We start from the raw sequence: 71,492 nt of genomic DNA on the forward strand, positions 1-71,492 counted from the left end.
TGTGATGGGGCTTGTTATTGGCAGATGTGTATGTCGATCGTGTCATTACTGCACACAGAAAAATATTGACACCGTTAGCGGTGTAATTGCACAGTACATATCTGAGCATTATGGAAAGTTAATTTAGTCCCTCCCCGCTTAAATTACTCGCGCTTCCAATGAACACCAGGAAGAAGGTAATAGAACACTGTTAGGAGGGTTGGGTGTTTTACTACATGTAGCAAAACACCAACCCTCCTAACAGTGTTCTATTACCTTCTTCTGGTGTTCATTTGGAAGCGCGAGGTAATTTAAGCGGGGAAGGGACTAAATTAACTTTCCTCAAGTGCTCAGATATGTACTGTGCAATTACACCGCTAACGGTGTTAATATTTTCTGTGTGTGGTCAAAAGATGTCCTTTCTTTGATGTCGTATTACTCAGCAGCGTACAATTCTTTGAAAGTGATATAGTTGTTCATTTTATCTGTCATGGCTTCATGCTTAGTGTAGTATATAACAACGCATACTAATCACCGACTCAGGCAATACTTAGGATGTCCTTTTATCATCTACATTTTCAATACATGATGACCGCGGTGTTTTATTACTATTCATCTCTAGTAAATTGAGTCAGATCGTTAAGCGTTTCAAATTAGCTGGATGATCAATCTTCCGACGTTTTTTTTCAGGTATCAGCCATAGCGTACATTCGCTACACCACCTGCGACCTGACAGGATCTGAAGTTCTGCATCAGAACGACATTCAGGACCTCCAGCAGCGTTTTAACGAGGTGAGCGCTGCGGCAGCAACTTAACCCTAGAACGCCTAGGGGGGGCTTGTATCAACCCCCCCCCCCCGAGGTTTTTCTTAGCTACACGCCGAACCGTTTCAGATAGCCTGCTCAAATTTTCAGTACCCTTTGGGGCATCCTTTGCGCAACTTTTGGTAATTTTTTTTGTCAAGGTCATGTCAGGTCACGGAGTTATGACGTCATAAAGGGAACAACCTCCGGCCAGATTTACGCTAAATTGGAGATTGCTTCACATTGGTATATAAATGCCGACTGACCTGACGCACTGATGGATTGTTTTATAGAATCACAACTGGCTGATTTGACATTGGCACAATGTCCGTTGACATTTTGAAGGTCACTAAAGGTCAAGGTAAGGTCATTGACCTCGGTTGACCTGTAATGACTTCTTGCACTTGTATGCCATTTCGGGGTATTTTGATGCCCTGAATTCGAATTTGCTATCCATTTCAGGCATCGTCGGTTGTTTCTTGTAGTTCATTTTGGGTCAGGGTCAGGTCAGTGACGTCACACGCCTGACGTGACCCAATGGACAAATGACCTTGCAGACTTCCGATGCTCCCAACGCATCATTTTTAAAGTTATGACATCGAATACACACCAAACGATAGAGAATTGATCAAGGATCACGTTAGTGAAGGTTTCAAGTCGATATCTCTTACCGTTTTGCCGCAATCGGCGCGGAAATCTGGAAAAGTTAGATTTTTCCGAAAATTTGACCTTTGACCGGTCATAAGTAGGTCAAATGTTGACCTAGGACCAAAAAATATACCACCAATCGCGAGATCTCGTTGAGAGCAATCCGTTGGTTTTTTCCGCTAAGCTCTACGACCTTCCGTTTCGAAACGCCAGGGGGGGGTCGTAACCCCCCCCCCCTGGTCGTTCGTGTTATGAGAAATGGCCTGGTCGTGCGAGGGTTAACCAGAGACGGCATTGTTATATTGTCCCGGACAGCTTTGTGGGAGTACATACATATGACGTAGTGGCACAATGCATTCTGATCTGGCCATTATAGAGTTCAGTGATTCTGGCACACACAATAACCCAGCCGCGTTATATTACTGGCCGCGTCAGTTCCGCATTGCAGCTTTGTAGTGCGGCACAGTCTATGTGACAGGCGGCTGGAATGGCCAATCGCGCGGGCGGCCGGATTAGATGTAATGGTTGACATAAGAGCAGTGGGGGCGCTGTGATAAACAAGTTTATAGTGCAAATTGTGGCAACGCTGGAAGAGCTCGAAATAATAGGCATAGTTTTCCACCTTTGCAGTATTCACATAATGCTGCTGCTTGCAAATTATATGTCATGATTTATGAGATGAATAATTATTCGTAGACGGATTTTGAGTACCTACACATCCCTCATAGTCCTTGCAGCTACAATTGTGCACCTGGCACTATTGTCTTCACTGCTAGCTGTATGCTTTTAACATTGCGTTTACTGCATGTTGCATAGTGATGGTAGGTTCCATCGGACATGTGAACCACTCTTGCATGACCTGGAAGGATTGCAAGAGAGGGGAACGAGAAAGAGAAAGGAAGAAGGTAGCCATCTGATCTGAAAACAGAAGAAATCGAATGGGGTTCCGATATAAAAATATGTAATTTTTAACACAAACTCCGAACTCGGAAACACATATTAGACCGAGACATTGATGCGCGAGCTCTGTCTAGTTCAAACCTATCGAGCTGTGTCTACACGGCAGTTCTAAGAGCAGATGCTTCTTGGTAGTTTTGTCCGTCCAATGGCTGTACCAGATAACCGGATGTCTGCCGCCACAATGTAAGCGAGCATGGCACTATCTGAATTATCCATAGCTGAGAGAGCTCCTCGGTGTCCGAGCCCTGCCATATCTAGCTCGATCTCTCGGAGGAGAGCTGTGACCGTTTCAGTGTGGGCGGCACAGTTCTCTGTCCAGTGTCCAGCCGGTGACCTCCTCTGGGGAACGGCCGCCGGCGCCTCTCCACTCGTCTGTCCCACGTCCGTCGTCAGTGTCCGCCGGTCGACTCTTTCCAGTCCCCGGTGACATTCTGTTCAGCCCTGGGGAGACCAGCCACAGTTAAGTGCCGTCAGGACGGCAATCTGGGAGCCAGAAGCGCGTGTGGGGTGGGTGTCGCCCCCCCCCCCCTTAGGTGGATTATTTCAGACGTGTCGGGCGGCTGAATACTGCAGCTGGCCATCGAACATGCTCAGCCCCGGGAAGACGACGAATTTATAGGCCGTCTGATGGCGACTTCAAGTTTAATGTCATGAATTGGGAACGAAGTCAGCTAGGGCAGGCTAGAGACTCGCATGAATCTTGAAAAGAATTATAAGGAAGAAACTGAAAATCCTGGAACTCGATCGTGTTATGCAAACCATTGCTCAGTTTCCCCTTATCATTGTTTTCACTTCCGAGAACCATAATTTATATGTCATCATATGATATTACGTATTCCTTATACCGCATAATGGGTCCCATTTTTCGCTATTTACGAACATGGAAAGATTTATCATGCATCAGCATAATAGAGTCCCAAGTGATTACTGTAAGTACTGTCTCGCAACGTTCTCCTGATAGATCGATACCTAATTCCATTCGTCCCGTGTGCTACCTACACAAAAAGATACATAAAACTCACTTTTTACAGAAAACTACGTCGGGCAACAGGCTCCCACCCATTTCCTCCCCCTCTGGCTCTCTCTCTCTCTCTCTCTCTCTCTCTCTCTCTCTCTCTCTCTCTCTCTCTCTCTCTCCTCTCCCTCTCTCTCTCTCTCTCTCTCTCTGTCTCTCTCTCTCTCTCCCTCTCTCTCTCTCTCCCTCTCTCTCCCTCTCTCTCTCTCTCTCTCTGTCTCTCTCTCTCCCTCTCTCTCTCTCTCTCTCCCTCTCTCTCCCTCTCTCTCTCTCTCTCTCTCTCTCTCTCTCTCTCTCTCTCTCTCTCTCTCTCCCCTCTGACCCGTTCCGTTCGGTGACGGCAGGTCCGCTGCTGGGTAACCCATCTGATCGTCAGCCAGCCCACGGACGACGACCGACGCGACGCTCTCTGCTGCCTTCTGAGGGCGGCAGAGACCTGCTGGAACCTGGCCAACTTCCACGGAGCCGCCCAGCTGATCGCCGGACTGCGGTAAGATCGTTACGAGAGCCGATTAAACGACGGTCGTTCTACGGAATTATTGTCACGGGGTGGCTAGATTCAGAGGCTACGAGTTCAACGAACTCTGTTTCGTGTCATCTGGAAAGGACAGATTTTTGTCTGGTTTGAACTAAACTAGCCAAACAACTCAGAATCTTCCGGAGGTCCGTCGCATTTCCTTTTTAGGTTTCCTGTCGTTTGTTTCTGCTCCTCATTCACTTTCATTTGTTCGCCGTCATTCCAGTGGTAGTAACAGGACGGGACACAAATGCGAACGCTGACAAAATGTGTGAACAACACGGACGAAAATGGGAACGAAGTGACCAAGCTGTTGATTCTGCGGTGCAGTCTTTCTCAGCGCAACATGCTAGCGCGACATACCTCGAGAGGCACTTAGTATTCGAATCACTGAAGGCCGAACATGACCGTCAATATTAAATAGTTAGCTGCTTAAATAACGAAATTATATCATCTGATCAGGCATTAGCTACACATGTAGATACATTCCAAGAGCACTGTTTATTCCGTGTTCGGCGAACGGTCGTGTCGGTAACATTTCTCGGTATATCCAACGGGCTAGATCCGGGGTGCCCATCATCAGCTTATAGCGCTCATGATAGCGGCGCCACAGCGCCAATTGTGTTATGCCGACAACGTCGTTAGCGCTGACTGGGAATGGCCGGGGATTGGGCTGGTGGATGGAAATGGCCGACGGGGCCCTGTCGGCCCGGAGACCGCGAGAGTGGCCCGCGGCCGGCCGGCCGGTAGAAGGAACGAGTGTGTTATATTCTTTGGTTGTAACCCGTCCATTTGGCCGTCTAGGAGGGATGAATGTGTTTGCTGGGGAACTCGAGGAGATGATGGTTTATTTGAACGCTCTGTAGACGGAGGTGGCATTATTTACATATCTATTTTGAACGGTCTTGAAGGAGATCGGATAAATCTGTTCACTGAGAGACTGTATGATTCTGAAAGATTATAGCCGTTTTCACGACGGGCTATCCGGCGAGTGCACCTGATTTGACCAAATCTGCACCTAATTTCTTTTACAGCAAATATCTTCATTTTATGAATTTATTTCAGTGTTTCAATCGATGACGCTCTCTGATAATATGACAAAGCAGGCATATAAGCAATTAATGCAGCTGATAGCTGCCAAGAGACACACTGAACCTGATTTGACCAAATCTGCACCTAATCTGTACCAGATGGCACCAAGTGTGTACCAGATGGCCGTCGTGAAAACGGCTAATGTAATTCATATTTCAATGAAGCTTTACGATCTAAGCGCTTTTAGTTCGAAGAAAGTCACTGCATGTTTTTCACTGCGAGATAAACTGTCGGCAATGGTCTAAGAATGCTAAAAGATTATCCAACCACTTTGTCCACAGCTCCGGGAAGCTGCGGCCGTTCTGGGCCTCCCTGGCTGAGAAGGAGGAGATTCCCGTGCTGGACTTTCTCTTCTCGGTGCTGGAGTACGACCTGACGGTGAAGGCGGACGGGGACATCAACCCGCACTACCTGGCCGCTCTGCAGAGGGCACTGGCCATCAAACACTGCAAGGTATGGCAGGCTGCGGATCGTGCTGTGGGAAATGCAAGAGGAAGGAGAATGGCGTGAGTCTCGTTATTCGGAGTAAAAGGTAGAATAACTAGTTCTCGTTGGGCTGTGCATTATGAATTATGTACATATCTCAAATTTACAGAGCCTAGCTTCAATATTTCATGCTTACTTTCAATACTTGTTGCTCCATCCACCGCCTGGCTCAAGTATGATGACGTTTTATAACACCCGTAATACGAGTTGAGTTAAGCTCAGCTAATTATATGAGTGAACTATTTTAGACGCAGCCTGTGATCTGACCGCAGCTACGTCGCAGGTCGTGCCGTTTTTCGGCGTAATCCTGCGGCGACTCCGGAACATTCTGAGCCAGTGTCCCAGTCTGAGCGTCGTCAGGGAAACGCCAGCCGAGGTAAGTTGTCAAACATGAGCTGATAAATCGCAAAAAGCCCAGCGGTTAGACCGATGGTATAGTGACTGCGAAAGTCTCGGCCTGAGGTAGCTCATGCATTTTGCTTCCCTCGCGTTGACATGATTCTTGTTTCGGTTGCTGTGAGCTGTGTTGTGGGTATTTTCACCAATTGAATATCGCCACACACTTTTTACTGTCAATTGAGCCGCACTGCCATCCCGGTGACATCGTCGGTCTCTGCCGCAGGACAAGACGGACCGCTCAAAGACGGACGGCGGCAACTTTTGCTCCTTTCTCGGTGTGGGCGGACTGATGAACATGGAGAAGCTGCGGCAGGTCCAGCTGGTTGTCGAAGAAATCCAGGCCTGTCAGTCTCACGCCGCAGAGCAGCACGGCCACCTGGCGCACAAACTCAACAACTTCGACTTCCCGTGAGTGGCCGCCAGGTGGCAGGGTCGGCGCCCAGCCGTCTACCAGTCACTCGCAGAAGGCAACCAGACCAATGTTTCTGTCGAATGTAAATGTTTATACACCGAATGGTTACAGCAACGGAGCTCGTTGGCTTTGCCGGTGGTTTGCATCTACACTGTGGTTGGCATTATGATATCACTAACATAGTGCGGTAGGGGAGAGTGGGGAAAGATGCCCAGGGTTTTACTATGTCATATATTATTCGAAAATGACGATCGGAAAGCAAAAACTTGTAGTTTCAACGGAAGCCGACAACATTTTTCTCCAAAAATACCACACTTTCGTGCTTGAAATATGATAACTTTTTTTGCTATTAAGCATTTTCCTGAAGAAGTGAAAGGGGGCATCTTACCCCACAGGGTGGGAAAGACGCCCCCTGGCGTTGGGTAAGATGCCCCCTGCACTATAAGTGACATAAATGGGCACGTGAATCGCCTGAACGAATTAGTAGTCCCTTCGGGCCTGCAGTAGACACCAAACGTCATCATAAGGACCCTCAAAAGTAGTCGTAAGGGGCTTCAGAGGTCATCGTTAGGGCCATCATAGTCCAGCGCGGCCAAACAAGCCTCCGTGGTGGCGTTCGGAGACCACTGTGGGGCCCTTATAGGTCTTCATGATGCTTGAGGGCCCTCGAGCCCATCGTGGGGACCTCAGATGCCAGCGCGGCCCGTGGAGCCAACGTGGGAGCCCTCAAAGGATGTCGTGAGGGGTCCTGGAGCCAATAATGTGGCCCACAGAGGCCGTCGTAAGGGCTCTCAGAGTCAGATGCCGCCCAAAAAGTCGCTGTGTGGGCCGAGAGACCGGCATGGGGAGCACCCGACCGTACTGGACTCTCAATAGTCCCAGATCGGCTTTTGTCTCTCATCACAGGTATGTAATAAATGATTTGACGGGCTGCTTGAAGGACAGCCTACGGATTTAGGGGGGCGTCTTTCCCCATCAGGACAGGGGGCATCTTACCCCAAGGTACCGAGGTAACATTAAATCAGTACAATTTGTTAGCCATAAAACTACACCCTGAAACAAACTGTTTGGGACACAGCACACGCATGTTAATTTATCACGACTATAGCAAGGGACGCAAAAATTATCTACTTTCTTTGATATCTACAATGTTTTGACACCAAAATATTTTTTGAAAGCAGCAAATAAAAAGCATGCAATCTCCAGCCAGCCGTTGCCCAACTGAGCCTCGCAAATTTTTGTGCAGTTAACAAGGCAGGCTTCCGCTTTACGCTAAGAACATTAATTTCCAGGTTCGATTCTTTGTTTCGCCGCTAGAGGGGGTGGGGCGTCTTTCCCACCCTGGGCATCTTACCCCACTCTCCCCTACTTCTTGGGTCGAGATAAAAAGCCCATCCTTAGTGTGTGATTAAATAATGCATTGCCGAAGTTTTTTATTATTATTGAACATCTATAATTAACATTTGCATGGCTATCAACGATACTTATTTGTGTTATGCTGGCAATTTCCATCAACCTTCAAAATACGCGCGAAAATGAATACGGAATTACACGACCGGACGGTAGGGGTCGAGGTCTATGCAACAAACTCTGCTTAGCGTGGGCTCCGTTGCTGTCAATCCGTCCATTCAAAATTTCAAACATTCGAGCCAAGTTTATTAAAAAAAAATACGATGGTCTTCTAATGTCATTCTGCATGTCACGTGATGAGCCTCACTGCGTCTCACTGACAGTGCTGCGCTGTTCCACAGGTCACGTGACTGGTCCGAGTGCACGCGGTGCGACGGCGTCTCTCAGGGAGGTTACGAGCCGGTACAGTCCCTGTACGGCGACCCGCGGGTGTCACTGGTACCGATCTGCTGCCACGTGGACGACCTGGACCTCAACACACTGCAGGTTAGGGGCCGATCTGCACCCACTGAACTATTTGCTTCGGTCGGATCTTGTGGGATTTGAAAGGGCTTGATCTGCGGGTATATAAACAATTTATTGCAACATGACATTATTGTGATATTTTTTAGTTATGTAATATGTATTGCTGCCTTAAGCCTAAATAATATTGAATGCTGCTTAAACATGCAAAAATTAGTCTCCTGGCCTTGTGAGTTCGATAAAAAGGGTTCAGCTCCTGTGCCTATGATGTCCTCTCCTCCTATAAATGGCTGTTGGAGCGATATTACAGGCACACTGTATGTCCCATCAATCGTAGAACGTTCGGTTTATTTTTTTTTTTTTTTTGTATGGAATAACTATGTATTCATTTATTGCATGCAGTTTACGCGAAAGACGCGGCCTTTTTCGGGAGTGATATACAATACGCATACAATTCCGTACTAAAAATGCACGCAAACAAATGCGTAGTGTGGCTTGGCCTGTACGCATTACGTGGTCACATGATGGCCTAGTGTGATGTTTTGCTCTGTCTACTGAGAACTGAGCATCACGCGCAGCATTTCGTAACCGGCGTGCGTGCACGTGCGAGCCGAGCACGAACTTTGACAGGGTGAAACCGTATTAAAATTATTCCTTCAATGCGTTTTCCGATTTGATGCGTCGGCATTCGAAATGACAAAGGGTCAAAAGGATAAAGGTATCTCATGATTAACCCTATTAGTGGCAGGGGGGGGTTGTTTTTATCCACCCCTCAGGTTTTTCGGGAATATCTCCGAAACCGCTGAAGCTACGATGCTGAAATTTTCTGACTTTTCCTAAAACTAAATTGGGCACATTCCCTGAAAATTTCAAGTTCATAACTTTACCAGGGGCGGCTCCAGAGCACTGGGAATTGGGGGTCCTATTCGTGAAGCGAGTCATTTGGGCGAAGATCACGATGCTGCACCAGTTTTACGAACAGTGAATGAAAGGTATCATGTGATAACATATACAAAGTTATTGTGCATCCTCTTTTGACACGTTTTTGCTATAATAGGCGGATCCAGGCGTCCAAAAAGGGGGGTTATTTTTTACCTCCCAACATAGGTGCCCTGACACCGCCTATGCATGACAAATACAATTTTAGTCGTTCTCTCATAAGAAAATTGTAACATAACAAGACCATTGCCACCCTTTTTAGAAACAGTACCAACAAAAACCTTATTTACTATACTTTTTGTGTACCCCCAATCTCAATGATCTGTATCCGCCTATGATTTTTGAAAATGCATATTTTTAGGATCCATGTGAATTCCTGGTTCATTCTCTATCGATCGGCAAAAGTTGCGTTAAGATTGGTTCAGAAACCTGGCCGTGATAAACAGTCTAAAATGTATCTGCAATTTGCCCGTTTTTACCCCCCTCTACCCCCCTATTGACATTTTTAATTTTTTTTTTAGAAATGTAGATCTCGTTGAGCCAAATCGAATGCCGTTTGAATTTTGAAAATCGGCCGGTTAGATCTCGAGATATCAAGGGGGGGGGTCGTAAACAGCCCCCCCCCCTGCCACTAATATGGGGTAGCCAGGAGCCTGCCACTAATAGGGTTAAAGAATAAAAATGTAACAGGAATAATAGATGATAGAAAAAATAAGCATCGAAAATAATAAAAGAGGCAAATAAAACGGCATTGAGCGTACAATGGCACCGAAGCGGCTTGCTGATTTATGCATGATGGTCGTTCGTAAAAATGAAAAAATGTAATAGAAATAATAGGTAATGAAAAAGGACAGAAAATAATAGAAAAGTGTCCGATAAAACGGGATTGGGCTTATAACGACACCGAAGCAGCTCGCTGCATCATGCATGTTGGTCGTTTGTTTCACTTGAAAAGACAAAATAACATAAAATGGAAGAACGCGGCAGTGGGGTTTTACTGAATAAGCACAAGCACTCCCAGTCTTGACATTAAGCCGCAAACGAGATCCACTCGGCCAACAAACTCGGATTATATTTTGCTGTCTGCACCGTACGCCGAAGCTTAGCCCATACTGGAAAACAGCCGTTACGCTGTGAGGTTTAGTCAGAAATAGTTGCGTCCAACGGGCTGAGGATGGTGCGTAGGTTATGTGTGGTAGAAAACTTACAAAGGCTCCGCTGAGCTGCTATGCATGTCTGGCATATATCCTAATGACAAATGAATTAGGCGTGCGGATTGGTGTGTAATTATGTTAGAAGTTAAGTGTGTTATTTTTATACACTACCTACCTGATATGGTTACCACAATACTTAGAAAACGTTGTAGGTCTAAATATCGGCTTCATACATATTTTGGCAGACGGAATTCTTTGCTATTTTTATGACTTTGCAAATTGCAGTATGCAATGTTTACGTGTTGTCGCCAACGCCATAACTGAGCGTGCACTTTGACGGCGTCATACTGCATAATCGATAAATTTAGCTTCATGGGCCGTGCGCTCGATCAAACACTGCATACCTTTGGCTAATATTAGAACCTACTGTGTATGCATCAATGCCAGACAATGAATATGGAGTCCGCCTGCACATGTAGCATAGTCTAAGGATGGTGCTATAAAGGGATGCACAAGCAGACAAACCTGTGAATAGCTTCCTTGCGCACGTGTCTGTCCCAGACCCGAGTTGAAATTCGTCGACAGTGCATTGCCCAACCTGTTTCGCAACTGGTTGACGTGCGCGCGCACGACTGCCGGCGGGGGACAGCCCGCCGCCCGTCGCAGTTTGGGTGGCACCCTCGTACGGGCTGGACGTGTGCCGGCCGCCCTCCCGAATCACCGTCGACCCGACCGTCGCCATGTGTAAGCGCGCCCGTCACCGGCGTCTGTCTGTGTACGTGCAGCTGCTGCAGCACGGTACCACGGTGATCCGCTGCGACGGAGAGCGGAGCAGCCTGTCCTTCCTGCGCCTGGAGCCGACCAACAGCCTGCTGACCTGGCGGCGACCGGGCTGGGGCTCGGCCGGTGACTGCCAGCTGGGGGTCAGCGCCGAGCAGTCGCTCAGCCCCGGCCTGCTGCTGCGCTACGGGGGCGCCGCCGCCGACCCGGCCGGCCTCTCCAGCGCCGCCGATGACGGCTTCGTCAGCCTGCTGGCCGTGAAGGAGGTGGGTGCGGCGCGAGACCTCGACTGGCCCCAGCTGGAGCGCCGTTTCGGTCTGGAGGCGCTCGGTCCAGACAGCTCGCTGCGGCTGGTGTTCGGCGCCAGTCTGAGCGACAACCGGACGGTGACGTTTGTGGCGCCGCCGGCGGTGGCGGCGGCCTGGCGCAGCTTGCTGCCGGCGCTGGTCAGCAGGCTGAACGGCCAGCGCAGCAGCGCCCAGCGCCAGCGGCTCTGGCTGAAGGAGCAGTACCTGCAGCTGTACTACGAGGACGGACGCTGCCGGGGACCCACCGCCGTCGAGGCGGCCAAGGTCAGTCGTGGGACACGAATACCATTTCCGATATATGCATCAAGGGATAGGGTGAGAGACGATAGCTCATTTTAATCGTTGAAAGGAGAATGCCATGGTTACCGAGTTGTTAAGAGCAAGTCTGTTTGGACGGTCAACTTGAAAGAGGTTGAGGATTTCACGTTCAGGCGACAGGCGGCTTCCGGTCCTAGTGCAATATTGTATTTATTTAACTCAAAGGTCAGTCGTGGGACTGACCTGTCAATAATGCTTTAATGACTGAGAGATACCATTCCAGGCTCTTGGTGGAGGAAGGAGCATGTTTTATCAGCTCCGCGACTATTCGCCCGTGGACCAGAGCTTTCTCAGAAACCCGACGGGAAAACTAAAAAAGAAGCGCTCGTCTTTGGTAAAGGTAAGTACTGACTTAACAAAACGCATTGGTTTGTTCATAAGGCTTTTAGTGTAGGGATGTAGATTCGCATAATACATGAGCAAAGCTGAGCAAGAGAGGCTTGAAAAAGGCACGACTACCTTATCCGGTTTTATCTGGTAGCATCATCTGGTGGGTCATATTTAGCGAGTCGTAGCCTATGGATCTCTCATAGAAATAATACGATGGGAAATTCAAAGCCAAAATAATTTACCAAACTATATAAGCCTTTTACAATGTGATGCTTTAATAAACCAGTAGAGCAGGCTAACGTCATGAACAAACAGACGTTGAAAAGGTCACGCAGGATTTTATGAAAACTGACCGCGTGCGTCATACAATTACGATCGCAAAATATTTAAATGCACCGCGTATGACGCACCGACTTACTTTATTGAGGCTTACTTTATTGAGGTCACGTGAAGTCTCCCGCTAAACTTGCTGTTTGTTAGACTGATACATACGGTCAACTGATCTCTTGAATATGTAAGTTCTCCCACTCATTTCAAACACCGTCTCGAACTCGGACAACTTTTCCCAAACATGCCAACAAACCCTGCCTATCAACATCACCTGATGTTGATCGCCCTCTCCGCTATGCAGATGCGTTTCATCAGCCGCCTCGCCCCCCTGCTGCAGGCCTGTGAGGCGAGCTCCGAGCCTCGCCGCAGTCCGTCGCCGCTCTCGTGCAGTCCGCTGGCCGGCCTGACGCCCAGTTCGTCCCAGTGCACGTCTCCGACGGCGGGCCGCAGTCGGCTGCTGGCGACCGGATCCTCACCGGCGCCGAGCCGATCCAGATCGTCAGAGGACGCCGGCCTGGCCGCCAGTGTGGAGAGCGTCATCAACGCCGGCAGCAGCCCCGTGCGCCGCCTGCTGCCGCCCTTCCTCAGGTCAGTGAGCTGTCATCGACTCATATCTCTTGTCCAATATTTTGGTCAATATGGTCCGCTTCTGCTGAATGGATAATTTATGACTTAGATATTTGGTCACCCTGCAAGCATGTCTCCGTTGTTGCTTATGTCAATTAGTGCCCATAATTGTTTTTACAGATGTAATCTGTCTTTGACCTAATCCTGTACTCTGCAAAGTGTACCGCGCGGGTAGGAAGATGAGCACGGCAATGATATGCTGCCTCACTGTCTAGATCTATAGTAGGGCCAGGATGGAGCCTAAAAAGGTTGACATCTGTCGCGACACTCGGTATAGCGTGAGCACATAGCTGTCACTTATACGTAGACGCGCTCAAAAATTCACAAACGGCTAATTTAAATCGTAAGCTTATGTAAAAATAAGCAAGGCAAATATTTCTCCCGTTGGATATGTTACATGGTGTCTTTAATTGCTGTAAAATATTTTAGATTAATTATCAATGTATGATTGGAAAAAATAAAATTATGCATTATTGCGTAACGTTTCCATTTTACTTTTGAAATACTCTTTGCCAGACGAGTTTTCTATGCTTTTATTCAGGCCGTTCGTTGCATAGCAAATACCGAACACGCTATTATTTACGCCCCAAGCAGCGGTAGTATACTATTTGGCCTTTTGGAGCTGCATAACCGTATCATAACGGATTATGCTATCAATTTGAGTTGTCCCATTTGACAAGCTTATCCCAGTGAACAGAACTGCTTGACTAGCTATTCCGTAACAAATCGACCATTCAGTTGACACTGGTTTATTTCCAATCTGCAGCCATGGCGGGGCACTTGCCGTAATTGTAATTGCCGATCGATAAAGTCAGCCTGGACTCGTAGCTATCACTTGGCTTCCGTGGTGCGTTGCCACGCCGTGGTACACTCGGTATTGACCGTGCCATTGATCGGGACCTATTCTCGAGACTCCAGCGTACACCGGTTTACGGTGGCAGGAGAGGCACCCTCTCCGCTCGGCCCTCTGACCCGCTCTCCGCCTGTGTCATCAGACAGCGGAGCCAGTCGGGCGCCCTGGACGGCCTGCTCGCCCGCCCGGAGTCCGAGGAGACACTCAGCTCGACTGACCAGCTGCTAATGGCGGACTTTGTCCAGCTGTACACCTCCTTCAGTCGGATCATGCGGAAGGACCTGTGGCACCTGTTTGAGCTGTACGCCACGCCCAAGAAGAGCCCGGCCAGGAAGATATCGACGAGCACGTCTGGTGAGACTCGGGGTAGAGAGGAGAAGTAAGAGTGGGCTAAGATTGAACCTGGAAACTGTTCAGTGTGGATTGTATTGCTCTCTCACGTGAGACCTACGTGGGATCGACCTTTGAAGACACTTGAAAAACTCCAGGCCATACAATAGTGCCAGGCAAGCCGATTCGCACTTGAATTATCTACTCTTGTTCAGTTGCCTTGCCAAATGTAAATAGGTGTTAATTATTGTTGATAGTCGCTGTGCTTATCAACTTCACTCCCCTTTACAGACGACGGCAGTCCGCCGGGCGGAGGCAGCGCCCCTGGCGGCCAGCGGAAGAAGCTGCTGGACGGTGTGTCGGCAGCTATGGTGGTCTGTAACGGCGTAGACGTGGACCGGGCCTCGTCCTGGGTCATCTCCATGGAAACGCTGGGGAAGGTGCTGCTCAGCCAGCAGGGAGAGACCGCCGACCGGGAGCACCTCGTCAGGATTATCATGGTGAGTCGGCTGCTGTAACAGCTGCGTCAGTGAGATGATTTAATTGACATTTAACGATCGGATGCTTGGTTGATTTCGGCAGAACATCGTACATAAATCATAACTAGGAATATAAATGTATGTCGGCACTCTTTTCATATTTCAAGCGTGAAACATTCCACCATAAATTGCGAAACGCTAAGGCTTTTAGCGGTACCTATTACAGTTTTCTACTCACTCCATAGATGGCGCTGGTAGTGAACGCCTGTATGTATACTGTGCCGCATAACTTTCCATCACTTCGCGGCGCCGCACTGAACTATTCTGCCACAGTGCGGTGACGGTTACTTATGTATGTCATTCTAAGGCTGACTGGTGCTCTCATTTCAAACTTGCAAGCGCATCGGAATAATCCGCATTATCCCAGTTGTGGGTGTGGAAAAAGAGACGTAGAAGGAACTAATGTTTACCGGATCGTCAAGTACCAAGGCTGTAGTAATACACTTCTGGTGGCGGAAATCCCAGCAGACCTGCGAGTCTGCGATAGGGAGAAGTTTGAAGTGTTCTTTTCAGTCGAAATGGAATTCTTATTTAGCGACATCGAGATGCGATTGTTGTATTCCCCACTCTCTCACAATTACACATGGATGTGTAGTTTCCAGGATTATGGATTAGTTCCCTTGGTCATTCCTTTCCAGTTTCCATACAGAATTTAAGCATCCTATGCATGTACGTTTGTAACGAGCACGTCTCGCTTTCTGCCTGCAGCGCTATGAGAAGGACCCGAGCCTGCGGGACACGTTGTGTCTGAGTTTCGCCGGCTTCTGCTCGTACCTGCTGGACGAGGCAAACTTTGCGACCTCGGGTGGCGAGCCGACGCCTGCCGAGGACTTCAACTACCCGCTGTCCTACTACTACATGGCCTCGTCGCACAACACCTACCTGACCGGTCACCAGCTCAAGGGCGAGTCGTCCGTCGATCTCTACTCGCAGGTGGGTGATGGCGAATGGCTGAGACTCGTGCACTAGTCAGAGAAAATTGGATATGTACAGCAGTCATAGCAGTGATAACAAATTGTCGCCAGTAGAAGTATCGGCTGGAAGGTACTCTTGCACAGGCTGCTGATGTAAGAAGCTAAGTCCTGTGGCGGGGACATGTAACTACTAACTGTCATCTGTCTTGCGGCTGTTCCCTGTTCTAACCTCTAGTGGTGTGCACTGGCCTGATCTGACCTGTAACCTGACCTCCCTCCCCGGCAGGTACTACTGACGGGCTGTCGGTGCGTCGAGCTAGACTGCTGGGACGGCGATGACGGCGCCCCGGTCATCTACCACGGCCACACGTTTACATCCAAGATCGGCTTCCGTGCCGTGGTCGAGGCCATCGGCCAGTCGGCGTTCGTTACCAGCCCGTTCCCCGTGCTGCTCTCCATCGAAAACCACTGCTCGCTCCAGCAACAGGCCAAGATGGCGCAGATCTTCCAGGTAGGACGAGCACGCGCGACGCACAGAGATACCGGTTTGAACCCGTACAGTCCGGTTAGGGTTAGAGGTTTACGAAATCGAAGATAGTTGACAGGCATGTGGCTGACTTGACTGGTCAATCCATTATCAGATTTGACAGCTTGGCTGCTTGTTGGCCAGCTGTCACTCGTAACGTGATTTTGTAGCGATAACTTTGATACATGAGGATTTACTCTGTAGGAGTATATTGACTTATTCAAGTATGTACGAGCGTACTCAGTCTGTCGTACTGTCTCAGGATGTCTGGCAGACAGGCTAGCTGGCTGGTTAGTCGAATTCAGACCATGTCATTAACCCCCATTTCTCCGCTCTCCCCAGTCGGTTCTCGGCGACAAGCTGGTGATGCGACCAGTCTGTGAGGCCGATCTCAGCGACAACCCACGGCTCCCCTCACCCAACCAGCTCAAGTTCCGTGTGCTCATCAAAAACAAGAAGCTGTGCACGGACGTGCCGCCTCTGCTGCGGCGTGTCAACCAGAGAACCAACTCGGTCGTGTCGTCGAACGCGTCGTCGGCCAGTCTCAACCTGGAGAGCGACGATGACGACGATGACGATGATGATGAGCTCTTGTGTGGTGAGTGGAATGAGCGGACCTCTGGAGAACTGTGGGTACGTTTTGCGGCTGTATTCGGTTTTCTGCGTTTCTTGGATCTCCTTTGTTCATGACCTGAACGTCTAAGACCTTTTCATGCCGGGAACTACTCCCGAATTTCTTATTTAACTTTGAATGTTATCTGTGCTATTTTTTTCTTTTCTTTTCTTTTTTACTTTTTAAACCTGACTTGCTCATTTTACCGCCATACCCCAGCTACTAACCGATCGAACCTGACTCCTCTGACCTAATCGCTGTGACCTGACCGCTCTGACCTGAGTCTCACGGCTGTTTCAGACCGCGAAACCTCCCTGCTGGGTCATCTCAGCGATGTGGCCGTTGGTGAAGAGGAGAACGGCAGGCCTCCACAGACCCGGCACAGGTCAGCTGCTGTAATAGTGTGTCCTGCTACAAGTAAAATCTAGCATCCCTGATGATAAATCTGGCTATTTTTGAAGTAAATTAGAAAAACGATTTAAGTGCTTCGCCGTGCGTATCAATTTTCTTTCGATTTTATCAGTTTAGCTTCGCTTCACAAGCATTACGTGCATGAATGCTTGCTAAATTTTACCAAAATATGTAGATTGTAAATGAGCTGCACTTCACATCAATTTGCGTTTGCCGCTACTTCGTTGGGTTTACGTCATTTTAAGACGAACTCTGTGATACGGTATCACGTTTTTCAATCCCACTAACAATATGTTGTGTGTTCGCCAGGTCGACCTCCGATCTGGACGGAGTCGACGACGGCGGTGTGAAGAAGAAGCACAGCTCCCAGATCTCCAAGGAGCTCTCCGACCTGGTGGTCTACACGCAGGCCATCAAGTTCCACGGCTTCATCTCGCTCAGCCCCATGTGCGTCAAGCCTAAACCCTCTCAGCGGCGTCGGATTGCTCTGCAGAGCTCGGCCAGTATCCCGTCCTCCGGGGGCGGGACGGCCCACCCGCGACCCGACAGCGCCTCCTCCACCGGCTCCGGCGTCCGCAAACCGGTCATCGTCCACCCCTGCTATCAGATCTCCAGCATCAACGAGACATCAGCCAAGAAGCTGTGCAGGAAACAGCCTCTCGCCTGCCTGGTGCACACCGAGGTACAAATCATGCGCACCTACCCAGCGGCAATGAGGATCGATTCGTCCAACTTCAACCCGGTGCTGTTTTGGGCGTGTGGCATCCAGTCAGTGGCGCTCAACTATCAGACCGTAGACTCGGCCCTTCATGTGAATCGGGCCATGTTTTCTCAGACGGGGGACTGTGGGTATGTCCTAAAGCCGCGTGTGATGTGGGATCCGACTCACGTGCTCTACCGCAGGTTCAACCCGTGGGAGAAGAAGTTTGACGGTCTGCATGTGACCTACCTGACTGTGACCATCATCTCTGGCCAGTATGTGTGTCAGGGAAGCTTCTCAGCCAGCCCGCAGGTTGAGGTCGAGATTGTCGGAGTTCCCGCCGACAGTGTCAAGTACAAGACCAAGGCCGCTCCTCACAACAGCCTGAACCCGATCTGGGACGAGACGCTCGTGTTTCGTGTCTGGTTCCGCGAGCTCGCCTTCCTGCGTCTGACGGTGACCGACGCTGGCACGGGCCACCAGTCGGCGCAGAGAACGGTGCCGCTCAGCCAACTGCGGCCCGGCTACCGCCACGTGCGTCTTCACGACGCGCAGGACCGACCGCTGGCCGTCTCGACTCTCTTCATCTACTCACGGATGGACGAGGAGGGCTCTGAGCCAGCTGAGGTACCGTGCCGAACCGCTGACGGTGGGCCCTCCGGAGGAGCCGAGGACGAGCTCGACTCGACGGCGCCCTGTCAGCGACCCGGAGGCAGGAGGAAGACGTTCTTCCTGATGGTCCACGAGGTGACGCCTGAAGAGCCGTACACAATCGTCCGTGTCACTCAAGATCACACGACTCGTGATGTCATAGCGCAGGCGCTCACCAAGGCGGGAAGGGCGGAGGACAGCGTGGACGACTACGTCCTGATCGAGTCTGTTGCCACGGACTGGTCGCGCTGCGCCTCCAAGACCACCCTGCAGCGAGTGCTAGCCGCTGATGAGTCCCCTCTCCGGGCGCAGGCCGCCTGGAAGGGCGAGGGCATGCTGCTTCTGAAGAAGATCGGTGACGACCCGAGCTGTCGCGCCTGGGTTTCGACGATCCAGTCCAGCGGCCGGAGAGACACGCTCGACTCCGCCGACAGCTTCCTGGTGTGTGTCTGTGACGTGGGTCCGAGCATCCCGTACGCGATCCTGAAGGCCCCTCGCGCCAGCACTGCGCAGGAGCTGATCGCGCAGGCTCTGGTGAAGGCTCGCCGTCTCGAGCCTCCCGGACGGTTTGTGCTCGTCGAAGAGCTCGAGTTCGGCCGGATGGCATCGGACGCGTCTGGCGCGCGGCGAAAACCGACGCGGACCGAGCGCCGCCGCCTGGCCGACGATGAGTGTGTGTACGATGCGCAGCGCGCCTGGCCCACCATGGGCCGTCTGTACCTGCGCGAACGTCAGTCGCACCTGGAGGATGGCGGCTCGCGCTGGAGGGGTGCGGCCGAGTCGGCCGCCTGGAGGCTGCGACTCCCTAACCTGGTCGGCTGCTCCATCGATAACCGGAGGCACTCCACGGCTACCACCGCCGGCTCCGGAGGTGGCAGTGAGCAGAACGACTTCGGTCCTGTCTCCAGACTACGGAGACTTTCGCGAAAGCTCTCCAAGAAGAATTAACTGTGATGGCTGCTACGGCACAAGCAAGGATCTCTGATGCTCTAGTCCACTGTTTGGCGTGCGCTCGACAAGCGCCATGGTTCAGTATTGTTTGGCGGCAGCTTTTGTCGACATTTGGCAGTGTTGTGTGTTTGTGGGAGAGTGTTTGTCGGTGAGCGGAGCCCGTGTGGAGGCTCCGGGCCACACCGGCCTGTTTTTGCGCTCCATTCCATATCTGTGTTGTGATGGCGACGCTATAGTTTTCTATAAACTGTTGACAATCGCTGGCGGCCCACCGTCGTGACATGGCCCGTATTTTAAACATGCTGGTGCTACTTTTGTACCACCCGGTTGTTATACTGTGTCGGGGCGGGCACTCGGCGGGCGCTGCTGGGAGACGGCGCCGGGCTGTTGTCTTTACTCCGCGACCATGTGCCTGCGAGTTTTAACGTCCCGGCGACGAGGCGGCTGGCCCGCGTCATAACGCCACCGGCCGAGTATACGCACAACTCGCAATTCTTTAACAGAATATACATTTTACGTCACCGATGGTGCATTACGTGGGCTGGGATATTCACGCTACGCTGAGCGCCGGCATCATGGAATCTCAAGTCGCAACTAGAGGTGGCAAAAGATAAAAATTTTGGGAACCAGACTCGAACCAGACCCGGCTGGACATTTCTGGAACCAGTCGGACCCGGTCTTAGTTTGAATCGGAACCAGTTGGACCCGGTCCCAAAAAGTCAATTAATACAAACTTCTTATAGACATCATTAGTTGCATCATGTATAACAGCCTATTTCCCACTGGGAATACTCTTGAGCTACTGTGTGCAAAGAAACATTCACTTCATTCACTTCATATTTTGCAATAATGTGTAGTGTGCAAGATGTATAGTTTATGGTAGGACCCGGTTGGACCCGTCATAAAATTTCCAGGAACCGGTCTGGACCCATATGGCTCCAGACTGGTTCTTTGGACCGGGTCCTCGGGTCCACATTTTGCCACCTCTAGTCGCAACCTAGCGAAGACAGGGAAAAACGAAAGACATGGTTTGCTGACAGTCACAGTCACTTTCTGCAACGACAGAAGCTCTAATACCTTGATCCATGGCAGTTCGGCTTCATTCGTCTCAATCGAACAGGCTATCCTAGCCTGGAAGACTCACACTGTTCTGCACATACCTACATGAACGAACACTGAACGTCAATCGCACGTGACACGATTGTTGGCGCTTCACTGTAGCCGCCGAAACACACCCGTCAGATCTCAGTAGCAAATGTATTCCTCATATAAATTTGTACATAACATCCGATTGCATCACACAATTGGCTAGCGAGTAGCCAGAACCGGCCTGCGGCAGGGACTGATGAGACGACTCGACCCACCGACGACTAGCTGCCGGGGACTGAGCGCGCACCCCCGCCGACACCCCCTCCCCATCCCTCCCCTCCCCGCCCCACGTTCACAGGAAGGCACGGCACAGGAAGCACCTGTTTCGCTCGCAGCGCCGGGCCGCGGCGCGAGCAGCCTCGGCCGCGACAGGAGCGCCCCCTGCGCGCGGAATAACGACCAGATCTCAGTGCGCGGACCGACGACAGCGCCACCTGCAGCGCCTGACTAGTGCCGTCACCGCCACCCGTCTATTGGCAGAGTGAAACACAACTCCAGGTGGCACGGACACTCGAGCAGCGTCCGTCGCTTGTACGCGGCGCCCCAGCCCTTGGCGAAGCTGACCACTGCCGTGCGCGGGTCGCGCAGTTCGTGGTGGGCGTCACCGGACCGCCGGCGGGCCTGGTACTCTGTCCAGGAGAACACGAGCACGGAGTAGCCGGGCGGCAGTTTGTGGACGGCCTCCGAGGCTGGCGATCCCTCCGGCGGGTCCAGGGTGGGGCTGGAGACGAACAGCGGCTTCTGACTGCGGTTGTACAGCCAGACACCGGATGGCTCCAGACTCAGGCTCAGACCTGTCAACAGAGCGGGCACACGTGGTCAGATTCGCTGGGTGCATGGTGACAGGGGCACGAGGTCAGATTGGCACGTGGGCTGTGGCCGTACCGCCACTCAACGCAGATAGCATCTCGCCCAACACTGCCGTAGTAAATCTGTCTCATCGAGCTGTCTGAGAGCAGATTACGCCGATACCAATACGACTCCACTTAAAATGTGATATATACGATGCCAATTTAGTGGCGTCCCGTCCAATTCATCAACATCGATTTAGCAAACAGTTCAGCGGCTGAGTCGAAGTTCCTATCAGAAGCCACGCCGGGGAATGCGAGCAATTCGAGTCAGTACCATCCAAACCATAACTGAACGTCCATCTGCCAGCAGTTAGCGTGGGCGGGCGTCGCGCGGTGGACGGAGGCACGCGACTCAGTGGCGAACATAAACTGAGCAGCGTGGCCGGGCGGCCTAGGAATGCGCCCGGGGGTGGGTCACTCCCCTCCGTCCCCGTTCCACCCCCGACTCTCCCCTGGAGACAGTCATGTCCGGACTGCGGTCAGAGTGCGTGACTGCACCCTGACTCAGCGCGGCCCCGCGCGCACAGGGTGGGTTCCAGCCCGCGGCACCGTCCGCTCAACTGGGGTCCGACCCCCGACGAACGCGCCCCGGTCCACTGGTCAATATAGGGGGCTGGCTCCGCCCTGGGGGCTGACTCAGCGTCGCCACTGATCCGGTGACCGTCACCGCCAGGTAACAAGGCATTTCCGTGAACAGCCACCCTGCGTACCGCGAAACAGGACCATTGCTTCCGACACTCTAACATCAAACAGCGACTGCTCGCCTCATACCGGCCTAGACCAAGCAGCATCCTATCGGCGTTTCCCTGCATCTACGATCCAGTGCGCTCTATACAAAGCCAGGATATCCCTCCAAATCGAACTTCCCCATCTAACCAGTCCAACGCGTTCCCAGTCCCAGTGGCAGTCCCTAACTACCTAGTCCAACGCGTTCAACTCCCATTTCCTACTCCTCCTCCACCCACCCCATACCTCCGAACCTCCACTCCTCATACCTGCACCGATCTGCGGTCGAGTCTTGCGCACGTCCGGCTCCGGGTTGGGGTGTTGGCCACAGACGTCCGACAGTGCCACGCCATCCTCGTGAGGCAGGTTGTAGAACACATTCTGGACGGGACCGCGGGCGTGCCAATCGGGACCGACGCGTCGCTTTCGTTCCCGGTAGAGCAGCCGACACCAGGTGCGCTGGGAGTCTGTGGGAAAAGAGCGCGGTCAGGTCAGATTCAGATAACAGGCGAGAAGTCAGAGTTGGGGGACTGAGGTGAGTTCAGAGGGTTGGAAAGACAAAGAGACAGAGACAGACGGGACGAGCTGATAACACTGACAGAATGACAGACAAACAGACAGGCAGACAAACAGACTGACAGGGAGACAGACAGAGAGACTGACCAACAGACAGACCGACTGACCGACCGGCAGACAGACAGACCGACCGACAGACAGACAGACCAGGCTGACAGGCTGACGAACAGACAGACCGACTGATCGACCAACCGAACGACAGACCGACAGACAAATGGTAATTAAGTCAAGCAGTCGATGGTCGGTCAGATCATGAAAATCAAATGCAAAACCAGGCAGCATACGACAGTGAGGCCACGAAATATTCATGAAAACCTCGTAGCAGGAGCCTGTCTGAGCTACGTTGTAGTCTCAGTCCCGTGCAAAGCAAAGGGGCCCTCGAGGGCCACGGTATACTTCTATTGTAAATATTGACATACTCCAGCCTCTGGTCAGGCGTTGTGGTATACACCCAGACAGAATAAAAACCGTCTGTGTATTTCGTGATTCACCGCGCTCCGACAGCCATGGATGGAAAACGTCGTGCATTGCCCTGATGTCCGATATGTAAAATGAATAATTCCGGTATGAACCGACTTATGTATACAAGGGCCACACCGTACTGGGTTCGTCTATGAGCGGTCAGCCCGTGTGACGCGACTCAGACATTTCCTGCGCACTCTATGTAGTCGGCTCCCTCGCCGCTCTGCAGAAGTAATCTGGCTCGCACGTCCAATCAGCACCACACAGCAGCCTCCGACGCCAGTAAATCCCGCTGTGTTCCGCCCAGCGGAGCGTTCGCTGCTGTCAGCGACCCGGGGCCGACATTCTCTGCCGCCACCCCGCCCACCCCGCCCACCCCGCCTGTCCGGCGCCCGGCCGGGACAATGTGTTCGTCTGCGGCGGCCTGCTCTGCGCTCCCCGTTCCCCAGCGTCTCTGGAGCGGCCGCAGACGCGGCGGGCGTCTCCCAGTCGGCCAGCCGGCCGGCGCCCTCCTGTCGGCTGTCACATCCCGACCTATCGGAGCCATCGCGGTCGTATCGGCCGGCCGGTCGGCGCCGGGGCCGGGACGGGTCGGCCGCCCGACGGAGACGAACAGCGGAGAGCGGCGGCGCCGGCGGGACGCCGAGCCCACCCTGTGTCGGCGTCGACGCGACGCGGTGGCGGCGGCGCTGCCAAGCGGCCGGCGCCACGGCGTCACCCAACGTCAGTGGCGCCGTCGGGACCGGCAGCCAGCGGCCGGCGGCTCCGCCGGCCGCCGACACCGACGAGCGGCCGCCGAGACGCAGATGACCCCGGCGCCGACACAGCGCGCCCCGACCGCCTTTGTATCTCAGGCTACAGCGCAGGAAAACAGGGACAGATACGGCCCGGCCGGCGATGTGGGGTCAGGTAGGCCACGACGGGGTAGATAGACGCCACTGCGTTGAAACTCACCTGGTAGGTATTTACCGAGGCCAGGTTCCCAATCTCTTGCGAAAAAGAGATGAAGAATGCAGTGCATTTGGATTAGGTAGGCATAACTCTCAAAAAGGAGTGCACGATCTGGATCGTGTGATAACATTCGTTTTGGTTAGCATTCCTCGCGTGCAGCTTCAATTCGTGACAGACTGCGACATTTGATACAATTGTTTCGCATTATTCGGAATGCAAGCACGTTCCAAAAGTGACGATGATAGAGCTTCATAAAAGCAAGAATAGAAATAAGTTGCTCATAACTTTTGTTATTCGTATCAATGATGCAGATCAAGACAGCACTCTGTAACAAACGCGAATGCATTTTATCTCGCATACTTACCGCTAGATGTCGCTAGCACCGAACGCCTGCAGGTATGCTGTGCCGCAACACTTCGTGCTAAAGGCCGTGCCGCTGGACGGCGAAAAAGGAACTCGTTTAGCTTCGGCACACGTCAAATTGTTCCCCAGATGACCAGAAGAACACACTTATCTGTCCCTGGCCATGCTTGTTCATTCTGTCGCTCATATCTCAAATATACGCAGAATCCAATAGTTCCGCTCCCGACCGAAGTCTGCCTGCCGCGGTGGTGCAGCGCTCCAGGCCCCGGCCGGTACACGGGCGGCGCGGGTCCGTGTTATTACACAGTGTTACCAGTGGCGTGTCGGCGGCGCTCGGTGGCGCCACCCCGTCGCCGTCCGGTCGCGCCCGGCGCAGTGTTTAGCCCTCGTCTGGCGTGTTAAGTGCACATTCCAACCGGTCTGCCGGCGCTCGGTCGGTCGGTCGGTCGGTCGCTCGGTCGGTCGGAGTCGGCGGGTTCCCTCTCCACCCGGATGTGCCCCGTCTCGGCGAGGCGCGGCTGAGTAACGCGTCCATTGCAGAGCACGGCACGCCGCCTAAGTCGGTAGGCACGCGGCCACCGGTCAGCGGCGCCGGCCGTCTGCAGTCGGCGCCCCCGGCCGGCGCCACACGCCGCAGCTGTGACCCGCTGCCTATGAATTAGCGGCCGAATCCGCGTCCGGCGCCGGCGGCAGGCACGGCTCGGCTGCCGGCGCCTTGCGCCATCCGCTGAGTTCCCTGATCGGATCTCTCGGGCGCCGGGTTCCGGGTGAGCAGTTCCAGTTCACAGGCGCCGCCGCCGCCGCCGCAGACGCCAGACGCCAGACGCCCGCCAGTTTCCTCCATTGCTGACGGTAACGGACTCAAACAAGTTCACCAGACTTTTCTCCTGAGAAGCGAACACGCACCGACTTCCATGCTAACCGCAATAAGTAAAGCCAAACAGCTACGTTTTAACCTGAACAGCCCGAGCTTTTTCATGAACAGCGCCGCTTGGGGCTCCCTCCAGCGCTTGGCCATCCATCATTTGGAGCTGCGTCGGTGCTGGCAGGCCCTCTCGGCTGCTGCCAGAGCCGCCGCCGTCGCCGGCCAGTTGTCGACCGTCCGCTCCTGACCTTCCACGCGCCGGCCAGCCATAAAGAGCGGCCACGGCATGCGGCCGGGCCCATTATCAGATGCTTCCCAGCCAGTAGTTGGGCGCGGCGCCGCGCGGTGGCAGCACCGTCTGTCTCTGAGCGGCGTGCCGTCCCGTCCGCGCGGCGGCCGCGGCGGCGCAGGACCGGGGTCATGGCCCGTCGGTCGCGGGGCCGCCCAGAGGTCACGGTCGGCCCATATGCATTTCCGGCGGCCTCAGCCGGCGGCACAGAACACAGGCCAGCGGGACAGAGACACCAAACAGAGGGCCTCGCCGGAACCCGGCTCGCTGCTGTGCTCCCGGCCATGCTGGAGAATGGGAGGTCGCCGTTGAGTCCGTGGCTGTCACCGCTGCCAGTCGGCGCCTGGGGCGGCTGTCGGCAGCCGCTCCAGCTGACACAGATTGCCACCGGCCGGCTGATCCGCCGACTTGGGACGGATCACGGCATCGGTCGGCCGCTGACATTATCAGCAGGGCGGGAGGCGCCAGCGGGGGTCCAGACGGTCCATATGGGTCCTCACGCGAGCATCATTCTGGGGCACAGGCTAGCCCGTGTTTCATCATCCATCGATTGTTCTGCTTCCATCAACCGCGAAGACGGATACAGCGGAGGAAATCAAACGGAAAACGATAACAGTAATCGAACATAATAGTCCAGCCGGCGCCCCCGCTCTGGCACCAGCCTAGGCGGTACCCTCCGAGGCTCGTGCCGTTCCGGATCCCGTTCGGGGCCTCTATTCGTATCCCAGTCCCGTCTGAGACTGCCGCTGCCGGAGCCGGCATCCCAAGGTCTGGGCCGGCGGAAGGCCCAGGGTTGGAAAAAACCCGGGTTTTTCATTAAAACCCACTGGGTAGTGGGTTTTATTCGGGTTTTATGTGGGCTTTTTGGGTTTTTCATGTATGTTGGGCCGTTGAGCATAATATGTGTTCGCGTCACAATACGACACCTACCGTGACAGTAAACAATGTTGTTGAATCTGCACTGCAAGTAAAGATCATCGTTCTTTCTACAACCTTTATTAACAGCCTCATTACTTCAGTACATTTTGTGATGAGAGAACAATCGTCAACAGAGAATAGATTGAGGCTGCAATGTAATAATAATCACACTTTTGCATCCATCAGATGATGTAACTTCTGAACTAGAACGAGTTTCGATTACTTCTGAACTCGTTAACTATTTAAAGCAATGGAAGCTGCTGGATTATAGTCGAGTGCTCAACGTTTGCACACTTGGCTACGCAGCACGTTTGTTCACACGTCCTTTCCCTCATCATCACCACCACCACTCCTCGTCGCTTTTTAGGAGCGAGTAGCACTTGGCCAGCTTCGCTGCCTTTTGCACTCCCAGTCGGTTCCGTATCTTACTGTGAACGTTTCCCAGGGTAGAGAAGGACCTCTCGATGCTGGCAGAGCTGCACGGCACCGACTGGACCTGCTCCATGAGCTGAGTGAACTCCTCTGGCACCGCATCTGCACTCTCTGACTTCTTCATCCTGTTGCACAGGATTCTCCACCATGCACCGGGCTTTACAGTTGAAGTTGACGTTTCGTTAAACAATGCCTTGGGCAGTTTGGGATCCTTCGCTTCAAACAGGAGCAGTGGACCAACGAACGCGGGGTTCCGCCCCTCCAGCCACGTGTGGACTTCATCTTCCTGCTTAGCTGACAGCTTCTCGCCCCTATACACAGGGTGTAGCTTGTAAGCTACCAGATGCACTGGTTTCAGCCATTGCTGAAACCTCTTCTGGATGGCAGGTCTGTGAGACTCCAGTTCTGAGTTGGCTAGTAGCTGCATCCACACATCCACGCCCTCAGCCGCACAGCATGCATCAGACTGCAGTCGGTTCAGTGCTGCTGCTACTGCGATCAGCTGTTTCTCCAGGTGTGTAGCTGACCGGTACACGCCACTGTTTTCAACGATCCTTTTGATTTTGTCGTCAATTTCTTCCTCGTGCTCTGTCGCGATATTCACATAGTGAGGGTAGTTGCGCACGTATGTCTTGACGCACTCTTCATGGCTCAACCAGCGCGTTTCGTTTGGCAGCTGTGGTTTAACAGATGTTGGCTTCTCAGCTAGCCAAGCCGCTGGAAGGTGATGATTCCGGAAGTACTTCTGCACTTCAACGATCTGGCCTATGAGAGGCTTGGGAGAGATTTCCTGCAGCGCGAGATTGACGTAGTGTGCTGCGCACCCAAGCGTGATGAATCCTGGTCGAAGCTCTTCCAGAATCTTCCTCACCGCTACCATCTTCGCTTCGTTGTCGCTGACGTAGCCCACCACAGTGCATCCGTACTCTTTCTCGCACCGCTTGATCTCCTCGTCAGCAAGCTGGGCGATGCACTGTGCTGTCTTCTTGTTTGTGCCTGTGTCGACGGCACCGACAAAGTACGATTTATCTCCAGTATGGAGACAGGATCCTATCACTGGCTGGTTCTGGACATTGGACCAGCCGTCTTGAACCAGAATTACGTTTTTTCCTACTAGTTGCTGACGTAGCTTCCCTTCGCACTCATCCGACACTGTGTCCAGAAGATGACCTGCCAGTTCTTTACGTCCCGGTGCGACATACGTCCCTCCACGTGTCATTTCGATGAACTTTCGCATCTGAGGGTTGTCAGCCGCATTGAAAGCGATATTACCCGCATATATGCCACGGGCGTACTGCTCGTCCAGTTTTTTCTTCATTGCGCCTGTCGTGCGAACCATCCATTTGTCCAGCTTGGGTGCGGTGGTGGGCTCTTCCACGTCCTGCTCATCTTCAGCGTCGTCCCTCCGCCTCTTTGAATTGCGACACTTTTCGAGATGCACTCGCACCCTCTCGATCTTCTTGCTCACCTCCGTCTCGCACTGTTTGCATCTCACTTTATTAGGGTCTTCAATCTCTTCAAACAAGTCCCATTCCTTGGCTTTGCTCCTGCCGGGTCGATACGCCGCCATGTTTCAGGATATTGCAGCTACAACACTGAAAGCGGTGAAGAAGGACACACAACACTCCTCGCGTGATGGGCTGGTCCTCAGGACTGCATCAGCTCATGGACGCCGCGCCCCAGCGCCGCGATCATCAGATGACCGGCGCCGCCATAGGATCCGTCCGGCCGCCATCGGACACCGACTGCGCCCTGCAGTCCTGGCGCCGCTGCAATGGGTTCACAGTCCATAGATGACACTTTTGGTTTACGGTTCACTCCCCTTGAAGATACACAAACCTGGTTTCTTGCGGCAGTTCAAGAACACCTTTTTTGGTAAAAAACCCGGAGTGGGTTATTTCGATGAAAAACCCATAGAAAAACCCAAAAAACCCGGGCAGTGGGTAATGGGCAGTGCCAACCCTGGCGGAAGCCACTCCCCTCCAGCTCGGGGGCATTTCTGCCGACTAGAAAGGACGCACGCGCCGTTTGGGGGAGGGGGGTCCCACAGCGCGCGCCGGGAGGGCTCTCATCAGACACACCCAGCGCGCTGGCGGGTGACCGGTCATGACGGCAGCGCGGCCGAGCACCGCTGAACCTGCCGAGGGACCTGTCGCGGCCGACGCTACTCCCGGAGGAGACACTGGGACACGCCACACCGACAGAGAGCCGATACAGCGCTCCGGCGTCACCGCATACCGCTAGGTGGGAGGTCCGGCGCCGCTGACGGGCTGCGCCGGTCGGCGGCGGTCGGCGGCGCCAGTCGCGCTGATGTCACCGGCCGCGCGGCGGCAGACTGTCGCCTGTCGCGCTCACTCAGACGCGCCCGGGGCCGGCAGCCGATGGATGGCCGTTCACGGTCCGGTACACGGTCCCCGGCGCCGGACCGCGGGCTGCAATCGCGCGCCGCCCCGACGGCCCCCAATGTTTGAACTCGGTTATGGTCGTCCGCCGCCGGCCAAAGTCCAGGCCAAAGAGCGGTGGCGGCGACGCCAAACTATTGTACCGCAGCAGATGGTGTTGTCCAGTGTGACTACCAGATGTCACCACTGGAGGTCAAACTGTGAGCGGTGGCCGTCCGTCACCAGCACGACATCAATTTATGAGCCTTCACCGTCTGTCACCATGCCAGAGGTCGGGTCACAGACTCTGTCGTCAGCCGGTGCAGGTCGCGGGTTTTGTCGTCAGGCAGAGGTTTGCTCACCGTGACCTCCGTGGTCCGGTGAGGTCACACTCCCTCACCACGAGAGCTGAGGTCAGGTGGGAGGTCAGTCTGTGACCGTGTGGGGCGGGCGCCGGAAGCCGTCGGTACCGGCTCGGCGCCGCTGCGGGCCCGTTACTCGGCGCGGTGGCGCCGGCGCGTCGCCGCAGACCGTGCCTATCAGTCGGCATCACTTCCGAACCGAGCCGGTCCTAATACGGCGCTCAGTTATGCGGCTCAGCAGCGGCGGCGGCAGCAGGAGCGGCGGGTGGCGGCAGCAGAGAAAACGGCGGCGGCGGCGGCGGCGGCGGCCCTGACCCCACCAGAGACACCGGACCGACGGTGGTGACCTCACCGAGCGTCGCCAGTGGCGTCACAAACCGCCGGTATTGCCGCAAAAGTCGCCAGTCGACATTGCGGGCCGACATTGAGAGCGATGTGGCTGCATCTAAGCCGATTTCAACATGTATTGTGTGAATTTTGTCCGCATTAGTGGTTTTTGGAAACCACCAGACTGAACCAAAAGTTGAGTTTACGATGGCGTTTAACAGCTTTCGACAGCTCACAAATCAACAAGTGCAAATGAGCACTTAACTTCTAATTAAATGTTTTCGGAAAGGACAGGCGAGGCGACTGGCTCATATGACCATCTGGTTCGGCCTATTGGCAGACAGTCGGATAAACATGTTGAGATAACCATTAAATAAATACGGGTACGTTTGACATAGCCAAAACGACACTCAAGTCGCTGGCAGCCCATTAGAAGGCTGTGAGCTTGCAGGTTTTGGCCAGATCAGGTGCAAAAAGCAAATTAAATGGAAAAAGTATCATCTCAATACCTAACAAGATTTTCCCATCACATGCCGTTCCGATTAGTCAATGTCTCATAAAACATGTTGCTGTGCGTTTATTAACGCCAGCCCGATTCCATCCGAACATCGGACGACATTCTGCTAAGGCCTAAGAGTTGTGAGCGAACATATCTTCGAATGCCTCAGCTCCCACTGATCCGTTTGTACACTTAGCTAATCACTCGAGCTCCTATTTCAAATATTGCATTAGCCATGACTCATGTATGCACTGGGTCTGGCGGCGTACAAACGCGCCTATCTGACGCACCCGGGAGGAGCCCCTGCACCTTGGGCGCCGTGTCCGGCCGTGGCGGACAACACCTGCTGACGTCACGGGCCGTCTAGTGGCCGGCGCCGTCCGCCGGTCGCTGCCGGCGTATCACGCGCCATCGGCGGCGCCGACTGTGTCTGTGCGGCCGGCGCGCCGCCGCCGACGGGCGCCGATAGCCTGGTATCGGTCAGCGGGGCAGCGGCGGCTCTGCACCGACCACTGCACACTCGCTGGCACCTATCGAGACACGAGTGGGTGCGGGCCGGGCCGGGCCGGCCGTGGGCCCCGCGAGGGTGCGCTGAGCGCTCGGTAATGACCGAGCAGCCGTCACTGTTTATAGCGTACCGTCGACATGACCAGCGCCCAGCGGGAGCGGCCGGGGGGAACCAGGCGGGGGGGGGGGGGCAGCGGTCGACTGCAGACGACGGGCGCGGCCAGTGGACAGCGATTTCGGCTGCGCCTATGCCGGCCGCCACTGTCTCAGTCGCGTGAGTCTGACCGGTTGTGTGTTAAATGCGCAAAACACACCGGGTGTGTCAGAGATCGACACCGTGGCGCCACGGCTGCACGCGGACCAGCACGGGCGGCCCGTGATTCATCTGCAGAGCTTTCCGGCGGCCGGGCGCCACTTGGCATGCGCGGTCAACTGTCAGTGGCCTAAACCGACCTGGTAATTGTATGCAACATGCATAATATTTGTACATCGATTCAGCGGGCGCCGGACCGCCTTTGAGGCTCGGCCACGTGTGCCGCGCTGGACCACTCGGACCGGGCTGTGGCACCACATAAATCACCCCTGCGTGTGACGTCACAGGCCCCATCTGACGTCACACCTGGTCTCGTGCGGTGACGTCACCGGTGCGGCTGTCTCGGCGGCGCCGGCCGGGCGGCGGGCGGCGCCGGCCGCCGGCTGGCTGGCAGCCAACAGGGCACGGCGCCGCGGCCACGGCGGACGGCGGTCGGCGGCCGGCCCGCGTCCCGCCGCGCCGGCCGGCCGAGGGCACGGCCGAGGCCCAGCGCCCGCGCCGCCCGCCCCGCCGGCCGCTCGGCCGTAGTGCCGGGTCGTACCGCCGGCACGTCCGACCTTGCAAGGACGGCACGGCCCTATCGGCGTGCTGCCTGCTCCGGTGATAGCGACGGAACACGGGAATAACCCACGCCGGCAGCGGAGCCGGTCGCAAATCGGGCATCGGATGACCTGACCACAGCTACAGGGCCGCGGCGGATACGTGCGGCCGGGCGGGTACGAGCGGTAGGGCGGACCCTTCCAGCCAACGTTCGATAGGATACCTACCAGTCAGGAGCGAGCGGCGACCGACCGAGGCGTCGGCTAGCACCGACGGCAGAACAGCGAGCTCTCTGCCAGCTGAAACGACCACCAGAAACAGCTCTGACGTCACCGAGAAGAGCTGGCTGAAACAGCAGCCTGTTGAATCACCGGCTGAAACATCACCAACCGATTCGCCGTGCCAACGGGCCGGGCCCGACCGCTTCCACACAGGACATGGCGCCACTGACCATGGAAAACCGGCAATCGGACAATAGCCGCAGACGGATTTAGCATCCACAACACAGTAAAATAAGCCCGGTGGTAAAGCACACCGTACTGGCAACTTGTCAAACAGGAAACCGCGAACATTTGAGCAACACTGACACCACGTCGTAGTGATACGGTGACAACTGCGGGAGATGCACCGTCGACCACAATTGAGGGAGCCGACGACAGTAGCCCGAGCATTGGACGATAGCGATATACCACCACCTCCGGCTCCGTCAGACAGGGGGGCCCAGAGCACCTCCGGCTCCTGGCGCCGACGGACCACCGGCAAACGTCGGCGACAGCCAGACTGAGCCCGCGCCGGCTGAGCCGAGTTGAACCCGACTGAGCCGAGCTGAGTCGCAGAGAGATGCGCTGAGCCTCTCTGAGTCGCATGAGCCGGCCCAGAGACGAGCTGAGTGGCTGACGACACAAGACAGAGGCCGGCGGCGCGGGCAATTAGAGCGGCACTTGGCCGAGCGCGCGCGACACGGCACGGAGCGCTGATACGGCTAATCTAATGCGCTGCCGGCTCCGATATCGCAGAGACTCGAGAGGCCGCGTACGAGAGAGCCAGATTCCCGAAAACTGTAACGGCCGCAGGAGAGTGAGTCGCGCTCATGACGTCCCTCTTCAGGCATGGCGCCAATGCAGGTCGCGAGGCGGTCCCCACGCCGATTCAGTACAAAACCACGTCATACAGACCATCAAACCACTCGCCGCCGACGCTCGGGTTCGTCCCATGAGGCGACATCGTCTGACCACCCCTCTTCCTCGTCGCTGGCGGAGTCCACAGTCACACCAAGGCCGGCGACACCAGCCGGCAAAACTCGCCCGAGCTGGTCACTGGTCAGTCGAGTGACGCGCCTTTTGCCGCTGGTGAGACGCCGCCATGCCGCGACGAACGCCCTGGCGGCGGCGAGGAGCGGGTACCGACCGGCAATGCGATGAAATCCCACGCGTCGCCGGCCTGCGGCGGCCTTGGCGGGGCGCGGGCACGGCCCGTCTCCGCTGCGAGCGGCCTTCCCGAGCGGCTGGCGCCGGCGGGACGGCAGGCCTGCGGCTGACACGGCCGTGGCGCCGCACGGTCAGCACGGCGTGCCGACTGGCAGCGGTACGGCACGGTACGATCTGGTACGGTAAGGTAAGGCAAACGGTACCACGCGGCACGGCGCGCTGACTGGGAGCGGTATGGCACGGTCCGGACTGGTACGGTGAGGTAAGGTAAACGGTACAGCACAGCGCGGTACTCTAACGTACGGTACCTCACGGCACGGAGTGGCACGGCGCGGTATGACATCGTACGGTACCTCACGGCTCGGTGTGACACGGCGCGGTATGACATCGTACGGCACGGTACGGTACCACGAAAGGCACAATACGGCGAGCCGACCGCCCGGCCGGGGCTTGGTACGGCACGGCACGGCATGGGACGGTATCATAAAGTACGGTACGGCGCGCCGCCCGCCTTGGGCTCGGTACATAGGGTACGGTACCGTACAGCGCGGCGAGCTGCCTGCCCGGTCGTGGCCCAGTACGGTACCGTACACGGCACGGCATGGCACGGCACGGATGCTACGATAGCCCACGAAACTGATAATCACACCACGCGGTGCCTGGAGAAAAGACTGGCAAAACAGTGTGGTAAACACCCAGCACGATCACGTTTAGAGTGGCGGTCAGAACTCACCATCGCAGCTGGAGTAGGTGCCTCCGGTCGTCAGCGATTCGGGTACCACCGTCTCCGATTCACCTGTGAACGCAGGGGTGCGTCAGTGGAAGACCAGGGTGATGGACGCGTATCGGGCGTCACTGTAGGACATGCAGCCGAGTGAAAGAACGAATGAGCTCCGTCGGCGCCAAAAGAACCGGTTTTCAGACATTTTACAGAAAACAAAACGGTCGAGTCGGAATAGCTGTTCTTTTTAGACAGGTCCGCCGGCAAATTCCAGCACGAATGACCACACTCAGGCAAACTCAGCTGCCAAAACACACATCAGTCGAGACGGCAGCTCACTACGAAGGCTGTGAAAGCGCGGCGGCCGATCGGCGCCGACCGGCTTTGACAGCGCTGACCGGCGGCCGACGGGCTGTGACAGCTCGGGGCGGCATCAGATAAGCTGCGGCAGCCTTTGGCGGCGGCCGGCTGACGCCGCGCTCGGCCGCCTGGCCCCCGCGGCCGAGCGGCGCCGCGGCGCCACCGAGCGTGCCAGCCGCACCCACTTGAAATTCATAACCGGCCGGTCGGACAGGAATGCGCCAGTGGCCTTCTGGGCCCTATCGGAGGCGGTATTTTACGATACAAACTGAGCGCCGGGCGCCGGCCGGTCGGTCGCTCGGTGGACCGGCCGGCCGGCCGGGCCGCTGCGTGTGCTCGCGGCCGGCCGCTCCGCGGTCAGGCTCGCCGTGGGGTACTCACCAGAGAGGCAGCGCTCGGCAGGCAGACTGGACAGCTTTGTTCCGGACACAGGTGGCGGCGAACTCTCTGGAACTGAGGGAGACAGCGGTCAGGCGGCTGCAGCGCAAACACTGCGCAGTGGGATTCTGGGTTACACACTACACAAGGGCGTTCTCTAAGCTCATGGCTCGACCCCATCCCGCCACGTGCCGGATGTTATCCCAGCCGGGCGCGTCGGTGCTTCCCTTTCATGGCCGTGAGGAGGCGCGCCGCTCTCCATTCACACGCTCCGGCGGCTCCGGCGGCGGGCTGCGGCCGCCCCATTCACCACCGACCCTGGTGCAGTGCCGGCCGATCAGACCGGACCGGACCGGACCGGCGGCGGTCCGGCGCCGCTGCAGAGCGTGTCATTGGCGGTGCAGCGCGGGCCCCGCTACTGCGCCGGCCGCCAGACGGCCGCCCTCAGCGGTGGCGCCACACAATGTCGCAGCGCGCTGCGCCAGGAATGTGCTAATCCGCCGGGCCGGAGACGAGCCGCCACCCGGCCATGAAACCCGTCGTGGTGCGCGCGCGGTCGTCCGCCGGCGCACGCCGCTCCCGAGCCCCTCTCCGTCGGCTGCCGCCGCGCCGTCCGGGGGCGGCGCCGGCCGGCCACACCTGACGCGGGCCCCGCGGGGGAGGGGCGCGCCGCCGACCGGCCCGGCCGGACGCGACGCAGGCCGCAGCCGACCGCCGGCCACGGCCCAGGGGACCAGTGATCATCCAGCCGGACAAAAACTGACCAATTAGCGAGCATGTGTGGCGCCGATTCACGCATTTCAGGCAGTAGCACTACCTGAAATGCGTGAAATTTTGGATTTCATCTGGTTGTCCATCTACCTTGATAGATTTTTGGAGTCAGCCTGTCCTATCCCGACTAAAAATGCCTGTTGGACCCGTCCATGTGGCCAGTGGCCTCAATTGTGTTGTGTGATACCTAATATTGGACCACCATTTTCCTAACTTTGTGAATGCATGAAACATTGAACGGATAGGAACGAAATGAAAACACAGACTATCATTCAATCATCTCATCAAACCAATCAATCGTCGAAAATAGATATTTAGCATTTCACGGATCAGGTTCTTCCAAGTCCCTTCGCCTGCATGGCTTACGTTGCAAGAAAAAAAATGGTTGTAGAAAAATAGTGAGCTCAGACTTCTCTTGAAACATGAAAGCCATGCTTCGCCGCTCTTCGTTCTGACATTTCTTTTTTCGTTAAAATTTTGCGGGTTCAAAGGTATTGCGCCGCAACGAGCCCACTGCACAGTTCACAAGAAAATGCTGCCCCGCAATGCACCCTGCAGAGATATGCTGTTCCGCAATGCACCCTGCAGAGATATGCTGTTCCGCAGGGCACATTTGATGAATCGATAGGGACACTGGCCGGTGCGACTGCTTTCGCTGAATTGTGGTATGAATCTGAAATGATTGATGGCCGGTGACTGCCAACGTCGCATCTGGGCCGTCCCGAGAGCTCGCCGTGCGCACGGCCTCCATTGGAGCGGACGGGCCCAGGCCGGTCGGGTTGGGATAGTCGGCTCAGCGCAGACCGCCCCCCGATCACAAGCACCGCCCGGCCGTGAGTCACACGACTCAGGAGGCTCATAAACTGAACAGCGCCACTCGACAGAAATCAAATAAGTTGGAGTGATCCATGCTTGATGATCATACAAAGTTATCATAAATATGCATGCATGACGTGTTTCACCGAATGTTTATTCTCCTATGCCTAGTGAGTGTGCTCCATTGCTTGATAGATATGTAGTCCATGAGCATTGGCCATGTCGAGGTTCGTTCCAGGGTTGTGCTTGACTCATGAGTCGAGTCAGAAATTTGACTCAACTCTGACTCAACTGAGTCAGATTTGAGTCGAGTCGGATAAAATTGACAGCTGTTGAGTTGAGTCAGAGTTGAGTCGGACAAAAATATTAAGGCGTTGAGTTGAGTCAGAGTTGAGTCAGTAAAATAACTTTTGACATTGAGTTGAGTCAAACATTTAGGAACATGAGTCAGCTGACTCAACTTTCTAGAAACAAGCTTTCATTCCCCCCCCGCTTAATAACTTAGCCCTGGCCTTGCTGCCGGATTTTTTCACCCCCCCCCCCCCCGCTCAACAACTTTTTTATCTCTGAGTCAATTTGAGTCAACTGACTTGACTCAACAAAAAAAATTGAGTCAAGTTTGAGTCGACTCATATTTTCATTGAGCCACTTGAGTCATGAGTCGAGTCAAGGAAAAAAATCAGCTCTTTGTTTGAGTCAGAGTTGAGTCAGGGCTTTCTTAAGTTGAATGATGAGTGGAGTCGGCAAATTTTTTTGAGTCGAGCACAACCCTGGTTCGTTCGTTATTTTTTTATTAGATACCAGTAAAACGCCTTTTGGGCGAAGAACGAGCGAGCGAGATAGTGAGCCCTGCACGTGCGGAAGGGCGATAGGGTACTTCCAACGGGCTTAAAGCACCCTTCTAACCGGTCGCTAGCGGTGTGCCAAATTTGAACGCAATCGGCCCAGCCGTTCCTGAGATCTGGAAGCGGCATTCTGCACGTGCGCACGTGCAAACGGGGTCCAAAATGACTTTTGCACGGCACCCTACTAACCGGTCCCCAACCGTGTACCAAATTTGAGCGCAATCGGCCCAGCCGTTCTCGAGATCTGGAAACGCCCCCTGCACGTGCGCACGTGCAGTAGCACCCTAACCGCAACACATGGGAATGCATTGCCTTGTGGGTGCCTACCTGTATGCCAAGTTTCAGCGAAATCGCCCCAGTAATTACCGAGTTACTGAAATGGGAACTAATTTGGCACCTCTTATTGTTGTATTTTGCACGTGCAGTGGGGGTCACTCACATAGATGAAGAGTATCCGACCTTTGGTAGAAGGGATGCAGCTACCCTATAAAAATGACCGCAAGACAATCGCTCAAGCCGCTGCTGAGATATGGGCCTCTCAAAATCATTACTTTTGCAAAACTGCTTGAACACCCTTGACTTTTCACGTGGCACGTGCCACGGCGGTCACTGAGATGTATCAAAAGTAGTCAATTACGGGGTAGAAGGGATGGGGCTACCCAGCAAAAAAGACCGCAGGCCATTCGGTCCAGCGGTTGCTGAGATATAAGCCTCTCAAAAGCGTTACAGGCCGGGCCGGGCCGGGCCGGGCCGGGCCGGGCCGCTCATACTGAGATTTTTCCGTTATATTGAAAAGACTTCGCTTCGCTCGCTGCGCTCGCTCGCTCGTAATAAAGCACTTCAGCGCCAGTCTCATGAATCCTAACCATACCAATTACAAACCCAACCAAAACCAGGACAGAATGTTATTTTTAGCCAATCACAGTCCTAATGAAATATTCCAAATAAATTTTCAATGTTCGGGTTTGATTATGCCACAATGCAAGTTCCATGTGGCGTGTCCACTGTTCAGTATTTTTAGGCATGCTGCTTTATGCTATTCAAAATGATTGCGTGCGGTGTTGAAAGGAAGCACAAGTAAATACGTCAATTTTAATTGAGCTGGTCCGCCCTCCTTATGCGGTAGGTACTCGCGTTTCGTTTTAGAGCAATAGATACCTAACCTGTGCAAACAGTTTCAGAAGCAAACGCAGTGGGTATGCTGCAACAGCGCTCACAAACGGTCTAGTATCAATAAATTATTAGCAATGCAAACATGCTGCGGAGCATAGTTAAACACTTTATTGAGACAATATATAATGGAGGTTTAGGAGAAAGGTCGCAGGAAAATAAAGGAAAAAAATTATAAAATAATCGAAGCGCCAATGCAAAGGAACACGTCATAGCCTTAACCACCCTATGCAGACATACATTTCGCATAATGACCCAGGTCATATTAGATTGAGGCCTCCGGCACAGTCCCCTTTTAAAAACAATAGACGCAAAGTGAGTAACGTTATATGCACGCTGTTTATTTGAGTATCTCTCTAATGTATTCAGAGTGCGTCGGCCGCAGTCCGGTGCAGCCGTGGGTCAGCAGTGTGTGCGCGACTGGCTGAGTCACTCAGTCGGACCGCCGGCGCCCCACTCACCGGCCGGGCCCGTCTCTGACGGCGCCGCTCGCCCCGGTCCGCGGCGGCGGCGGCGGCCTTCCCACCCAGACAGCACTGGCGCCAGTCTCCGCTTCCGCGCCGCCACCGCTGGCGCCAGCCGGCGGGCGGCGGCGGCGGCGGCGGCGGCCGGGGCGGGGGCGGCGGGAAGTGTGTGTGTGGCACACTGGACGGAGCGCGCCTCCGGCACAGCCTCTGCAGCCGGTCAGCGGGACGCAGTGTGACCCGGTGCCACCGCGGCGCCGAGGTGTGAATCAATACCGGCGGACCAAGCCGGACGACCTGGCGGGCCGTGCACGGCCACCGGCTCTGGTCAAATAGAACGGGCGGGGCCGCGGCGCGCCCTACCCAGCACGCGCTCGGGCCGTGACGTCACTCTGACCGTGTCCCGTCCGCGGTCAGAGGATGGAGTCTGTCCATCTGTACCTACAGCGTTCCGGGAGGATAAGGGGTGACGCCCGCACTCCGCCCGCATTCTGCAGTAGAGGAAAGATAAGCGTCGCGTAACTAGCAACAGTGTATAGGTCGCTCCAGACAGCAATTGGACCACATGAGTCAATCGCCCGGAAAGCTTCGATGGGTGGGCCAACACGCTTTTGGGAAAGCTGAAGTCGTTGACATCCAGGCGAAAAAGAGTTCGAACTGGCAACGGCTGTATATTAACAGCATTGTTGCGAAAAGCTATAAATGTAGTCATAAAAGTTACTGCCGCGGATATAAAAAGTTCAATATAACAGCGGGCTAGTATTGCACTGGAGCAGTGTCCCAGCGCCTGCCCGATCCACGTTCCCACATAAATACAGCGTGCGTCGCGGCAATAGCGACCATTTCTAGTTCAGAAGTAGAACAAAAGCCAGTCATGACATCCAGACTCGTTCAAAAGCCAATGTTCTCAGCCACGAACACAAGTCACGGGACCAGAGTTTGCCTCCGACATACGCGAAACAAAGGAGACAAGTGTGGTTTTTTACCGGTCGCAATGTTCTACCTGTGGCTCGAAGAGCCGCTGCGAGTGACGCCCAGATTAGGTACAGCAGCTACTGTCGCCGGTCCTGGGCCGTACACAGGACCAGCTCCGGCCCCGTCTGGAGCCCACAGCGCCGCCCCAGCCCGGCGCCGGCTGTAAATGGTACGGTAATACGTCCACCCAACACGACGGCCACCATCGAAACAATTGCATCAGCATTGCCGCGATTGGCGGCACCTCGAGGACGCAGTGCGCAGTGGCGCAGGCGGCGGCGGCGGCGGGAAAATTTACCGGTCCGCTCGCGGCCGATACAAAATGACCGGTTTGACACAGCCCGCGCCAAAATAGTCGACGACCACGCAACGGAAGCCTTTGTATGGTGCCGCCGCACACACAGTCGAAATGCGGCGTCGTAAAGTGAGGCGCCCCAGTCAAGGATATATACTAATAACGAGTGGTACCTGAATAATAATTTTTCGTCACGTAACGCACGCGTTATATGGCAAGTTCAAGAACAGGCATTCCGTATGTGGCCGTGTCATTGTAAATTAAGTTCAGTGAATTGAACATCCAACTAAACATACCGTTCACCTTAAATTTAATCAATTTAGCGTATGATGCGCCTGCGTCAGTAAGCTATTTCTCGTCTACCACACTGCGTAGCGCAAATGTTTGGAACTAGAACAACAATCGGCAATAGCAAAACAATGTATCTGAGAACGCTAGTTGAGCATACCTGGAAGAGTTGGGTGGCCTCCGAAATAAGCGCTCAGCTCAGATACAGTCAGGTTTCATGGAGAGCCTTCAGTGAGACCGCTGTTCGTCCAAAAATGTTTGCACTAAACAACAGCTACTGTTATTAAGAGCACCTCTCAGAATGCGCCAAACGCCCAAGCATTTCAACCAGCATCGGCCAGGTATGAATGAATAATGAAAATGAATGAACATACGCCGACACGGCCACAGGATAACCGCGCCGCTCACCACCGGTTGCATCCCACGGCTCGCGTCATGCAACGCTCGACATGGCGATCATTTTTGAACGCTTCTTTGAAGTGACAACGGAGCGTGACACGTGCGCTGTCCTGAGCGTCCCACCGCCCGCTCAGTACCTCGAACGGCACGTCATCGGCGAGATACTCGTCTCGGGAGCCGATTCAAAAGGCGCCACCGCTCGGCAGAATGGAGATGGTACTCAGAAAACACGTGGGGCGAAATGCAGAGTGGAGCTCAAGTAACGGACTGTGGCATACCGTGAAGACGGTGAGGTGAACTTCACGGAATTTAGATCTCATAGAGAAAGTGTCACTTTGGTCAGTGACCGAGCAGCGTGAGAATGTGGAAACTTGTGTGAATCGGGACATCGCTAGTTACGCGCTGAACGATTAGACGTGAAATAGTGAACATTCAGGATAAGCATAAAACAATATTTAGGAAGATCACCGATATTCACTAATTCAGCTTCAAGGGACACTCCCACCTTAACATTAGTTTTGAGTTGAGATAGCCAAATTGGTGGCCATGGCCTGCAAATACCGGTTTGGGCACTCACAACATCGAAAAATGCTTTAATTCGAAGATATGGAATTTCAAACTTGCAGTTTTCGGATTCTAAGGGGCTAATGCATTGGAATGCCCCCTTAGAATTTGTGACGTCAGCGGAGATCTAACGATTTTTAAATCTTAGACTAAAACCATCGTTAACACGTGGTGGTATACGCTGCTTTGCGCGCAATGTCTGCCGCACTTTAAGGCTGCCAAATTATTGCTTCCAAATAAAGTCGCTAGTAACAGGGGAGATCCCAAAAAGTAAACAAAAGTAAAAGCCTAATATCTTGAAAACCAGTGAATATTTTTCGGTGAAATTTGGTAGATATTCGTTTTCGCTCTTTCTGAACCAAGGGACATCACTTTCATGCCAATTCATTAACTTTTTTGAAGGTGGGAGGGTCCCTTTCACGTAGCCCACGAAATAAAACAATTGTTTTAATTAACATAGTGCATTTAATGTGATCATGAGTGCCCTAGTAATTTTGTCATGGCAAAAATGCAGCAGTTATGAGCATTGCCCATCAGCAGAGGTGCAATAACCGTCTCTAATGTGCCATTGTGCCATTGCAATTGAGCCATTTAAATGGACGCTCAATTTATGACCAATCGATGAATACCAAAAGGTCATGCAAAAACAACTGATTTTAGTGATAAGGTTTTCAAAAAGCTATACTACTGACATCACCAGATTTGAAACTTATCTAAATGATCTCTAAAAACGGTGATGACCCCACCAAAAAAGTACGCATAAAAATTGTCTACATAAGTAGCAGTAATACACGTTTCACTCAATAATCTCTATTCCCAAGCCATTTGGTGCGCCATAAAGGCGTGTCACACTGAGCAAAGAATGCCTGATAATGCGGAACAGGAACGATCAACACCACACCCCGGTATTCGACGGCACTTCCAAAGCTCCGCCAGCAGGGGAGGGGGTTGGAGAGGGGCACACCCGCGGGACAGGCACCACAGGAGCCGACACAGCGGCTGACCTCGTCTCCAGCTTAATGAAGCGGCATTTTCCCGCCGCGATGACGTATTTACTAGCGCGATCGTGAGTGGCTCGTTTTTCGACCGGCCCGGTTCCGGCCTGGAAATCCCAGCGGTCAGAGTCGGACCGAGCACAACTGGACGGCCGCGCACCAGAGGCGCCGCAGCGTGAATTAGCTGTGTATGAATCAGTGAGGTATCGATGGATCAGCTGCAGTCCATTGCTTTGGAATCACGACACCCGAACACACGGAGTTCCGGTTCTTGATCAATTAGACTGAGGCCCATGCTCCGGCAAGTGTCAGGAACCTCGTCGATAGACGGTTTTAAGCCCGCGTGTCAACTATTTCGATGAGTTTTGCGTAGGATTCAATTTCCAACACCAACAGCCCCGTCGACAGAAGCCGGACGGCAAGAGGCTTAGAACTGCGTACTAAATGATATACCGTCCACACCACCGCACTGTTGAGTAACCCAGCACCTGTGTGGGTACACACACTGACAGGAAGAATAACCGAGTACATAAAATATCGTTTTTCCGTAAGAGCCGGTCCGGTCTGGAATGGACAAAGTGTGTAAAAAGCGCCTGTCAGGCGGACGGGACGCCGATAAAATTCCACTGGGCGACGGCCGCCTTTGGAGCGAGCGGCCACCGGTCCTCGCCCGGGGCCAGGCGAGCTGGTTGGCCGCCGCCGCGGACCTGGCCCAGTAGAATTCAGAGCGCGTGGCCCGTGTCGAAACACAGTACACATTTACATGTCGCTAAAGCAAACGCTGCACCGGCCCTGTCAAAATAAGGTCATGTGTTTCGTGTACTCGGATGGTGGACTACATAACGTGGGCACGGGGACGACTATCGCCTCCCACTGAGCGCCCTCATATTGGTCGGACCGTTCCGCTGGTTTTACCGAGCATCGCGTGATCACGGTAGGTCAGGCAGCCGACGGTATGGATCCCGGTATGGGCTGAGAATTTCGGGAGCTGAACAGTTATGAGCCGGCCAAGTATGAGCTAGCCCGCGGGCATCATGAAGCGTCAATTCCAACTTCTACGCCTAGAAACCTGATTCGATTCCATCCATGATGGTCTTGCAGTTGAGGGAAATGTGGCGCCGGGGATCGCCAGAAACGTTTGTCTGTACGGCCCATACCACAAAACAAGCGACATCATACGTCCTACGTTCAGTGTCACTGTGTTTGAGGTTATGCAGGTACGGGATAGTGACCAATAGATACAAACGGACTTGCGAAAGTCAAACAAATGCTCCTCATGGCGAGAAACGACAGAGAACCAAACACACTCGGCTTCATGCGGTGCATGAGCCAGCTCAAGTGGGCAGATAAGCAAGCCGTTTGTATAGTCCCGAGTGAAATATTTTATCAACGCCTGCAAACGTTGACTTTGAGTCATTGGTAAATTTGTGAATGTTTCTGTCGCCCAAGATGTTTAATGACAGATATTTGAGAGACAGATGATAAGCACCAACAATACCAGGAATGTATGTTCGGTTGGTATGACACACGGAATTCAGTCACAGCGCAAAGACAGTGCGACCAAGAGGACAGCATTACAAGATCAACATCTGATGAGATTACCAAGGCCGCAACACGGCGGCCGAATGCAGATAAGCTGACGGCAACACTGCTGCATGGCTCACCTTGAGAGTAGACTCGGCTCCAGTGGTAGGGATTGATGCAATCATGGCAGTCACCACTGGCGCCGTGACAGACGAACAGCCGCCGCAGCCGGCTCTGGCAGTCCACCTCTGGCCAGCGGAAGTAGCGACAGAACAGCACAACAGGCGTGGCACTCTTCGACCTGAGAACGTACTCGTTTTTCGGCACGGTCACACACGAGCCCAGGGCGTCGCCCCGGCTCTCAATCACTTCACACAGCATCTTCAGCGCGTCGAGTTCGAGCGTATTGAGCACGCTCCTGACCAGTGTCCGCTCGGCCGCCTCGCCATTGGCGCTGGCCGGGCTCCTGTCGGCCTCGGCGCCGGCACCCCTGTCCGGTCGCACTGTGTCCGTCGCGTCGCCGTCGGCATCGCACACGCGCCACCTCAGGAGCCGCTCGATGCGCTTTTGCTTATGAATCGGAAGCATGAATTTCCTCCACATCAGCGCGACACATAGTGCCGGGTCAGCGGAGACGGGATGTCGCGCGCGCACACCACACGGTCAGCCGGCGCCGGCGGCTCGCTCGCGTCTGTTGTGGCCGCCGCCGCGAGGCCCGCTCGCTGCCCGGCGCGTGGAGCGGCGCCGTGTTGCTGGGCCGGCGCGCGGGGGGCTCGGGCGCGCCGGCGCCGTCCGCCCGTGAGCGGCCGCGGCCGGCCGGCGCCAGCACTCAAAACAATAGCCGACCATCAATAACGTCAGCTAATGACCGCCATCGGCCGGGATAAGTACACCGGCGGCGGCGTCTGCGACTGGCGCCCGATGACGCCGGTCAGGTCGGGTCGCAGTCGCCCCGGGCGCGCGCGGTGTCGGGTGCGCTCGGAGGATTTCGTTTGCAGCTGGCTCGCAGTATCGTTTTACGGCAGCCACATTCCGGCGGCAAGAGGTTGCCGCTCGAGAAGACAGTGAAACAAACATGCGGTTGGATGCAACTGTGTTTTGCCTTCGAGTGTGATTGAGATTTGAGCAGTTGGAATGATCTTATATAACAAGCAACATACAAGGCTTACTTCGTAAATCAAAGCGGCGTTCAAAAAGGCGTCAGAATTTTGAAGAATAACAAGACTTTTGTAGTGACAGGTCAAGGCCATGTCACCAGGAGTCATTGATTTCAAAGTTAACAGATCGAACTTGGAAAAAAGAGTCTTTTTGGAAAAAATTCGTTGTCTTTTTGTGCTAAACCATCCCAGAACGCATTAGATAGATTTTTTGTTTGCTAGAATTTCCTCAGATGGCATATTTTTTTTAGACATTGCAACGGTTTGGCCTTCAGAGGACAAAGGCCGTCAAAATGTATTGAAAACTTTTTCCGGTAAAAGTTTTATCACATGCTTCAACATTTTTAGCTATCCGTATCGCGTTTCACCCGCCAATGCGAGCTCGAATTACCAATACTTTCTGATTTCTCAAGGTTTTCTTGAATATTTGACCCTGGGTCATACTCATAGTCATGACGTGATCAGAAAAGGTAATTTAGCTTAACCCGGTCGGGCCCGCGGGGTAGTCCCAACCACCGCAACCGGGGGAGGGCCCTCCCCCCCCCCCCCCGTCTACCTCCGTGAATAAGGGAGCTAAGAAAACAAAAGCGGTACCAAGGTACCAAACGAAAGGTCTTTACGACTTACGAGACGATCCTAAGGCACCTAAAATTGTTGACCTTAGGTCGATTTTCAGGGTCAGAGGTCATTGGTCAAGGTCTAAGGCAAAAGCCTGCATATGCCATGTGTATTGTGAATTAATAGCCGTTTTCATGACAGGCTATCTGGCGAATGCACCTAATTTGACCAAATATGCACCTTAGCTTTTTTACAGCAAATGATCTTTATTTTATGAATTTATTTCAGTATTTTAATCGATGTCTCTGATAATTTGACAAAGTATGCATATAAGCAATAAGTGCAACCCTAACTGATAGCTACTAAGAGACAAGATGAACCCAATTTGACCAAATCTGCACCTAATCTGCACCAGATATGCACCAAATGTGTACCAGATGGCCGTCGTGAAAACGGCTAGTATCAAAGTAAGTGTTTCAACTTTCAGAGGACGGCAGGAAACATTAAACCGGCAAAAATGGGTGTAAAACGAGAGAAAAGAATCTGAAAATTCCGATGATGTGCCCAACACTTAACCCACGCATGACTGGGGGGGGCTCTACAGAGCCCCCCCCCCCCCACCTCATGTTTTTCAGCAATATCTTCTAAACCGTTTGACAGATCAACACGAAACTTGCGTTACCCTCAGAGGAATCAATTTTACACCTTGTGTTAAAATTTCAACTTTCTAGCTACCATAGTTTAGCCGGAAATGACGTCAGAGTGACGTCATGTCGGCCGATTTTCATGCAAAATACTGAAATACGGCAAACGCTCTCAAGAGCTCAGTTTTAAAGCTAGATCCATTTTTTTTGCATGAGTGGACTACAAATACACGTAGTTATCGAACTGCTATCTCGAATTTTCGAAATTTTGAAAATTTTGAAAAATATTTATTTTTCAATTACAAAAACATATTTATTGATTTTTTTTCAAAAAGTTTTTGACTTTTCGCAAAAACCGGAATATATGTGATAGAACACACACTGATGAACTACATTTGCATGTTTTCGCCCAATATCTTCAAAAATAGCCAAGTTATTCGCATTATTGTCAAAATTTTACAATTTTATGTTTTTTCAAATCCATTTTTCAGTACGTTTTTGACGTCGTACAGCAATATAAATGGCACCATCATGTTCCTGAGCTCAAACTGCATCTGATAGGCACCTTTTTGTTGACAAATTTCATTTTCAAAATTTGACCTTTTCTGACCTGAAAGTGACCTGACCTCCGGTAAATTCAGCTGACAATGATCTCAAATGACACAGACGACACTATTTTCGAAATCTACGAGTAAAATGAACCATAAAACATGCGTCACGTGACCGATACATGATGTACAATTTTCGTGACCTAGGATGACCTGGCCTTGACCTTAAAAATTCGAAGTAAAAGTTCGGTACCTTCAGGGTATCTAAGGCATCCGTCAAGGAGTGCGTAAACCAAAAATGAGCCTGATCGGACCGGCGGTCCGGCGGTCAGAGCCTAAATTGTGAACTAACAAAAAATGTCGATAATTTTTACTTTGACCTGACCTGTGACGTCATCGGTGACCTCGAGGTCAATGAAAATAGGTTTCGTTCGACATTTTTCCAGGGCTATCAGACGCCGTTCGAATTTTGACGATCGGCCCAGTAGTTTCGGAGATAGGAGGGGGGGCTCAGGAGAGCCCCCCCCCCCCTCAGTCACTCGCGTTATGGAAAATACCCTAGTCATGCGCGGGTTAACCCGCGCCCCGTAGGTCTACCGGCGGACCCTACCACCCGTAGGGGGGGGGGGCGTTTCGGCTAGAGATGTCAATCGGATACCAACTTTTCGGTATACCGATACCAAACCGGTACCAACTTGGTATTTGGTATTTCAATCCTAATGTGTTTGGTATTTTGTTGGTATCATGAACCCTTACTAATGCATAAGTGGCTAAGAAATCGGTAAAAAGTTAATATTTCCCTCATCTTTCAAAGTTGGTTCGGTTTCGGTATTTCCCCACGGTTTTGGTTGGTATTTGGTTTGGTATCGGTATTCCGATTTTCTGTAATTGACATCACTAGTTTCGGCCACCGTAAGATCTCGGAAATTTACTGGCCGATTTTCAAAATTCAAACGGTGTTCGATAGCCCCACCGGAGAACTACCTAGTGACCAAATTTCATTGACTTAGGTCAAACCGATGACGTCACGGGTCAGGTCAAAGGTCAGATTTTCACCGTTCACAGGCATTTCAAGAAATGTGTTGTGAAATCCAGTAAATTGGTAAGTTATTGAAAACCACCGATGGCACATTGTTCGTCAAACACATACTTCGCTATCTGAGGTCACTGACACCAGGTCAGGTCACAGAGGTCAGGTCACTGGGGGTCACAATATGAAAGTGTCGTGTGATGCATGTTTTATGGTCCATTTTACATGACAAATGCGATTGTGGGGGTCATGTAGCCCTTCGGGCCAGCCTAGGTCACGTTTTGGTGAAGGTCAGGTCAAGGTCAGGTCAAATTAGGTCAAATTTTAAAGTTGATATTTTGCATAAAATAGGTATCCATTCGATGCAGCTCGTCACGAGGAGTCCAATGGTGGTCTTTCTTTGCTCTACGTGGTCTAGAATTGCCAAAAATTGAGTTTAAAAATTTGACATCATCATTTTTGAACAGTTTTTCGCTATAACTTGGCCAAAAAACGAGATATCGATCTGAAATTTGGAATATAGATAGAAGACGGTAAGTACTATGACATATATTCCGGTTTTTTCGAAACTCAAAAACCTTTTTGGATTATTTGGCTAAAATATCAAAAATATTGCATTTTTTATTTTTGGGGTCAAAACTCAAAAATTTCAAAAATCCGAGATTGCAGTTTTGTAGCGCTGTCAATTTTACACCTTTAATATCTCGATCATTTTTCTGTATCTTCAAAGCTGTAGGCCTGACAACTCTTCTCGCGAAGGTCTTTTTCGGTCGAAAATGGCAGAACATGACGTCATTCTGACGTCATTAGTGGCCAACCTATCATAGCCTCTGGAAATATTTTTGGTCACGATGTGTAAAATTGATGCCCGGAGGGGTCTTGAAAGTTTGGTGGCGATATCTCTAGCTGTTTAGGAGATATCGACGGAAAAGGACAGGGGGGCCGTTTCGCCCCCCCCCCCTTCGGGGCGCGGGTTTTAAGGTCAAGAGCAGGGTCACGCTCAAAATTGACCTATGCCTTGCACTATTTCGGATATCTTGTATACTGAATTCAAAGATTTTTTTGCAATGTTTTGAAGGTTATCAAGCCCTTATAGCGCCGAAGTTCGCTGTGTAGGGGTCTAGAAAAATCAGCCCTGTGACGTCATCACTCATCAAGGGGGCTAGGTAAAAAAAAAATACTTCAGAAGATGTCAAATTGATGGGCAAAAGGTACTGAAAGGTTCACTTTCTTATCCCTATGTGTTTGGGAGCTATCGCCAATATTCGCCAGGGGGGAGTGAACAACGCCCCCCCCCCCCCTGCGGGCCCGCAAGGGCTAATGCATAAATACTAAAATAGTCCACATCGGTATTGTCGGACTGAGCAGAGAGCACATCCGAGCTTAATCCAAGAGATCGCCCTAGCGAGCCTCTAAGTATGCCTACCAAAAATTGTCTGTCGAAATTCGAAAACTGCTAGAGAAATATTGTGAGCATGTGACCTAGCATGAACTCAGGGGTATGTGGTCTGGTCAGGTCACGGCGTAATTTTCCGATTCATAATTCAGCTAACTATCAAAACGATTGGTGTGAGAGTGTTAACCCGTGCTCCGCTGGGGGGAAGAATCTGCCCCCTCCAGTTTTTCGCCAATAACTTATAAACGCGTTACGCCAGCAACGTCAAATTTTCAGTACCTAATTATACATTAATTAAAGACATTTCCTGAAAATTTAAGCGAAATCCGTCTGATTTTTTTTTTTTTAGAAAATGACGTTTTAGTGACGTCATGTTCGCTATTTTTGCCTCTAAAACGACAAAATTTCAAACACCGCTACCATCTTCATTTTTAAAGGAATCAAGACGTAACAATAAGGTTATACGTGATTCTACTTTGTCTATCAAATGGCTATTTCGGTTATTTGAAAATGACCCAATTTTTTCAAAAAAGAAACTGATTTTTTTGGGAAAATAATCATAAAATCCAAAATTTTGAGTGTTTCGAAAAACAAACCAGTAATTGCAGGCCAGGGACCCCAGCTTGGCTATCTCAACTCCGAAGGTGGGATGGTCACTTTAAATGAATCACCATGTAAATAACCTTTATTACCCTCGCCGGCACAGGGGGTTGATGCAAGCCCCCACGGTAAGTTTTGTCGCGAATAACTCGCGTAAAAAGCGGCGGATCGCGACGAAACTTTCAGCACCCTCGCATTGATCAATTTTACACCAACCCAGAAAATTTCATGACCCTTACCCAAATAACCTTTGACCTGTGCCCTACTTTCCGAGACCATGTTTGACCGGAATCGCGATTCGGCGTATGTCGGCTCGCATTAGCCGCGCGTTTGCAAACTTTTCGTGGTTTCAAGCGTTCAAACGTGTGATTTGATGTTGCTCCCATGCATTATGGTGGATTTCAAGGTCACCTGAAGGTCAGGTCAGGTCATTGACCTTTGGTGACCTCGGTTCACTTGTTCGAGTTTTACATGTTTCTAGGCTAGTTTTTGGAGCTGATTTTGAATTTAGCAACAATCTGAACATTTACGAAGTAGTTTTGGTGCCTTCGTAGCATGTTACGAAGCTGTCAGAGGCGGTTGACACGTGTTACGAATACCCGTCACGACCCCTACCGGTTGACCTGACCTGACCTGACCTGACCTGGTCTAAATGCTTAACCCTATTCCTGGCGGGCTCCGCCGGGACAAGAAACTGGCGGGGGGGCCGATTCGGCCCCCCCCCCCTGAGATCTCGAGAACGAAGCAAGATAGCGACAAACGGTAAACGGCATCGGATACGCACGGTCAAGATCTACAATTTTTACTAAGGTCATTTTCAGGTCAGGTCAAAGATGACGTCACAGGGGTCGAAAAAGTCAAAATGGCGGCGCTAGATATGGAGAGAGCTTTTCTCGAATAACTTTCGAATTAGTCAAGATAGGAACAAACTAAGGGCATCATCGTGATCCTCTCGTCAATCCGCATCGAATGATATATATGTTGACCTCGCAAGGTCAAGGTCAAAGGTTGACCTCAGGTCACGTGACCTCGAGGTCATCATGTATATCATTCGATGCGTCTTGACGAGCTGAACACAATGAGACCATCCACGCGTCTGTATCTAGTTCCTGTACGGAGTTATTGGCCAAAAACCTTTGGTGACCTTTGATGACGTCACATGACCTCACAGCTGCCCAACAGCAAAACAGACCTCAAGGTAGTGAAGGTTGATCGTATATGAAGTCATGTATGGTATATGGGGCCATTCCGACCCGTTTTAGTGGTAAAAACAGGGAGTTGATTTTTCCCCCATTGACTTATAATGGGGAGGTCGCGAAACTGACCTGACCTTAGGTCACCGATATCAAAATTCCGAGATATACAAATTGCACATACTGGTACCCTAACTAAAGCCTGAAGAGAAGAAATTGATCGGTCAAAAACTCTAGCTCTGGCGTGATTGCAAACTTTTCTGAGGTAGGGTCACCAAACCACCTCTGGTGACCTGACCTGAGGTCAGATCAACTCAAAATTTTCAGACATGTTGCGTAGAAGCCTTTTAGGAAAAGTCAGAAAATTTGAGCTTCCTAGCTCAACGCGTTTGGGAGAAATAACCAAAAAACCTCAGGGGGGCTCCTGAGGCCCCCCCCCCCCGCCAGGAATAGGGTTAAAGACATCATCTCTGATCAAAACTAACACGATATTCGTGATCAGCATCCCGGAAAACCCCATGGCAGCCACACTTAACGACTTTCTAACAGGTCCCAATTTTCCCGATTTTCGGGTCATTGACCTGACCTGGAAGGTCACCCGATGACATAGTTGTAGACCTTATCCGTGTGTACCCTGTATCGTTTACTGCTTGTCGCTATCTTGCTCTGTTCTCGAGATCTCGCTGTCGCTCCCGCTCTTAATAATGGACAGGTCATAAAAATGACCTGACCTGAGGTCAACGCAGGGCGATAGCCACTTTTTTATTATCGCATATGAATGACAATTGATAAGGCTTTAATCGTCATCAGACAAAATTGCAACTTTCAGTGGGGAAACTATCAAGGTCACTCTGAAAAATAGATCAAAAGGTCACGTGATCAAAATTTTCAAAAATTGAAAATCCGAGATGGCCAAAATGATTGTTGGTTGATTGTGGGTTGAACCATATAAAGTTTTTATCATAGAAAACCAATACTTTCTGAGTTATAAGCCGCCAAACATATAGGGTCGCAGCGTGACCTCCAGGAATTGCCCGAGGCTATATCTCGGAAACCGTTGTTTCGAAGAAAAAAATCCTTGCCACAGCTGGCTTCCCCGCCCATCACAACCCCTTACACCAGTTTTCAACGAAAAATAAAATATGTGGGTGCAAATTTTATTTTTTATTTGTCGATTTGCGTGGAACCTCTCGTGACGGGCAGCACGCTCGTTTTTTCTGCGAACCTCTAGCTCGATCAGGGGCCAAACGCGAGGGGGTCGTACCACCCCCCCCCCCCCTTGCACCGTCGAAGGACGCAAAATTGCTTGTGCCGGCGAGGGTTAAGCTAGCTAAAAGTAAAATTGGCCGCTTCTTAATTTTGGAAACGAATGGCAGACAGCAGCATTGCACAGTGGGGATTTTTCCGATCTAGCACGTCTTTATTCGTAGAGGGCAAACCATAGGTAGTATTGTTGCCAGATTGTGCGGAGATGTTGGCTGGTGTGTTCTGGTGAGAATGTTACCTGTAAATGTGCATAATCAACATAGTATAAGGGGTTCAATTGGACCCCCGGCTCAGCCGTTTGGCCCCTGATCAAGCTAGAGCTTCGCGGAAAAATCAAGCGTGCTGCCTATGACGAGATGAGGCCGAATATATCCAATTTTAAAAGTCCAAGGTCATTAGTTGACTTTCCAAGTCATTTTAATGACCCAACTAAAGTTGGGAAATCAAGACCTCTTGAAACTTCGTAAAGCTAGGGTGTGACGGGGTATTTCGGGGTGCTGATGACGAATTTCATGTTAGTTTTGATCACAGACGATGACTTTATGCATTTAGGCCAGGTCGGGTCAGGTCAGGTTAGATCAACCAGTAGGCGTCCTGCCGGCCATCCATAGTAGGTGTCACCTACTACTGACAGCTTCGTAACATGGTACGAAGGCACCAGAACTACTTTGTAAATATTCAAATGGTTGCTAAATTCGAAATCAGCACCAAAAACTACCCTAGAAACAAGTAAAACTCGAAAAAGTGAACCAAGGTCATCAAAGGTCAATGACCTTGACTTGACCTTCACGTGACCTTGACACCCACCATAATGCATGGCACCAACATCATTTCACATATTTGAACGTTTAAAACCACAAAAAGACTGGAAACCGCGGATAATGTTAGCTGGCATACGCCGAATCGCGATTCCGGCCAAACATGGTCTCGATAAATATGCCACAGGTCAAAGGTCAGTTGGGTCAGAGTCATGAAATTTTTAGGTTAGATGTAAAATTGATGATCTCGAGGGCACCGAAAGTTTCGTCGCGACATAGGATATCTCACTTTTGAGAAGTTGAGATATCCTAAGGGATTCCTAATACGACAAAAAGAGAAAGCAATACGAATTAAGAGAAGAAATGACGAACGCACTGAAAGAAGAAGAAAACGAAAAGATATAACGATTCCGAATTCGAGCAAAGCTGACATAATTTCGCGAGAACTCGAGAAAACGAACATTCAGGTCGCAACGAAAACAGGAATCAAGATACAAGAAATAGCCAAAACAACGTCATCAGATAAAAATATAAATGAAGAAAAGAGTGTAGGATACGAAATCCCTTGCAAAGGCTGCGAAAAAAGTTACGTAGGTGAAACAGGACTTCAAGGTTTTCAATTCAATTCAATTCAATTCAATTCAAGGACTTCAATTGACGTACGCCTAAGAGAACATCGAAGCGATGTCAAGTATCATAGCGAGTCGAATGCCATCGTCCTTCATAAAGACAAATGATTCATTTACCAGACTGGACTAAAACAAGAATATTAGAAAGAAATATAAAAAAGAAGATACGAAAAACGTTAGACGCCGCTCATATAATCAACCGGGACACATTCAACTCGAGAAGTGGGTTCATTTCATTATCATCCTGGGCAGCAAAACTGGCGGTAGGCTAGGAAATTTTCATTGCGCTTCACATTAAGAATTTTAGACGGGTTTTTGTATCATTTTTACCAAGGCCATTTACGAAGTTTGTATAATTGTGAAACATTGTGAAACACAGTGATCAAGGTCGCATGTGACCGAAAGCTTTGTGTATTTAAAAGTAATTTAAAAATAAATATCGTTTGGTAATCTTGAGTTTCTTGAGTTATATGTAGACAGAATGGGCTGGCCAACAAGAATGTGCCAACCGCCGGCCATCGACCCGCTTCCGTGACCTCTCCAAGGTCACGTGAATTACTTGTCACGACGTCGCAAGCAGCCGAGATTGAGTCAGGCGAGCGTCAATACTACAGATAAAGTCATAAATCGCAAAAACGAAAAAAATATGCAAGAATGTGCCCCTAGGCGGTGCGTGCACGAACCTGCTCCACAACGTTATTTGTAATATAATTCAAAATTTCTTATTGAAAAAATGACAGTTTTCAACTGTCATTACAACGTGAATAAAGTGAGCTTCTTCGGACCCAATTTTGAAAAGTTAGACCACATTTCCGAGTCAGGATCACAAAAATGGATGATATGAGAAAAGTTTGGAAAGCCCACGAATATGACAAATTTGCGTTTTTATCAAGCATGACAGCAGGCACAGTGTTGTCTTCTACAGTGAACGAAGGGCGGCAATGATAGACATCTTTTCATAATTTACCTTTAGCTCGTGCAGTCATTCGTGTTCCCATATACTGCTGAAAATGAATGTGCCCCATGCACGAATGTGCCCCACTCTCCCCTACATACAAAAATCATGCATATATATATATATATATATATATATATATATATATATATATATATATATATATATATATATATATATATATATATATATATATATATATATATTTATATTTATATATTATATATATATATATATATATATATATATATATATATATATATATATATATATATATAATACCTACATCGTAAAATAATGGAGTCAAGATCCGGTGGCCGACTCAAAATGGCAATGTATTCATGTGCAGATACCATGCAGAAAATGTAGAACAATGTAGAACTACGATATAAAGTTTATCAACGTTTGTTATGTCAGGTGAAGAATAAAAACGAAATACTGATCAATAGCATGGAAATGTATTCACATTCGATGACAACACAAAAACAAATATTCTAAATAGCCAAATGGCTATTTAGAATTATCTTCTGTGTTGTCATCAAATGTGAATAAACATCACAATGTCTGACACGATAAATAGCATGGCAATTGGCAGCATCACTGCGTCCTGAAACAATACTGATATTTATTTCTAACCTATTGGGAGGCAGTTAACAATTAAAAAGCATCTTAAAGTTAAAAAATAAAACTTGAAAACAAACGTTTAATCCAAAAGCGTTACGATAAAAAACAAGCAATCAAACAATATTAACGGTAGACACAAGACATACGAAGCAACCTACATACATCTAACTGTTAAACATACATCTAACAGTTCTAACCAATATATAGATATACTGGTAGTGATATGGTGACAGCAAGCGGCATTGCTGCAAACGTCAAACCGCTATAGTAGGTGAAAATGCAGTGAAAGGCCACTGCTTGCTATGCATAATATGCGGTCGTGTAGCTTCAGAGCGTGGAGTCAATTTGATACGGAACTACATACCAACTTATGTGACAATTGCTTCAGCCTACAAGCACACCAACGTGAAGCGACCAACTCATCAAACGTATATCTCTGATACATCATTCGCGCTCATCCCCTTATTCACACACCTCGCACCATTTAATCATCCTGAGTGCCTTCAGACGGCCCTGCTGAACACTGACGCTTTGAACGCTCACTGTGCAGAGATTCACCTCCCTGACCCAGGCCCGTTACCCTGCCGTCCCTCACACCCACTACTCCTTCTTCGCCTTGGTCTTCCGCGGGCTGACCGGCGTCGTCACGGCCTTTCCGGTCAGACGTCGGAGGCAGCCGCGCACACCGAGCACTACCACCATCACCGCAGCCAGGAGTACAGCGGCGTATACCGCTGCCACGTCCAGTAGCCAGTACTGGTACCAGCGCAGGTGGCCGTCCACCATCCTCAGGTGGCTGGGCGCGCCGAACCGCGACACCAGCTCGATCCAGTGTAGGGCACGGTCCGTGGCCGACTCCGGCTCCATCCGCCAGATGTCGCGCACGCGCCGCACGTTATCCCGGTACCTGAGAGAGGAAGACGTGTGGTCAGGGGCCGTAGGTGGCAGCAGTGTCGCTCGCTAGAGGGCAGGCAGGTCGGGTGTTTGGCTATCCATCGGGGCTGAAAAAAAAATGTGTAATTTGTGTGTAAGCGAGGGCCAACAAAAAGGCTCTTGAGTGGCTTTTTTTTAGACCGAAAGGGATAAACTCAACAAACAAAGCAAGGGGGTCAGTGCAGGGGAGGTTAGCCGGTTCGCCGACAGAGGGCAGGCAGGTCTCCCGCCAGATGGCAGATGAATCTACCTATAACGGACGGTAGAGCAACAACCAGAAGAGGGCAGTTATGCCGAGGGCCGTTGACACCACTGCCGGACTCGAAGAGGATTGGAAACATTTCTAACACACGGTTCACTGCACAGAACAGTCTTATTACTTACTTGTTAATGTAAAGAAGCTTATTGAGGGAGTCCATCAGAATTTCTTCGGTCAGACCAAACTTGTCCAGCCCAATACCAAGCTCGCGATGATGCATAAACTTCGAGTTGTCTCCCTGGTCGCCGAAGATAGGAACTCCAACTGAAAAAAAGTTTTACAAGACCATCAACGACAAACAGGCACATACCCAACCGGGCTACGAACAGTAGGACCAATATAGACGGGCAAACATAATATATCGATTTTATTTAACATCCCGACATGCAGATCAATCATAATACTGTTAAGTGCCTTTTGGGCACAACGTCGTCAAGCAAACAAGTGATGTAACGCAGCTGAACTCTGAGAGTACTTCAGAACAGGCCGCTTGTAAATCAACTCATGGCAAGAGGAGATCGAGTTAGTCTAGTTTCAAAATCTGCCGCTACAACAATTGTATTATGTAAAGATAACGAATTTTCACCACATAACGGAAAACTTACGCAGCGGGACTCCTGCGTAGAAGGCCTCCATCATACCGTTCATGCCACAGTGGGTGACAAACACTCTGGTCTGGTTGTGACCTGAAAACACAATAAAAACATTTTATATTTAAAACACCGAGACTGAAACGTAAGTACACCATGAAAATAAAATCATTACGATCAGCGATGATTTAGCTCATTCTTCACTTTTCGAACACAAAACTTTTCACTTTTCGATGCATGATCTCCATTCGAGATCATGCATGCAATAAATCAATCAACGTTGAAAATATTTCAAAATACGGCTTCCTTTGCATCATGCTAGAAGTTATGAGCGTCTTACCAAGGACATCGATCTGAGGAAGGTAGTCAACGACCTTGACATTGGACGGGACCCTCTTCAAACGGGACGCAGTGAACCTCATCAGCACCTGTGTGAGTGAAGAGAACAGGGATGAACAGCTGACCAGCGGATGTAATTAATGATTATTATTATAACTTAATAAAGTTGAGCATTAAGCATGCGATGAACACTATGAGGCAGGATAAGACCGGTACGGCTAATGGGAATGGGCAATGAGCAAATTATTTCACGTTCAAATTACATTCAAATAATTTCACAAATTATCACGCAAATTATTAAACGGTTCATCTGGTTTGTCGAAAACACAAAATAGCAAACAAACTTGAAAAACTATCTGCGATGTGAAAGAATCAAGCACATTTTATCCCTCAGCCTTGAGCTTATTAACAGAGCTGGGCATTGCGCAACTTAAGTCCGCAACTCCGCAACTCCGCAACTTGCGGACTTTCCTCTTGGTAGCGGAGTTACGGATCGGCTACCGAGCCCAAAAAAGTTGCGGAGTTGCGAGTTGCGGAAGCGAAAAATTCTAAAGCGCAACCGCTACCGGGGCCGCCACCGCTGACGGGGGCGAGAGAGAGAGAGAGAGAGAGAGAGAGAGAGAGAGAGAGAGAGAGAGAGAGAGAGAGAGAGAGAGAGAGAGAGAGAGAGAAATTCGCCACTTCAAAAGGTACTACATAACACTGCACTTCAGGACTAACCTTCCTACGGCGTTTGACAGCGTCTACCGTGTGGGGGGCGAGGGGGGGCGGTTGGACCCCACCCCCTGCTGTTCTGCCCCTGATCGAGCTAGAGCTTCGTGGGAAAAAATGAGCGTGTTGCCCGTTACGACAGGAAGCCGATGACACCCAATTTTAAGGACCTAGGTCATTGGTTGACCTTGCAGGTCAGGTCAATGACCCAAAAGTCGGGAAAATCGGATTGGAACCTGCTATAACTTCGCAAAGTGAGGCTGTCATGGTTTTTTGGGGTGCTGAGCACGTATTTCATGTTAGTTTTGATCACAGATGATGTCTTTATGAGTTAAGGCCAGGTGTGGTCGGTCAGGTCAACCAGTAGGCGTCCTGCCGGCTATCTATAGTAGGTGTCAACTACCACTGACGGCGCCGTAACATTTAACGAAGGCACTTAGTAAAACTACTTCGTTAATGTTCAAATGGATGCAAAACTCGGGATCAGCCTAAAAAACTACCCTGGGAACATGTAAAACTAAAAAAAGTGAGCCAAGGTCATCAAGGTCAATGACCTGACCTGACCGCCACGTGACATTGACACCCACCGTAATGCATGGGACGAACAATTCACATGTTCGGACGTTACAATCACAAAAGACTGGAAACGCGCGGATAATGTGAGCTGACATTCGCTGAATCCCGATTTCGGCCAAACATGGTCTCGATAAATAGGTCAAAGGTATTTTGGGTTATAGAGTCATAAAATTGTCAGATTAGGTGTAAAATTGATCAACTCGAGGGTACTGAAAGTTTCGTCGCGATCATCCGCTTTTTGCGCGAGTTATTAGCGAAAAACCGAGGGGGTCCATCCAACCCCCACGGCCTACACATGCGAGGGCTAAAACTGATAAAACATGGTACCTACCTAATAGAGGTGGGTAGCGGAGTTGCGGAGTTGCGGAGTTGCGAGTTGCGGTTTTACGATCTACAAAATAGTTTCGGAGTTGCGATTGCGCTTTGGGTACCTCAGGTTGCGGAAGGTAGCGGTAGCGGTTTCCAAATTTCGGTAGCGATGCCCACCTCTGCTTATTAATAAGTATAGTTAGCACTTCCCCGACCTCACAAACGGGTCGTTACCTTCTGCTTGAGCCGGCCGAAGACGTTCATGAAGGCCTCGATGTAGTCGTCGGGAACAGAGAGGGCCTCGTAGCCGGTGATGCCCAGACTGAAAACGATTACGCCGTGCTCACCGGCGCTCTGCATGAAGTCCTCATAGTCCTGGCCGTCAGAAAATGGTGGTGGGTTACCGGGCTTATTAGATGAATGCTGAGATCAGATTGGCATTTTTTACTATCTACCGACGAACCGAACTAAGGCCGGATCATTTAAACTTCTTTACAAATGGGCTAAAAAGAACTATAAATCTGAACCAAGTTCGAATCATTTTATAGGTTTCACACACGTTAACATGCCATTAATTTGGCGCAACATAAATCAGAATCGAGTCTGTTATAAATAAGATAATACATAAAGTTAAATCCAGCGACGTCAAATTATTGCGCAAAAGCAAATTATTGCGGCAAGAAACCCCGGCTTTTCCATATCCTTACCTTGGGCAGCGGTCTGGCGTCCCTGCACTGGGTACAGCCGATCATTTGGACGTTGGGCGGCAGCAGGACCGGCTGTGAGGCTAGGAAGTTGGAGTGAACCAACACCATGTCGATGTTGCTCACCAGGGTGGCTGCGTCTGGCAGCGTCGGGTAGTGCCTCTGCACAGAGGACAAGTGCTTTCAACGTGGCGTTCCAAATATATCCATTGCACTAAGCTGTTAGAGGAGGTAGAATAAAAACGCCTAGGCGTTTTTATTCTACGTCTTATTATTATGTCAGGCATGTTTGGCTAAATGTTTTAGGTGTAAACTGCAGGTTATCACCGGGCGCCACAAGCCTCTGGTAAAGAGTTGTCGATCGTTTAGAAACATTACATTTTTATTAAAGTCTCAGTTATCGATTATTACAGACCGACCCGACCCCACTGACCTGGATATACTCGTTGGCGATTCGGAACTGAACCTGTAGCAGCACCTTGTGTACGATCATACAGAGCGTGTTGTAGAGGCGAGCCGTGAAGCCCATCTGAGGCCCCGTGTCGGACAGGAAGGTGGGCGTCACAGACGGCAGGTTCATCGTGGACGTGGCGTGACTCTGCCGGTCACAGGTCACACAGAGGTCATCCAAAGGTCAGAGGTCTCATACAGCCCAGGTCACATGCGAGTCACATCGAGGTCACGCAGTGGTCGTTTGGGGATCACGGAAAGTCATCGCTGGTTATTTGTGGACTGTCACGTGAGCTGCAAGGGTCGCACGCATGACACTTTTCATCAAGCACAGGGGAACGATAAATTCCAGTTGCACTGGTTTCATTGCCTGGCGCCTGCCTATATTTGACAAAATGATACAGGATAGGGATAGGGCTTATTGAATGTGATCGTCCTAAATGTGCACTTATTTTTATGTTACTGACTACCGGTTTTCTAGGTGCTTTTGATTACTTTCTTTGTAAAAGCCACTTTAAGGGTTCTAATGTCCTTGGGCTTCTGTTCATCATACGAGTATAACCAGCAGGTGCTAATATATGCAATGCATACAGCACTGGATTTCTTGAGACAACAGGTCAGCGGTGGCACACTTGTTCTCGGCCTGCTAATTGGTGAGTTAGCGATTCACGCCTCTATCCAAACATAACGGTTTATGGCTCTCCCGCTAGCCTTCACGTCTACCTTCTTTTATTAACTGACAAGCAGCGCGACCTACCTTTTCCTGAGTTTCTTTCACAGCTTTCGCAACGTGACTGTTGCTAGACACTTACGAAGAATATCACCAGTTCAACCCGACGTCACTGTTAAAACTAAGCCCCGCTCTCACAGGTACTCGCCCCCATGCTCTGTCCCTCTCTGCTCACTCACGCTCTCACAAGTCCTCACCCCTGCCCTTTCACACCCCGCTCACCTCTCCGCCGACAAAGCTGAAGCCCCAGAAGCCCACCACGGGCAGCTTTAGCGCTGCGGCCAGCGCCAGACCGCACTCGTTGGAGATGATGTCGACCAGCGCTACGTCAAAGCGGCGCTGACGCAGCGACTCGAACAGGTGGTGGTCACCCAGCAGGCTCTGGAAGTCGGTGATAAATCATCAATAGGCTCAATACTGTGTCCGGTGGTATGTTTAAACGGCACAGAAGCTGAATAAGAAGATGACGGAGACACACTTCCAATGGTAGGTAGGTACTGAATATGTCAAGCGACGCAAATCATGTATGTTGCATGCATATAGAGCAGTGAGCAACTCACATAAATGGAGTACATTAAACAGAAAAAAAAATCGAAGGAATGTTTCCAAGACGGACAGATAGGTACACCTCAGCTTCTGTGTGAGCCAGTGTGTAACTATACGTTCAACGGCATCATGAACAACAAAGATAACCATCATCGACCAATAACTCAATCCTAGTAGTCACCTATAACCTCGTAAGCTCCCACACGAGTGACCCAGGTCATCGAGGGGTCCTCTTACCTCGCAGAAGGCGTGTGTCATGGAGAACACGTCGGTGGGCAGGCTGGACAGGCGCCGGGTGCGCTGCCACAGCAGGTCGGTCGGGGGAACGAACACACCATCACGGTCAAAGTACGACGAGCGCAGGTCCGTGTTGTTCACCGTCCGGCTCAAAAGCTCCACAGGTGAGTCGACCGGCTTCGATTTCCGGCTCAAAAATCTGGGAAAAGTAGTGTAAGACAAAAATTAAATAGAAATGATCGCAGTTATATGGATGAAATTGCTAACAAAGTCGATATGTAAATTTGTAACGATGAAATAAAATAGCTAGTTTTGAATTCGCCTAGGTATACATTTTTTCTTATGAACAATACAATACCTATATCAGGTCATCAACCACTATATACCGCCCTATACAGTGGCATGTAATGGACTATTTGTAATAAAAAATAATAATTTGTCGCTCTGTCAAGCTTGTAAATAAATGATAAAATAGCATCGGCAAATAAATCAAGTTTAGGACGGGCGTTCAGCTAAGCCACAAATCAACTTAAAAGATGTCAACGGCTTCTCGAGATATAGATAATGCATATGTGTTTACATAATGGATATAAAAATATGAACGAAAAAGTAACAACAGCCGCTTTCACGACGGTTATCTGGTACACATTTGGTGTAGATTGGGTGCAGAGTTGGTGCAGATTTGATCAAATTAGGTGCATTTGCCAGATAGTCCCTCACGAAAACGGCTATTAAAAACAAATACCGGGAGTTCCCGAAAAAATATAGCAGTATATAGCAGGTATATCAGATACATGTATTTGACTGGTCAGTTCAGATGGAGACTGGAGTGGTTTAATTTAGTTCGCTAAAACCTTAAAGGGCTTGTGAGTTACGAAACCAACTCTGCGAAGAACCGGGTAATCATATGGAGCATCTGGCGGCTCATTCAAGGTTACTTTTTCTCCGGACGACCCGCAAGTGCCACAAATCGTACACCGCTTTCACCCGAACAGGTAAACAGGCCCGTTTCTAGGCGCTCGCGGTGCTTCGTGCGTGCACCGGAGGGGTTGCGTCGAGTCTTCCCACTGCGCGCGGCGGTCGAGGGAGAGAGCCTACGGTCACGTCATACGGCGTCGCTCCGCCACTACGTGCCCAAGGAGCCCGCGCTTGTCAACAGGAGAGAGTGGGTGCGTGCCATTCGCCAGAGGACCCCTTCAAGTGGGCGGCGAAACGGGCCAGATCCGGGAGGCTGGCGGGGCCGGAATGTTTTAATTCGGTGTGTTGTTGTCAAACCTCGAGGGAGAAGGAAGCGCCCAAGTAAAAGGGACGCAGACGGCATAGACCCCCAAATTACGGAGTCAGAGGAGCACGGATAGACGGACCTGTTATTAGGAGAACGGAAAACAAGGCAGCCGCGACACACGGCAAGAGAGTCACGGTTCTAGAAAGTAGGCGCCATACTGCTTTCCGTTTCACAAAAGCATAGTACGGCTGGCGCAACAATACTCCTTTATACCGCCACAAATAAAACGATTATCCACACGCAGCGAATTATCCATACGGAAGCCGTGCAAGGGACTCAGAGTCGTGACTATGCAGAGTCACGACAGCCTACGGCGGGGAGGCTAAGTGTGTCGCCGCGCTTGGACAATTGAGCCGGGTCCCGACCGGAGGAGCTCGTCGCTCTGCCGTGAACGTTTGTGAGTGAAAAGCGACTATTCGCAGTTGCAGCGGCCTGCGACAGCCACGAATATATGTTTTCCGGCTCCCTGTGAAATTACTGTGCTCGCATTCATAATTGTTTTTTTTTGCAGCTATGCTAAATATGCAATACACTTTAATCTTATTGTGACGTTACCCAGTCCTACCGTTTTTAGTCACGGAAGCTGGTTGATCGGAATTCGGATGTGTTAACAGTGTGGAGGATAAACGATTAATAAACCCCATTCGGTACCTACGTGATGTAGATATGTCGGCCCTGTTATATCAATTATCATAAATCTCAACAATCGGGTAGCTCGGTGCAACCAGTTGAGTCTGTCTGGCACCTGGTAGTCTGTTCAACCCATATGTCACAATGCAAACACAGATTTTAACGTGTGCATTGCTTCATTGCACGCGTTCCCTTCGGTAAAAGGTATGAGTTGGGTATGAGGCGCTTGCCCGTCGCATATCTCGCCCGATCTGTGCTTATGAAGTTACGCCACTCGTTCGCGTGACTTATCTCATTCATCTCTATCACTCATATTGCTTGCATTCGTGTCACTGTCACCGCAGCGAAACGGTAGGGTTAATTGGAGATTCATGCTTTAGGACATCCGGGTCGGAAGTAGGGTGGGGCGATGACTGCTGGCCATTTTGAGCGGTAACCTGCAATTTCAGTGTTTGTCGAATCACGTCCGGACAGGCGGGATGTTCAGCATGGCAGAGTGCGAGAACCCATGGCCTGTTGGCTGAATTGAAGCCATCTGACAGAAGAAAAGAAACTTTGGGCCGGCGGAGCTTCACCAGAAGCTATCGTCTGCATTATGTAGGTATAGCTCAGTTCGGCACAGTCGTATGTCTGGCATGCGGGATGGGATGATTGAGGTTGTTTGGAAGGGAACACCAGCGCCGATATGAAAACAATTTGCAAATATTCATTACGCAGTACGCATCATGTCTGCGTCATATTGTCCGTTATTACGCCATGCAGCTGCAAAGTCTCTTACAAAATGACGTAGCATATATTGTAGCAAGTATACACTATTTGAAAAATGACTGACCTCCCTTTAGATTTGCTTTAGCATTTCGGCATCAAATATAGGACCCGGACTCCGGTAATTCAGCCAGCTCCAAGTGGCAGTGTTGTGATCTTCATAAATCGCATTGTTATCTTTTTTAAACAATACATACAGTCTTCAATTTTGATTACTTTGGCCTTGTTGACTTGTGATATCACTCTCACATAGCACTGCCCGAACTCCGAAGACAATATTATGCCGGAGCGTTTATTTTACAGTCTCAGGCGCGCGCTGTAACGGAGACTGCAACGCAGACTGGCAGGCTAACACCATCAAGAACACCATCCCCTGATACGATGCGGAGGCGAGCCATGGCTGTTAGTAAGCGATACGCACAAATACGATTTCAACCAATATGGCATGACCCACTTAGATAAAAGGGATTTAACCCTACTTGCTCATGTCCTTACTAGAAAGCCAATAAAAAAATCACATAGACCAAGAAAATATTTAACAATTATTTCTTCACATCGTTCATCAATCATTATATTGATGTCACTTTTGCAGCTCAAGACCAGCGTCAGAGCGGCTTATCCACCGGAGGTGTTTGCCTAAAATGTCCTTGAAGCTATTCAACTACGCCGACTTCTTGTGTGGCGGCAAAAACGTAGCGACTAGTCGAGTCGGGCACATCGTAACTACCTCACCGTCTATTGACTGACTGACGCTCTCGGCTCTGCCACTGCCGGTAGAGCTTAGACGATCATCTAATCCTCTCTATCTCGGAGTGACTCGTTAACGCGTACAACTGCGACTATTTGCGCTGGATTCTCACCTGATCTGAGTGACGTTGTGTCCGCGCGCCACCATCTGTTCACCGAGTACCCGCAGTGTCAGTTCGTGGCTGCCCGCGTACACCGGGTGTAAGATGAGCACGTTGATGGCAGCGGCTGGTGACAGCAGCAGCAGCACGCAGACAGCGGCGGAGAGAACAGACGCCATCCTGACGACCTGGCGGAGACACAAAGGTGAACAGACATAACAGCGAACAGTTCCGAGTGATTGCATTTTATCATGGAGTTTGACGTGGAGCAAGACGTGTGTGTCAATGGGATCGAACACAATCTTACCGTTTAGAAAATACATGATTAAAAAATGGCGTGCATTACAATTTAACGAAAACGTAATGACATTAGGTATCAGGTATAATATAACGTTCCAACCCCTTAGTTCGCCTAAAAACTGTGCTGTTGGTTGGGTAGTTCAGTTCACGTGTGCAAAGATCCATCCAAATCCGTCAACAGCTATCAAAGTCGTTATCGTTCCATCCATACATATCAAACAATTCGTCTACCTATGCCGTCATCCGAATACAAGATCTAGCAAAGTGTGTTCATGTCAACGCGGCACTATCTGACTTTATACTCACTCCCATCCTATCGACGAGCCATCGTTGATAAACATCACTGGCCAGTGGCCACTGTTCCTGGATATGATCAGTGAAATCCTCGCGAGCTAGCACAAGGCTTATAGTCCTTATTGTCCATTGTCATTATAAGCGAGGGATTCACAGGAGCCAATGATATCAATGATCTGTGCACTCTGATTTCATCAATGACTGGACGGTTGGATGTGTTATTAGTTAAATATCGCCGGATATTTTTCGGTACCGAGGTAGCATTTCGCTAACATTTCGCCTCTTTTAATATTTAACAAAGCTCGTGTTCCTAGAAAACTCCTTGTTCTAGGCAATGACCTTCGAATCTGAATTGTCCCTCGGTCACCGTTTCCCTGGGTCATCCGGCGTACACTGTAAAAAATGTTAACTAACTTCCGTGTTATCATGGCAAATCTCACTAACCTAAAGCGTGTAAAGTTTACACGCATCTACTGGCCAAACGTGTTTTATATAACACGCTTTTAAGAAAAAACGTGTTATGAAACTAAGACATTAGTTTTCGACGTGGTGTTGACCTACACGCCTTTTGCGTGTGACCGTGTTACTTAACTAATATCTACCTGTCAATGTACTAATATTATGCGTGTAAAGTAACTAAAAAGTTAGTTATCCTGGCAAATCTCACTAGGCAAAAGCGTGTGAAGCTTACTAGCATTTTGCGTGTAAGCGTGTTTCCTTTTTTGCGTGTTATGTAACACCGAAGTTAGTTATCATGCAACTAGGCATCGCCTAGTTGCAGGATAACTAACTTCGGTGTTACATAACACACACAGAAGAAAACACGCTTACACGCAAAATGTGAGTAAGCTTCACAAGCTTCTGCCGAGATTTGCACATGTGCACATGTTATCCAGGCAAATATCATTAGCCAAATGCGCGTAAACTTCGGGATGCAGTGTGTAAATACAAAGTTTACACGCATTTGGTTTGTGAGATTTGCCAGGATGACTCGAAACGTGCAAATATGTTTTACAGTATATATACATGTTGTGCGTTTTCACACACCGTGTTGCGACACGCGTCGAAATTTTTATTTAAAAAAAGTATCATACAGACGAGTATTTAAACACAAAGATGTTTATTCAAACCAACGTATAAAGCAACGCAACCAACCTCATGCCAACCAACGTCATAAATCAGTCGGTAATCTGCACCGGTCGTGGTGACAAATCTGCACTGATTCACACCTGCAACTATATATGTATAGCCTGCAGGAATCCGCACCAGCCATGACACCATACAGGCTCCAAATACCTATTACGAAAACATTGAGAATGCTTCATTTCTGTCGATATGGGTTAACTAAATTGCAACAAAAGGGCAAAAATTCCCTGACCGAACAATGGTGGCCCATGTGTCTACAAAAATTTTATTTGACAACATGGGTGCAGTGACAGGAATTGCATAAAACAGTACCTCACCGCGTTCACTGGTTGAGTGCCCAACACAAAATTAGGTACATTTAATTTCTTGTTCAAAGCTTAATGCGGTTTTAGTGTGCAACATGCTCATTGTTCAGACCGTCATATGTACTTAAAGACGTCAATTGACAGTCAACAAATGAACAGTGTCTCCAACCTGAGACCCTCTAAAGCCTGGTTGGAGCTTCAATTGAAAAGAAAATGAGTGACATACATAAACCACACTAAAACGCCAGCAATATCTGCACTGATCTTTCCCATAATCACTCACCATACCAGTAAGGATGAAAGCCATGTCCAACAATCCATATCATTTCACTGTTTGACTTCTTATTATTCTTATTCTCAACACCACAGCAGCTCCTTATACTGCACACGCAACACTTATACGCCACAGCTCAGCTCCTTCACAACGCACACGTCCTCTCCCTTCTCTGACTTGGCACAGACTGAACATGGCGGGCGCAGAGGGGCGCACAAAATGGCGATTTTTTTCCAATTAACTAAGGTCTTTGTAATGCTACAACAAAAAGGGTAGTAAGAAAACTAAGATTGTGAGTTAAAACATGCGTTTGATTTGTTAGTTAACACGTTACCCAGAAAAAAAGGCAAAGGAAGCATAAACAAACATGTTTGTCAAATAACACGGCATGGTTTGCACGGATAATATTTGTCGGCTTACAATGATGTTAGCTTTTCTGCTTCGATGAAATGAATGTGGTGTTAGGTTGCTAACATATGTGTTATCTGACCCGTTTTTTGCAACAACGTGTGTTTTAATACTAGATTTTGCTTGAAGAATTAACTAACTGGTTTGTTAGCATTTTTTACAGTGTATGTCGGGTTGGCAGGGTCAGCTCATGCGGCTGTGAATTCGCCGTCATGCCATGGCGGGCGCGATCGCCGGGCGCCGGGCGCCGGGTGCGGCGGTGCCCTGCGGCGGTGGGCGGTGATTTAGCTTCCCAGCCTGGCGGGGCGGCGGCGGCGGCGGTGGATGACCCACTTCCTTTTCCTCAGGTTCGCCGCCGCGCTGTTTGGCCTACATCATGTACCCGAGAAAGAATGCGAGCCGTGCGTGGAAAACGGCGACGCACAGCGGAAGAAGAAGCGTGATATTCACGCCCGATACCCGGCGTGTCAGGAAGAAATCGCAACAAGCGGTCACGCAATGTGGTAACGAAAAATGCGCAGTCATCATGGGATGCAAACTGCATAGTGTGGGCCTCATCCTAACTGTAACTTGATGGGTGGTTTTACGTACCGCCTCAGGCTCGACATTACGTTATAGGAAAATATGTGAGAGGCCTAACTCGCTCAAAATTTTGTTATGTCATCCAGCGAAGGTCCTTTGCACGTAAACGTGAAACTCAAATGTCATGCTCGTTTTTGATGTAATAGCAAGTAAAAAAAAAAAAATGTATAGGGTCGCTGAGCTAAAAGTATCGTATCCAAGCCACACCGCCCGCCATCACATGGTCCATCGTCGCTCGTCTGCACCGCGCCGAACCCAGCCGTCGGGTAAGTACTTACTGTGGTCGGTGGAGCTGAGAGACCGTTATAGTCCCGGCTGGGGGCGGTCCACGCGACTGACAGCCTCTCCCGGCTCGGTCAGGTGTCGGCCGACGATATCAGCTGACACTCTGAGTGCTGGCTGACTAGATCGGCGAGCTGAGACCCTCTGAAGATGTTGGAAGTGATGAGGACTGACCAGTGACCACCTTGCCGCGTCTTGTTTTCAGATGATCGATATCACTGACCAGCGAATATGTGAATCAAAACTCCGATCTCGATCCAGCTGGTATGTACTTTGTACTGACTGATTATCAATCAGCACTCGTCTTTACCCGTATTGCCCACTGATGAGCCTGAGATCCCCGTCGCCTCACTAACGGCACAGCGTGGCACGGCGGCGGGCGGGCGGCGGAGTCGGACCGGCCGGCGTCACAGTTGGAGCGGTACTGAGCGAGGCTGACGGCTCCGACTCCGGGTAGGTGGTACCGCTGTGTCTGTCCTGCTGCCTCCGCCACTCCGGCGGAGTCCTGTACTGACCAGAAGCCCGCGACCGCTCAGACAGAACAGCAGGCGAGCGATGACGAGCGATTAGTAATTCGAACTGTCGCCATTTTAAACGAAACCTGGCGACACGGCGTTTGTTCGTGTCCTTTGATGCTAAAGAAAAGTATTTACACAATACACTATTGATACATCAAAGCTGCATATACATATATCTAAACTGTCTGCAAATAGACTATTTTATAGGCATTTAGATGTTTATGTGACCATTTATGAAGTAGCCCAAAATAACGTTGCTACATGACGGTTGTCCCATTCTATTACCTCATAGTCCTGGCGATTATATATATTTTTTTAATACATTTAGTTCGAACCTCTTGAATGGAAGGATTCCCAAGGACAGAGTCACCGCTAAGCAGTGCTTGTTCTGCCCTCTACGTACCCTCCGATCGCGCAATTCCTGATCTATGGGATAATTTAGCGCCCGAAGTTTAAAGGAAATAGTTCACTTTTTAACATGGGTTTTGAACTGGAATAGCAGTTCCGTAGCTTGGGCTGAGACGAGCATAAATCAGGAGCTTTTACAGCCCAACGATCACCCTAGGCAAAGATATTCTATTTCTCGTCCCGAAAAAGGTGTCTTGCGTTGAGGATGTGTGCCTTGCATATATTTCCATCCAGTATGAAAAGAGCATGGGTCCCGAAAATTCTTCAGAAACTAGAGAAATTATCTACGAGAACTCTAGAGAAATTCTCGTACTGATCAATTAGGACATTCAGGGGAACATTATCAGATCGAGCAGATCGCCCAAATGCCGGTGGCTGCGATAATTTCTCTGTTTCTGAAGAATTTTCGGGACCCATGCTCTTTTCATACTGGATCGCTGTGCCTTACAGAAACTGAAAAGTTCTTCCTATATCAAAATATAGAAAAAAAAAATCTTTTGTTATAAAAAGGTTTTATTTTCTTTCCTGATTATTTTGAACATAAAAAATAATAAATCGTTGCAAAAAAAATAATTTCGTGAAAGTGAACTATTTCCTTTAAGAGCACGCACATAGCCGCGCATGTACAACGGATAAATGACGATAGGTAGCATCGGATATTATAGGTACAACGGATAAATAAAAAAGCAGATTACTATATATTAATATGATTTGGAAAATAATAGATATACTGTAGCCGTTTTCACGACGGAACTTTCGCAGAGGAACTTATTTGATACCTAAAAAGTACCTACTCTTTGAGGCCTCAACATCCCTCAAACTGAAATATTTTATGTTCAAAATAATTTTAGAAGTTTAAATCCGGGCATTCTTTGCCCTCAAATCACTTATTTATTTACAAACACAGCAATTTTCGGTTCTAGTAGCCCACCTTTCGACTATGAGGTATCAAATCAGCGTGGCAACCTGCTCCCTCTATGCTCCCTCGGGTATCTAATTCCGGAATTCTTAAAAACAAGGAAAGTATATATCGAGTTCTCTTTCATACCTATTCAGTTATGTTTTAATGGTGATTAAAATATGGCAAATTTTTTAATTACATTTCATATAAGAAAACACGCAAAACAATGAAACAAAAATAACTACGGCAGATAATTACCTTCAGGTATCTAATTCCGACCAATCAGCACCTCAGTAGGATATGACGTCATACAAGAATGGTGGTGAAGGCCGTTTGCAGTCCCGGCCGGTAGGTCACGTGACTCGGGTCACGCGGCGGTCGGGAGTCGGACGCGGGGCGTGGTCGCGGGCGGACGCGCGGGGCATCATGCTTTGCTTTGCTTGCTTTGTCAACTTCATATAACTTACTATCGCATTCGTGTGAAAGCCAAACACTGCTCAGTGCCCTTAGAAATTGAGTTTTGGAAAGCTCAAGTCCCTATAGCTCCTCAGGTCGGCAACAGTTGAAGCCTCATCTGAACCCATGTGAAAAAAACGAGGGTAAGGAACCTTGTGTTGCTTTTTCTTTTACCGTCATAATTATCTCAAACCATCACAATTTTGAGTTGCCACATTGTCTGCTTCACTACATTCGTGTAAAACTTGGGTGAAGGCTGGTGGCTCAAAGAAAGGTGAAGATATTTCTTTAAGTGCCTAATCCGTGAAATATCCCGGCTTTACAAATCTACACTTTTTTTTTCTCCACGATACATTTTTTAAAATTGTTTAAATTTAATCTACATTT

The 71,492-nt window shown here is 50.7% G+C and overlaps 3 protein-coding genes across 3 annotated transcripts; 1 reads left to right on the forward strand and 2 right to left on the reverse strand.

The window, feature by feature from the left end:
* Positions 1 to 669: 669 nt before the first annotated feature.
* LOC122375997 (1-phosphatidylinositol 4,5-bisphosphate phosphodiesterase epsilon-1-like) lies at positions 670 to 19,981 on the forward strand (the record flags this gene model as incomplete). Its single annotated transcript, XM_043355620.1, has 16 exons — positions 670 to 771; positions 3,751 to 3,896; positions 5,297 to 5,468; positions 5,785 to 5,877; positions 6,124 to 6,308; positions 8,064 to 8,208; positions 11,063 to 11,629; positions 11,907 to 12,023; positions 12,681 to 12,931; positions 13,966 to 14,177; positions 14,445 to 14,653; positions 15,401 to 15,625; positions 15,893 to 16,117; positions 16,475 to 16,730; positions 17,046 to 17,130; positions 17,466 to 19,981. Coding segments are annotated over 16 exons (4,980 nt in total), but the record flags the coding sequence as incomplete, so codon positions are not given.
* A 720-nt stretch (positions 19,982 to 20,701) lies between these two features.
* On the reverse strand, positions 20,702 to 44,665 carry LOC122375999 (mothers against decapentaplegic homolog 6-like). Its single transcript, XM_043355622.1, has 5 exons — positions 44,102 to 44,665; positions 34,859 to 34,930; positions 34,130 to 34,192; positions 22,454 to 22,651; positions 20,702 to 21,401 (listed from the first exon to the last, which is right to left on the reverse strand). Exons 1-5 carry the CDS (start codon positions 44,562 to 44,564, stop codon positions 21,064 to 21,066), a joined length of 1,134 nt encoding a protein of 377 aa, XP_043211557.1. The 5' UTR covers positions 44,565 to 44,665; the 3' UTR covers positions 20,702 to 21,063.
* Positions 44,666 to 55,919: 11,254 nt separating this feature from the next.
* On the reverse strand, positions 55,920 to 69,309 carry LOC122375998 (UDP-glucuronosyltransferase 1A9-like). Its single transcript, XM_043355621.1, has 11 exons — positions 68,819 to 69,309; positions 65,244 to 65,419; positions 61,704 to 61,902; positions 61,143 to 61,301; positions 60,174 to 60,338; positions 59,744 to 59,902; positions 59,271 to 59,411; positions 57,442 to 57,529; positions 57,117 to 57,197; positions 56,637 to 56,775; positions 55,920 to 56,226 (listed from the first exon to the last, which is right to left on the reverse strand). The coding sequence occupies exons 2-11, from the start codon at positions 65,408 to 65,410 to the stop codon at positions 55,920 to 55,922; spliced, it is 1,605 nt and encodes a 534-aa protein (XP_043211556.1). The 5' UTR covers positions 65,411 to 65,419; positions 68,819 to 69,309.
* Positions 69,310 to 71,492: the final 2,183 nt, after the last annotated feature.

Source organism: Amphibalanus amphitrite, unplaced genomic scaffold (assembly GCF_019059575.1).
Source record: "Amphibalanus amphitrite isolate SeventyFive unplaced genomic scaffold, NRLGWU_Aamphi_draft 001980F_arrow, whole genome shotgun sequence".
Taxonomy (NCBI): Eukaryota; Metazoa; Arthropoda; class Thecostraca; order Balanomorpha; family Balanidae; genus Amphibalanus; species Amphibalanus amphitrite.

Bases quoted from the DNA above. Each gene is read 5' to 3' on its own strand.
- LOC122375999 (XM_043355622.1), bottom strand. From the start codon at position 44,564: ATGTGGAGGAAATTCATGCTTCCGATTCATAAGCAAAAGCGCATCGAG. The intron at 34,193-34,858 runs GTGAGTACCCCA...CTGCGTTCACAG, and splicing joins TGCCGAGCGCTGCCTCTCTG to GTGAATCGGAGACGGTGGTA. The intron at 22,652-34,129 runs GTGAGTTCTGAC...CTTTTCCCACAG, and splicing joins CACCTACTCCAGCTGCGATG to ACTCCCAGCGCACCTGGTGT.
- LOC122375998 (XM_043355621.1), bottom strand. From the start codon at position 65,410: ATGGCGTCTGTTCTCTCCGCCGCTGTCTGCGTGCTGCTGCTGCTGTCA. The intron at 57,198-57,441 runs GTAAGACGCTCA...TTGTGTTTTCAG, and splicing joins TCCTCAGATCGATGTCCTTG to GTCACAACCAGACCAGAGTG. The intron at 56,227-56,636 runs GTAAGTAATAAG...TTCCTCTCTCAG, and splicing joins AAGCTTCTTTACATTAACAA to GTACCGGGATAACGTGCGGC.